Genomic DNA, 69,028 nt, shown 5'->3' with positions numbered 1-69,028 from the left:
GAGAGCGCGCGGCGCGATGACGCTGAACCGGCAAGTCTTCGCGGGAAAGCGCGTTGGGACGAGGACGACAAGACCCATTTGGATTTGGCTGCTAACTAATACTACTCCACTGTAATTAACATCTCCCTTTACAGTACAAGGAGTCCTACCATTCAGCTTGATTACCACGCGTGCCGTATCTAAACCCATCTCTACTACCAGTAATTACTTGAGCTGGATGACCAGTAAAAAGTTTTCCAGCGGCGAGGGAGAGAGAGAGAGAGGTGTAGGAAAATGACACGCTCGGTCAGAACCGTGCGCCGGTCAACGATCCAAAGGCACGAAAGAACCAGTGTGAACCACCGCCAGGATCACTAACGAAAAATCAGTTTTAAATAAAAAAAAACTACTCGGAACCAATTTGCTCCCGAATTCTCTTCCAATTTTTTAATTATCTGTCGGTGTATTGATTAATCAGTCCCTTTTTTTTATCGATCCTGTTTTAAATCAGCAGCAGCTGACCAAACTAAAAGCTACTACTGGCAGCAGACCCTGGGGCCTGTCTCTGGACTCTCCAGGTCTCTCCAGGTGAAGCGAACTTGTAGTTTGGAACCACCCAAACAAGGTACAAGTTTGCATTCGCCCAAACCCAAATGCATTGCACCTTACTGTACAGAAAACGGCGGGGGGTTTTCTTTTTCTTTTACCATCTTTTCTTTTAGTTTCTGGGTTCATAGAAAAAGGAAGGGGCGGCGGAAATTCCGGGGCCGGACACGTGCCCACCCTTCCTCACGCCGGGGCCCTGTGCCGCCTATATATACACGGCGAGACCCTGTCACCTTTTCCGATTCGTCATTTGCGCCGTCATCTGCTGTGCCTGTGCATCCTCGGACGTTGGTGTGCATGTGTGCTGCGCGCCCAAGGTGGCGAACGCGCAGCGAGGGGGAGGGCTCGCCGGCGCCGGCGACGGCGAGGAGGAGGCCGACGAGGAGGGGCAGGCCGCCGTCGCAGGGACGACGACGGCAGCGGCGTGGCGGATGCTGTCCGGGTACGAGCGCAGCCGGGAGGCGGCGGTGATGGTCGACGCGCTCGCGAGGGTCGTTGCCGGCGGGGCGCCGCCCGCCGGGGCCCGGCAGGTTGTGTCGCCGGCGGGGGCGTGGCCGGGCTACGACTACGACGCTCTGTCACCGTCTTACTCAGCACAGGCTCACGGTAACCATATCTCCTAGTCGTTTGCCCATTCGTCTAGTTTAGCGAGGTTGCATCTCCTTTCTGCCGTTGCAAACAGAGCAGCGGTTCAGCTCAGCAACACCAACTTCAACAGGGCTTGCTCTGCTCTGCTCAGCCCTTGTCATTGCTCTGTTCCGATCCATTGGCCCAAAAAGCTTTTCCTTTCGCTGTTTCTCTTTTTCCACTTCTGCTCTACGTGCAAAGTGTTTGCATACCACGTAGCATGAAACTTTGTATCACCATTGGACTGTTTCATTGTTACAGGAAAAAAAACTGTTTTTTCTTATGCAAGTCAACTTAACCACTCATCTTCTTCCTTCATTGTATCTCCCAACACATCATCGTGCTCTTTAACCATTCAGCCGTAGATATACATCATAAATAACAAAATTTCATATAAAAAGACATATCATAAAAAATATTGAAAATATTTGAAGACAACAAATATTTGAAGTGACTATGAAAACACCTCCACCCCCAACTGCTGGCCATCCATGATGATCTGCTGTTGGATTCGCCAAACTAACCCGTCATGACGTGACGTCCCATACTACATCATGTTGTAATTGCTCCCACCCTAACATTATCCTCGTCTACCGGACCTAGCTACGCCAAACTAACCCGTTATGACATGACGCCCCATACTACATCATGTTGTAATAGCTCCCACCCTAACATCATCCTCATCTACCGAATCTAGATACACTTACCTTTCTATGAACATCTTCTAACTCTAACATCACCGTCGTCTACTGGCCTAGCTACTTGCCTTCTAAGAACAGCGTCTGCCCTAACATTATCGTCGTCTCATAGGCGTATAGCTACATATCTTCCAAGAACGTGTTCGAAGATAAGAGAACCATTGCAAGATAATCCCTTAACCACAACCATCAACTGTCGCATAATGTTCACATCATCGACAAAAACATTTGAATAGTCATGTATAGTACAGGAACGCGTGGGTTTTTTCTTCTTCTTTTGTTTTACTTCTACTTTTTTTCTTTTTGTTGGCCTCTGGTCCTCGTGCCCTTGTTGGGGTTCTTCACATTTCTCACGAGTATACAAGTTTGCACGGATGAACGTGCTTTCCCACCACTACCAACTCAAGCATGATGCATGCTTAAGGCTTTGCAGCTACAAAAACAAACAGAATAAAACACAAATGGTTGAAGAAAGGACAGTGCCAGTGTGACACATGTTTCAGTCACTGGATACCAAAAATTTCGTGTCAATGTTTTCTTCAAAGTTTGTCTCCTCGTGTATGTTGTGTACTTAGAATGTGTTACCGATTGTGGGGGGAAAAAAAAGGTAAAGTTGAAAAGTCTGTTCTTTGCCGCGGTACCTAGGGTAAATGTTTGCCGTTCCAGCTCCACAAAAATAATCAAATATGACCATAAAATCATATATATAAAATGACGTCGATAGTCGGTACCAAAATTATTCCATGCTTTTTTTTTCAAACAAAGCATGTGCTTCTCACCACTTTAGGTGACAGAGACGGACACACAAACTCCTAAAAAAGGGACAAAAGTTATTGTGCGCAAGTAGTATGCTCAGTTTGACATTGCTCCATTGATCAATGATCGCTTGCCGTTCAACTCACAAAAAAGGAGAATTAAAAAAGATTCGTTCTTGATCCAAAACGGTGATGTAAAAAGTCAAACACAGGAACAGAGCAAAAAAGATTCTACAATTCTTTTCTTTTTGGAAGAATATCGTCTCCACAATTCAACTGCGTTCGTGTAGGGAGTGAATAGTGATGATGATTGATGACGGCAATTCATATGATTAGTAGGAGAGTAAAAACGTAATCTTTGAGCACCGGAAAGGTCTGTTTTTTTACGGCTCGTGTTGTGTGCGCAGAGTACGGAGCGGCGTTGGCAACACCACCGCAGCACTCGCCTGCGGCGGCGGCGGCGGCGTCGCCGGGCTCGAGCCAGCAGATCCCCTCGCCGTCCTCCGCCGATACCAGCGCGGGCAGGAGCGGCGGCGGCGCGCCGCGGAGGCGGTACCGCGGCGTGCGTCAGCGGCCGTGGGGGAAGTGGGCGGCGGAGATCCGGGACCCGCACAAGGCGGCGCGCGTGTGGCTCGGCACCTTCGACACCGCCGAGGCCGCCGCCCGGGCTTACGACGAGGCCGCGCTGGGGTTTCGCGGCAGCCGCGCCAAGCTCAACTTCCCGGAGTCCGCCACGCTCCGCCCGCCATCAGCGCCGCAGGTGGGCGCGGTCCCTCCGCCGCCGCCGCAGAGGCCTGAGGCGCTGCTGGAGTCGCAGGCGCTGGCGGCCGGCGCCGGCGGCGGGGAGTACTCGGAGTACGCCCGGTTCCTGCAGGGCGCCGGCGAGCCGCCCCGCTTCTTCGAGCCGACGGCGCCCGCGGCGACGGGATCGTCGTCATTCCCGGTGTTCTTCAGCTTCGGCGGGGGCGACGGCGCCTCGCACCATCCCTGGCCGCCGGCGAGCACCGGCACCAGTAACAGCGGGGCAGGCCACCCTCCGCCGCCGGCGACATGGGCGGACTCGGGGTGGTGGCCCGCGCCGCCGCGGGACCCGTCTGCCGGTTGACCCGGATCGAGTTTTTGGCCCATTTTTTCCCACGTTGGTTGACACGCGGACCGATTTCGGTCCGGAAATACACATTCATACGGCATCTAGAATCTTAGATGTAGTGCTAGAACTTTTCTTTTTTGAGAGAGATGAGTTTGTATTCGTGGATTCTTTTCGAATAAACTTGGTTTGCTTTCTTGATTTCGAGCAAATTTTTTGGATTCGCTTGATAATCCTGTATTGAGAATTCTGAACTTGTCCCATCAATGGCGCGGCGGGAGTTTCTGCACCGGTGGTGTCCTGCCCTGCATTTCCGGCTCACTTGCTCACGAAAATGACGAGCACTTCAGCGTAAACGTGAGTTCCTTGTGCTGTGGCTGAATCAGAAGCTGCCCTGGCTGTTGATCTTGCAGCACTGTCAGCGACTTTCAACAGACGTTACTGTCAGCGACTTTCAACACACATCTAGTGTGCTGCAGAGGATGTATCTGGAACCTACAGAGAAGAGAGGTAGAGCTCAGTTGTTGTTCCCCACCTTGGTCGTCAGAACGCAGTGGACTAACAACGGGATCAACGCCTGCAGCTATCAGATATTCAGTCCGGCGATACAAGGCATTGACCAACAGTGTAAGCGATCCAAGATTTTCTCGGCGGCATTGCCGGAAGGGAACGAGGACGTCGACGTCTTGACGTACGTGGGCCGCGGAGGACGAGGAACGAAGCTTCGGTATGAACCCGAGCTTCGGCTTCCCAGCAATGGCGACGCGCACGATCGAGCTGGATGCTGATTGGTTCATCACCATGTCATGTTCTCTGTTCGTCGACGCTGTCAATCGTCAAAGGAAAGCCGACGGCGTTCGCATTTGAAATTTTGGATATACACTGCAGTCAGTCAGAGGACACCTGACGAGGTTAAGCGTTAAGGAACCCTAACTCGTTTCTTGCCGACGGCCGGTCGCTGTCTCTCTCTCTCTCTCTCCCTCTCCCGCACCTTCGAGCCCTGGAGGCGGCATCGGCAAGGCAAGAAGCAAGTGGGCGACGGCGCGACGGCGACGCGGCGCGACGGGGGGAAGAAGAGGTAGCGTGTAGCTGGGCCGAGAATTGTGCCAAGGCGGGGTGAAGCGGCGGCGGGGCTGGGTCTGCATGAGGAAAAAGCCCGGGTGGGTGGTCGAATTTGTGACGGGCCGAGGCTGAGTACGAAAAAAGAAAAGAGAAACAGAAAGTCTATTTTACCTTTTCTATTGTATTTGTCACTGTAACTGGGTGTTTGGATCCTGAAGCTAAAGTTTAGTACATATCACATCGGATATTCGGATGCTAATTAGAAGGACTAAACATGAGCTAATTACAGAACTAATTGCATAACCCTTAGGTTAAATCGTGAGACGAATCTATTAAGCCTAATTAATCCATCATTAGCGAATGTTTACTGTACCATATTGTCAAATCATGGACTTATTAGGTTTAATAGATTCGTCTCGCAATTTAGCCTAGGGGTTGTGAAATTGGTTTTGTAATTAGCCTATGTTTAATACTCTAATTAGTCTCCAAACATTCGATATGACAGGACTAAAATTTAGCCCGGGGATCCAAACACCCCATTGTTTATATATTGTTCTTAAAGAGACTCATATTTTTCCGCGTCCAGACCTCAACGGGGCATCTGTTGACACCAATTTTGTCCTATCCCTAACGTATGAAATATCGATATTAAATTATATTATATTATATTATATTGATGGCTAAATTCCATCTAAATAAGAAATAAGTCAATAAAGAAAAAGCAAAAGCTAGATGGAGAGTTTCATGGACACATAGGAGGAAGTGCCACTCTCTTTCCTTGCCGGCGAAGGAAAGTAACTCCTCTTTCTTGATGAACGAATGCCGCAGCTCAGCACCTGCCGAAATCGGAGAAGAAAAGTTAGTGGTTAGGGCTTTCGGGTTTGGGTTGGGCTGGGGAGACAAAATCTGCCGAGCTTAAAGGGAAGCCCGGGGAGGCAAGCCGGACCGGCAGGGTGGCTTGGCCGGGCGGCGAAGGTGCCGCCAGTCGGCGGTGGGGGACATCCGGAGGGGAGGGATGGGGCGGGGGTGGAGCATGTCGGAGTAGTTAGGGAGGGTGGGCTGGAGGCGGCGGGGGTGGGAGGTGGGCGGCAAGGTCGCCGCTGGCCTCGGGCAGTGGAAGCAGCCTGCGGGCCCGTGGTGGGTGCCTGCGGTCTGGGGCTGAGTGCGTCTCGCTGGAGCAGTCAACGGAGGAGGATCGGGGCTTGAAGGATGGCCACGGCTGCGTGTGCGGGCGGCAGGGCGTTGCCGGCCGCCGGAGGTGGTTGCGGATGGGGGTAGGGGCATGTGGTGGGGACGATGGCGGGGGATGGCATCGGAGGCGGGGGGAGCAGGATGCGTGCTGGGGCGGTGACGCGCGACGCCAAGCGAGAGGAAGACGAAGACGCGTGAACGGATAAGGTTGCAGTTAGGTCTCTGGATAATCCTCTCTATGTATCTGCATAATCCTTACTCCACGTGTAGTGAGGGAAACTGATTACGATATTACCGGTGAAAATGAGTACACCCACGTTTAAGCCTTGTTTGGGGATGGGCTAAACTTTAACTCTATCACATCGGACCGGATGTTCGGATGTTAATTAGGAGGAGTAAGTATTAGCTAATTACAAAACTAATAGCAGGACCACTAGGCTAAATCGCGAGACGAATCTATTAAGTCTAATTAATCCATCATTAGCGAATGGTTACTGTATCACCACATTGTCAAATCATGGACTAATTAGACTTAATAGATTCGTCTCGCGATTTAGCCTAGGGACTGTGCAATTAGTTTAGTAATTAGTCTATATTTAATACTCCTAATTAGTATCCAAACAGTCAATGTGACACGGGATAAAGTTTATCCCCTAACTCCCAAACACCGCTTAAGTACACATGAACGAAACGGTATCCATACGTACTCTACATGCAAATACGGTCCCTTCGTGACAATATATACACGGCCAGTCAATACGCCGTAAATACGGATAACCAAATATTTACTTGACTAACCAACTAATTAGTCGGATACTTCATGTGTACCCCAAAAGTGTGTGCGTACCTGTACATGGCAGCTCACTACTATACGTATACAATGCCAGTAAAAAAGAACCATGGTGAGGGACGATCCTGGAGTTAACTTGTTTAATGCCGCAGTAAATTTCAAAACTCACATAGTTAAAGACTTAGTGAGTAAACGGAGAGTAACGCTACATTACCATGAAATTTCTTTACCACGGAGATCAGTAACTTCAATGCCTACTAGCACATGGCTCGATTCAGATATCATCTCTACAAATACCCAGGGGGTAGCGGTTCTTAACAAAACCAATCTGGAGAAAAAAAAAAAGGAGAGAACAGCGTGAAAGATGGCAACATGTACTGTTCCTCAAGTTGTCCCTTCTCCTGCTGAAGATGCCGCGGCTCTCTTGAAGGCTTTCCAAGGTTATTGTTCTTGATCTCTCTTACTCTCTAGCGCGAGCTGTTCAAATATTTGCCCCAGATATGATTTCGTTTAACTGGTAAAGTATCGTAAAAAATCATTTTAAAAAAAAAAACGAATCATAACAAAAAAAAATCATTGCGTAGAAGGTTTTATGCATGTCTAAATCAATACATCAGAAGTTGCAACATTCAGGTCTAGGACGGGGCATTGGTAATGATTCCCCTTGCCAACTATTTTGTGATCCAGGATGGGGCACCGACGAACAGGCAGTTATAGCCATCTTAGCCCACCGCGATGCGGCTCAGAGGAAACGGATCACGCTGAAATATGAAGAGATGTATAACGAGAGCCTAATGCAGCGCCTCAAGTCAGAGCTCTCCGGAGATTTCGAGGTGCCGGCCGCAAATCACCTTCGGAAACACACATCATCGATGGCAATTGTTCAGATTAGTCTGCATTTTTCTTTTCTTTTCCTAATGACCTTTTGTCATCAGCTCATCTAACCACTTCTAGTGCAATTGGTTACCACTATGTCCAGAGAGCAATGTGCCACTGGATTCTTGACCCCGTTGAGAGGCAGGCTGTGATGGCGAACGCTGCAACGAAGTGCATCCTGGAGGAGTACCCAGTCGTCATCGAGATCGCCTGCGCGAACTCGACTGCGGAGCTTGTAGCAGTGAAGGAGGCCTACCATGCTCTGTACAAGTGCTCCCTGGAAGAAGATGTCGCTGCTGCCACCACGGGAAACCTTCGCAGTGTACGTGCAGTTAATTGCACTGCGATGTTTTCTTTAGGTCATCCTTGTGCTCGCCATCTACCCTTGTTGTCCAGGCTAGCTAGCTAATCTGTCCGTCCTTCTCTCCGATCCATCAGCTTTTGCTTGCCCTAGTGAGCACCTACAGGTACGACGGCGACGACGTGAACATGGGGCTAGCAAGATCAGAGGCGAAGATCATCCATGAGGCTGTAAGGAATGGCGCAGCGGATCACGAGGAGCTCATCAGGATCGTGGGTACTAGGAGCAAAGCGCAGCTCAACGCCACGTTTGGCTGCTTCAAAGATGAGCACAGCAGCAGCATCACCAAGGTCGTCAGGCCACAAAATACATCGGTTAATTTTGAACAGCCCATGCTTTAGTTTGTATCAAATCAGATGATGATGATCAAACCGTTTCGGTGTATCACTACTACTAGGCACTGCCACGTGGAACCGATCCCACAGGATACTTGCGCGCTCTGCGAACCGCGGTGAGGTGCATTGCGGATTCAAACAAGTACTTCGCCAAGGTGAGGAGGTGTCAACGACGATAACGAAACAAAATTCGAATTCAAATGATCTTCGAACTAACTGAATTCCTTGCCATTTTTGCAAGCAGGTTCTGAGGAACGCGACGTGCGAATCGGGGACAGACGAGGATAGCCTGACCCGGGTGGTGGTGATGCACGCAGAGAAGGACATGAAGGGCATCAGCAGCGCGTTTCGGAGGAGGTCGTCGGTTACCTTGGAGCAAGCCATTGCCAAGGAAACCTCGGGTGACTACAGGAGCTTCCTCATGGCTCTCCTTGGAAGCTAAACAGTGAACAAAGAACAATGATCAACCATATCTCGCCGATTACAGAAACACAATAAGGTAGCTGTTTAGACAGTAATATAACAACGACAATAATAAAAAGGGATATACTAAGACTACGTACTAAATTGGTGCATTATATTGCAACACTTTGTACTCTAGTAATTATGTCTAGAGATCACGAAATAATGGAAGACAATTTGAAACCTGGGACAAGTGATAAATTCTTACGCGGAAATGAGCCCATGTCTATTCCAAAATGAGGAAGAAATTTATGCTCACATCTCCTCTATTTCTATGTTTTTTTCAGCCTGAATTGATGTTTACACAGATGCAATGATAATCATGCAACCATCTGCATTCCCCCTTGCAAAATATCCGCACGCTTCGTTTGGTGTGCTCCCTTCCCTTCACTAGCTGCTAGTGTTACTGCTGCTCATCGTTCTGCAGCATGATAAACCGCCTGAAGCCACATTTGACAGCAGGCATCATCAGTGTACCCCCGGTCCTCTCACTCATCAGAGATTCTACTGCCCCTGGCGCCTGCATTCCTGTCTGAGTTTGGGTAAACGTGCAACCTCAAGCCTCTGGCGAGGGAGACAAAGCATTAGCCGAATGGGTTTTACCGACTCCGTGATACGAACGCTGCCAATCATCCCCCGCTCCTCTCTCCTCCTCCCCCCCCCCCCCCCCCCCCCCCCCCCCTACCTCGCTCGCCTTCCTCCCTAGTCACTTCTCCATCCCCTCACACCATGACACAATGCTGACCAAGGAGGCCGTTGATGCTCGTTTGGAGCAATGGCTGAACACTGATCATCATGGGTCATTGAAAACCCACACTTGATTCATGCTCCTCACATCGGCACGCCCCGTGCGTGCACGAATTTGGATGCAACCCTTACTTACATTAAGCATTAACTAAGGCATCATATAATCCGTTAAATGCCCAGGCTTCGTGTCCAACCTAAGCCAATGACTCCTCTCAGTCTCAGCACGATCGATCGCTCCAATTCCAAGAGCAAACACCTTATCAGGCTATCAGCAGCTTTAAATACCTGTGTCCATTCACCATTCCAACCTGAACCCGTCAGCTGGAAATCCTCACCCACCATGACGCCATGGACAACCGAGACAAGATTATCTTGAAACTCTTCGCATTCAGCATCCATACGAAATAAGTTGGTAAATTAACAGGAGAATAAACAATCTCGCATGTCGTCTGGATGGGGAAACAACACTGCGCTACCGAGTGTAACTTCACTCGCCAACCTAGCTACAAAACCACGAGCGAGCCACAAAAACTTGCTCCAACGAGTCGCACAGGCACGGCACAGCACAGCAGCAGGAAGCAAAGTTGCATCTGAAAAGATCCGGGAGCTCCACAGAACAGCACGGGGAGCAAACGCTAAAGGATAACTAAGCACACCAGTGCTAGCTTCAGCACACCACCCACTTGGCATGACATGCTTCTCGACTAATAGTAGCCACCTCGGCCGCCGCGTGGTGGCCCACGGCCTGGGCCACCACGCCCGCGCCAGGGCGCCGCACCCCTTCTTCCCCTGCCACGCCCTGTGAAACCAACAGAACACAAGCCATGAGAACCGGGGCATGCAAAACCCACAGGAACATGTAGTATCATCAGACGGGGCTTACCACGGCCAGGGGGCGGGCCATATTCTTCGGGCTCATCATAGTATTCATCCTGCTCTTCATAGTACCCGCCTCGGCCGCCATAGCCATAGTCATAGCCATAGCCGCCACGCCTGCCGCCTCCGTAGTAGCCACGCCCCCTTCCTCCTCTACCGCGCGACCTCCCTCTCCCACGCCCTCTGTTGTAATAATCTCCTTCCTCCTCCCACTCTTCGTTGTAGCCATAAGCAGGTGGAGGGGGGCCATTGCTGAGCATTCCTGCACACTCAGCATTCAAAAATTAGCAAAAAAAGAAAAAAAGGCATGTCCACCTAAATAACTTCATAGGCATTTTATCACTCAGAAAAATAAGGCACACGTTGTCAAAATTATAGATGGGAGACACCATATTGAATCCTAAACTGCACCTATGCTTGTTTAGTATTACAAATTGTGAAGGCAAGAAACCAGCTTTTATAATACAGGTATAGAAAGCAGCCACGGGTAGCAACTACTCCTCCCGTCCCAAATTGTGGTCGTTTTGGCATTTCTAAATTCATAACTTTTACTATGCATCTAGACATAAGTGTATATCTAGGTGCATAACAAAATCTAAAAATCTAGATATGCCAAAACGACCTACAATTTGGAATGGAGGGAGTACAAGACTAAGCCTAAGCGTGGTGTGATCATAATTTACCATGCTAAAACATGAGATACTGTTCAGGAAACAATGACTATTGCCGGAACTTTGCTGCTTATAAAAGACACAAGAAAGAACATACCTCTTCCCCTGCCTCTTCTCCCACCACCACGGCCTCTTCCACGACCAGGGGGATAGGATTCTGAGTTACCATGAACAAGACGGCGGTTATGCGGTGACCCTAGAAATAACACTAGTAAAGAGGGTCAATTGATTGGGCACCTTCATGATCATAGTCGAAAGCAGGTTTCACCTCTTCAGCTGGGATAGGTGGCTGGTACCTAAGTAAAACATCAAACATAACAAATAGTGAGCAGGCAAGCTGACAGAAGGTTACAAAACAATGAACAACCATTTATGGTTTAGGGAAGGCAAAGTGACCAAGTAGGCAAGTATGCCTGAAATTCTTCTGTATCTCTAGCCGTAGCCAGAGGACGACATTTTTTTGGCTTACCCTGGAGATGATGTATCAAGAGGCTTCTTGGACAGTGTGACAGTGATCATGGATACATGGCGAGTTGTCTCTAGTCTGAGTAAAGAATTGCGTTAGTGTTTCAATAAAACTCTCCTTTTTGTTTGAAGGAATATAAGTATATCCTTACGGGAGAAGGCCTTCTTCCAAAGGTTCCCATGTGTCGGTGATATCAACAGATTCAGTAACAGTATTCTGATGAAGACCTCCAACCCTTCTCTGGATGAACAGTCAAGTGCAGTTAAAAACAGACGCTGATAGCTATTTTAAAGCAATATTATAAGGTGCGCAAGGCTATCCAACCTTGATCAATTCAACAACCATAACCGTCTTATTTATGGCCCGTCCCATGGCCTTGATGCTAATCTCATCATGGCCATTTTCCTGTAAAAGTAGAAGGGAAAGGGAATAAGTACATAATAAAAAAGGTGGGCCATCTATCATTTGAACAATGGTAAGATTACTGCACGGATAATCTACAAAGGCAGTACAGCGTGCAAAATGAAGAACCATTAAACAAATCTTCAGAAGAGGATGAGAAAACAAAATGAAGAAACAACGATTGCAAATCACAATGGCAGCATTTCTACAATGCTGTGAAGTGTATGCAAACTTGTGAGGGGTATTTATCAAACTAACATGCTTCACGTAGTTCAGGTGAAACGATCTATTTGGGAGTAACGCAAGGCAAGGAGTTCTAGATAATAACCAGGAGGGGCCATGAATTCTGATGTACCAGAATGGCAACAAAACAGTACCGTGCCATCATAACAGCAAAATACAAGACTTAAAAGCCAAAGGTGTCTTTGATTAAGATGTGCGTTTGATGTATGAACATTGAACAAAATGAGAATACTAGATGAAAGCATTTAAACCAAATTTAACATTTGACCAACATGTGTATTGTAACAAAGAATTTAAGAGTCAAGCAGGTGTGCAGTTTTTCAGGAAAAAAAAAGATGACATAACAAGCTGAAGAAACAACGCATGCACAGATCAACAGCAATATTACTTCAATAATGTGTGCTGCATAAACGTTTGTATCTTTTCTTCCAAAATGATAAGCTTCACATGGTTTAGGTGAAAATACTGAATTAGAAGTAGTGCAGCGAAATGAACACTAAGAACAAGCCATGAAGGTATTCGGATGCAACACCATGCACTACACCATCATAATAGCAAAGTAGCACATTTTCCAATCCAGATGCATCACATGATTCAAGTGAAAAGATCGAACTTTTAGTAGTGCAACAAAATGAACGCTAAGAAGTAAGAGCAAGGAACTCAGGAAGGACAATGAAGTTGTTAGGATAGCCAAAAAAAAACAGGCACCATGCCATCATAAAAGCAAAGTAGCAGATTTTCCAATTGATAGTGATTAGGTTGTGCATTGACATGTGAACAAAATGAGATTATTAAGTGAAGGCAATTAAGCCATCTGCCTAATGTACATTATAACAATTATAACAATAAACACTAAGACAGGCAGGTGAGCGATTTAATTGTTTATTACAATCCTGAAAAGTAAAAACTAATCATAAGTAAAAGCATATACATGCACATGGCAAAGCAAGTGGTTGCACCTAATATTCCCACTTCAGATTGCAAACATTTCACAGCAATTGTTAAAGCATGTAATATGGTACAGAAAAAATCAATGCTCTTTATGTCAGATAACAACAAAGCCATGATGGAATCACAGTAATGAGATCACCTCAAGCAACGACATCCCATAGCTGATATAGTTCCTCATCCTCCCCTGCGTAGTGATCCTGATCTCATTCTGGCTGATGGGGGTGTCATTCCGAGGCTTCTCTACCCTGTGGTATCTATCCATGCCTACAAGTTGACAAAATCTCAGCATAACATATTCAATGGACCATCAACGAGGTACTTTCAGAAGAGAGTACCCAAAAGTATGTAGAGATAATACAGGCACAACTAATCACATAAGAAACAGCGTAGGATTCAAACAGACAGCAAAATCTACGTCAAAACTAAGAACAGGTAAAGTTGAAAGGTAAAGGCGCTGCTCAAAATGACATGCACATCTCTTTGAAGAACCAAAAGTGAAGGGGCTAAAAGTTATAAAATGGGGCAAATTATCACTACAGTACATGCAACAAGTCAGCCGATATTAGACTTACTCATAAATATCTAAACTATGAAAGACTCATTAGAAGCTGATTGCATTCGGTAGGATGACAAGTGAAGGAAAAGAACAAATCACATAAGTACTTCTGCTGATATCTATAAATCCAAGGTCATAGTCCTAGACAGGTGCAGATAAAGCTAAACAAGCAACAACCTTCAAATAGGGGCAGAAGCAACAGAGGAGACCGTACTGATGGGCTGAAATCGCTCAAAATGGAAAGTGCAAATCAGCAATAACCCTAAAAAATCCTAGTCCATATTTCACATGGAGTAGATAAAGGCTTGAAGCCATTTTTCCTTCTACTGCTGAGTAGATAAAGGCGTGATGTTGATGTAAAAAAACAACACTGAGACACTGCAATCTGTTTGGACCATGCAATATTTCAGACTCACAGTGGCACGTGAAAACTGCTGCCCTTGAACACATCAAAGCAGGTTATTCGAGCTGCACATCAGATAAGTGCCACTATGGAGCCAACGAAAGCAAGTATTTGGAAAACAGCTACAGGTATTGAGAAGTGAGAATCCCCCAAGGCCCCAACATCAATAGACCCGGTAAACATTAAAATGATATAATTATATAAATCTAAAAAGGGCGGAAGGTCCCCAAGTCTGAAGCAGCAAAACAGCAGCATGCAACCACTCGAACAGTGCAGTGACAGTGTAGAACAGAGTGAACTGAACCCACAGACCCTGAAACTAAACCTAAACCCACATCCCTAAAACGTCGCAGGCGATAAACAAATCACGAAACAAGCATACGATTTCGATGGCGGAATCGATTCCCCTAACGCCAGCACCTCGAACGCCGCATCCTCACATCACCGCGACCAGAGACTCCCGCGGCCGCGGCGGCGGCCCCCCTAAACCCCCCCGGAAATTCCTTCGGGGAAGAAACGAAAGGGGAAAAAAACGCATCGCCTCGAAACCAACCCGCCGCTCCCGTGGTGACAACGACCTGCACGAATCGAATGGGAGCCCTCGGGGCGAAGACCTAACCCGCGCCCTAACAGCCCTACGCGACGAAGCCCGGTCAGCGGCGGCGCCGTCCATCGCCCCCAATCTCACGAGCCCGCGCCGAATCGAGACGGGACGGAGGAAGGAGAGGAAGGGAAGGAGGGAGGGGGGAAGAAAATCTCACCTCGCGTGCTCCGCCCGCGGCGTCGCTCCTCCTCCTGTTCCTCCTCCTCTGGCTTAGGGGGCGGCTTGGCTGGCTGTGCGCGGAGAGAGGGAGGGGCAGGCAGTTCCCCCCTCACTTGTCTGAGGTCAGGCGGCTGCGTGCGCTGCGCCCCCCGCGTCGCGTCGTCCGTGCACACTGGGCCGGGCCGCGTGGCGTGCCGGGGGGCCTCCTCCCGTATCCCTAGACCCGGTGCATGAGGGGGTCCCGTGGCAGACTGGCAGGGGACGGGGTCTGGGTCCCTGGGAGCCGTTCGTTTCGGCGGATCGGGGGGTGGGCTATGGACCGGGCGCGGGGAGGGGGGAAGCGGGCGGGTGGGATAGGGCGATGCGTTTGGGGATAAGGGAGGGCGGTGCCGGTGCGTCACAGGCTGGTGGGGACGCGAGATGTGGGGCCACGATCGCGTCTCCGGGCCCGGGGATGGCCGCGGCTGTGCTGGGCTGGGCTGGCTCCTAATCCTTGGGTTGACCGAGCCAACTGGAAAAAACCCCGTTGCGGAAGCGCGAAACCCAGAATACGCCTTGCCGTAGGCTAAACGTAGAACCAATCCACGTCACTCATGCACTGTTGACACCGCTAATGCCAGACGTAACTTGGGGAGCAATAACAAGTTCATTGTTTTTAGTGCTCTCAGCAAAACAGATCCAATTATGACAGATTCCAGCCGACCAAATTTCGCAACCACGGCGAATCAGTTTTTCAAAAAAATTCTACAAATTAGTTTATTCTTGGTTATTATGGTCTCCTGTAAATCACTCCAATCGAATCGAACTCAGCCTAAAGACGAGAACGTTTCAGAGAGATCCTGAACCGAAGCCAGCTTCCGTAGGACCTAGTATAAAGTTGATTAACCCTGAAATTGCATCCCTAGTTAAACTGTGGAACCACATAAGGCATCAACAACCACTACAATGAAAGCACCAATCTTAAGGAACAAAGAATCCCCAACGATTGAAACTAGGCAGTCGCCCCCAATTGCAATCAGATGTTCCAGCAGGCATTCCAACTAGCAAAAATCGCACAAACAGGTTTCGAGCACAGATGGCGAATCCACAGATAACTTGGGAACAGGTTCTCAAACATCTGCTACAAAACTTAGTACCACAGGAAACAAGGGAGGAACTAGTATCAGGTGACAATTTAGGACTTCAAGCAGCAGCTTAGGCCTTGAGCTTGCCATAGAACCTCTGCTTCTCCTCGGTGGTCTGGAAGCGCCCATGGCCAAACTTGGACGAGGTGTCGACGAACTTGAGCTTGATCTCCTCCAGGGCGAGCCGTGAGGTCTGCTTCAGGAGGGACTGCCGGAGGGTCACCACTCTCTTCTTGGGGCCGACGCAGCAACCCTTGATCATCAGGTAGTCACCCTTGACGATACCGTAGTGGGGGAAGCCACCCATGGGAGTGATGTCCTTCTCAGTCCTGCAAAGACCCAACAATTCAGTACCACGAAACAAACAAGGCTACACAGATTGTGCAACCTACTTACAAACACTAAAGAAATGATTCTTCAGAAGCAAAAAGAACAGTACCTGTCAAACTCGGTGGAGGCATCATGGCTCTCCTGTCCAGACTTGCCAATCTTGTAAACCTTCTTGTTCATCTCAGTACGGTGGTGGTATCCGTTCTGACCAGCACGGGCAACGGTGTAGGAGACCCTAGCCGGATGCCAGGCACCAATACAGGCAACCTTGCGGAGACCCCTGTGGGTCTTGCGTGGAAGGCGGGTGACACCCCAACGAGTGACCACACCCTCGTAACCCTTACCCTTGGTCACACCAATGATGTCAATCATCTCATCCTTCTGGAATACAGCATCAACGGGGACCTCCTTCTCAAAGAACTTGTAGCCATAGTCCACCTTGTCAGCAATGGTACCACCATTGACCTGGATCTCCATGAGGTGAGCCTTCTTCTGCTTCAAACCCTTCATCTTCCTGATCTGAAATACATAAAAGAACATGAGTGAAAAAATACTTAAATTAAGTATTAAAAATTGGTCCAACAAAACAAACAAGGATTTTAAGATGTACAAATGCTAGACATGTTGACAATAATTAATTTATTAAGACAGTACGGCATCAAGCATAAGAAAACATAATATCTACAACTAGAAATGAGCAAAGAAGATTACAAGTACAGCACAGTTCAGATTTTTACCTGGGTATGGGCGATCACACGGATCACAGAAGCATACTTCTTCATCTTCTCAAGCTGCAGCTGAATTTCCTTCTTGCCAGCATCACTGTCGAACTTGAGAGCATACTTGGTGAAAGCCTTCTTCTTGCTCTTGCACCAGTTCTTGTAGAACCTTCTCCTCACTTCCTCGCTAAGATGCTGAGCCCACACAGAGTTGAGGGTGCGGAGGCCACGAGGAGTCTTCACATATGCCACAAGCCCAACAATGACAAGAGGAGGAGTTTCAATGATGGTGACAGCCTCACAGGTTTCCTTCTTGTGGAGTTCTGAAGGACATTAGAAAGGCAAAACTGTTAGATGCATGCAGTAATGCATCTAAATGAAAACAGAATCAACTACAGGTTAACACACTAGTACGGAAGTGAATGATAATTGGGAGCTTTGCAGATACACAAAAGAAAAAAAAAGGTACAGAGCTTTTTTTGCTATTAATAATTATCTACTGTACCTCCAAAAATGAATGTAAAAGTATTAAATATTCACTGTGCTTTGATGAAGATACTACTAAAGAGCTAAATGCACTCAAGCAGATCATGCATTCCTTTTTTCAGATGTGCAAGATGACAACTGTTAATCAATTCAATCAATTGGACACAAAAAATAAGGACGTACTGGATCCAGGCTTCTCAACCTCACGCACAATGTGCGTCATTCCAGCCTTGTAGCCAAGGAAGGCAGTGAGGTGGCATGGTTTCGTGGGGTTATCCCTGGGGAAGGACTTCACTGCAAAAGCAGGAAAATACACATTAGACTGTAGTAAAATCACTGTCAAAGGATAATGCGTAACAGAAGCACTAGATCAATCAAACAGGGGATATAAAGCAAATTAAATAATCACAGGCAGGTAACAGCACCAGTTATAAGATGACCAAAAATAAAAAACAATCAAAAGGTTTAGAATTCACGGGTAATTAATTCAAACGTGTGACGTAATGGGAGGTTAGACATGATGAAAATCCTACATTGCAATTATGCATATCACAGTTTTACACTTAAGCAAAAACCAACCCATAGTACTATATGATAAATAATAATATAAACTAGCTCCGTACAGCAAATAATAAATCACTACGAGAGCTTTGTATATTGGGCGGACATAAAGGATACTTATCGTCATATGAAGACAGTTAAAACTGCCACAAGAAAAATTAAGCCTAAAATATAGGCAATCATCCTAACACAGACTCAACACACAAACTCTACTGATCCAAGCGACTTGACTAAATCAGGGACTGATCCTTCGAGCCCCGAATTGTTCTAGTAAGCACTACACCATGGACAGGCTCACGCAAACGAATCTAGCAACCATGAGGAAACACGAGCGCCCGCACCATCGGCGAGGGGAGAGTGAGAGATGCGTGCGTACCCTTGCCACGGTGGCGGGAGCAGCGCTTCCTCGGGAGGAAGCCGAGGGAACCGTGCCTCGGGTGCTCGAACTTCCGGTGCGACATCCTCGCCTCCTCCTCCTTACCTGCAGGACATCACAACAAACACATCAGATCCGCCGGAAACACAACAAGGGCGGCTCGATCCCACGGCGGCGAAATGGCCAACTTCGACGAGCGAAGAGAATCCAGGGGAGGGGGAGGGGGAGGCGGCGGCGAGTGGATGGCTCACCTGTGGGGGGTGGCGGCGCGGGAGGGACGGGCGGGCTGAGTGAGGAGGCGGGGGCACGTAAACCCTAGGCGAGCATATATAAGGGGTCCCGGCGCAAGGGTTTTGTTTGCGCCGGACGGAAATGCCCTTGTGGAGACTGATGTGGTCTGGGCTGTTTTCTCTGGCCTTCTGGGCTGAGCCTGTTGTGGGCTCTGGCCCGGTACTCTGGTTTTCGTTCACATATCATTTTCCTTTTTTTAATGCCTCTGTTTCGTTTTTATTTTATTCTGCAGAAAAAAAAATCTTTCATGAAAAATAGTGTCATAAAAAAATCATAAAAGTACCTGGGTTTTTTTAAGGGCATTCTTTTGCTGCGTTCTTTGACATGAACGAACTGCTCGGTGTACGTAGTGTAACGATATACAACAGAGATATCAACGTAGCTGGTATATACAGGAGCACAACAAGCTTCTGGAGTCATTTCTTTAGCTGAAGTATTGAAGCTTGCAAAAAAAAATGTTTTACAAGGGCAAAACTATCGATGTAATCTTACAAACGTGTGCTTATGTACTGTCTACACTTGTATGAATGGCTCAAATCCTGCTCTTCCAGCATCGTTCTGAGCTCGACATGGTACAAAATTACACACAGGTCACACCCATATCTCAAGTCAAAAACACCAAAACGAAAAGAATGATGAAAAGAATCACTAGGAATGCGATCATCATGATCTGCCCCTTCAAGCTGGCCTTCTTCATGACCATAGCCACTCTTTTCTGCGTACAAATAAAAAAAGGGGAAGTTTCAGACCGTTGAAATGAACACAAAGTCAATGGAAACCAGGTGAAGCATATTCCTCCTATTTTACAATCCCTAGCCGATACTACCTTGGCATAAATGCAATTTCATGAGATGCTGCTGAACTGTTCAGAAAATTAAGGGAAAGGATGAAGAAGGCTCCTGACAAAATGTATTGAGATGGTAGATGGAGCAGAAGATTCAAAGCACACCTGCACAAAGTCAAGACGATTTGAAGTAGTTTCCATATCGAGGCTCAGCTCACCCAAAAGCTTCTCCTGAACAATGTGAAACAGAACGAATATTGGCATGAGGAAGGGCTTGAAATCTTGATGACATAATACAGTAGAATATGCTCTTCTGTATGAAAAAAGGGAGGGAGGAAGGTGAGCGTTTTATACATACAACAAGGGATTACCTGCCCGACAAGCTCATCATGTATAGTGAGACCTACGCCGCCAATTCGCTGGACACTAGCACTAAGTGCATCCAACTCCTCATCTTGACGCCTATTAAAGATGTACATACAAGTATCATTAGATCAAAGCATCTGCAGTTTTCGTTTGAAGATGTCATTCAGTACATCCATTATGTTTCTATGTATGAGAAGGTTAGTCATTTTTGGTTGAATGATGAGTGAAATTGGTACTTGGGCAACATAACAGCAGGACAACAAGCTAAGTTTGAAGCAGTTACTTTATCAGGAGCATCTGCTGATCAGATTCCGAAGCAATGAATTCATCATTATCTTGTGAAATGTGCTTCTTGGATCTGATGGATTCAGAGGTGTTGGTTGAATGTCCAAACAAAGTCTTTTGCCTTCCAGCTTCAACATTCCGCCTTAAAGAGAGCACCTTATGTCATGTGCAACCTCATGAGATGCCTTGGATATGCTATTGCAGTAAAATTATGGTTTAAGCATGCTTGCAGCACTGAGAAGTATCCTGTGAAAAGTACCTGGTTACGTGCAGTGTTAGTCCAGCTTCTTCTTCTCCTGATTTCAGCATCATTAAGTCCATAGTATGCAGGATCTCTCTCAGCAACTGAAATTGCCTTCTCCAATTCATCCACCTTATTGAAGAATTAATGGAAAGCAACAAGTAAGTTCATGAACCATGGCAGCAGCAACATGACAAAAGTAGATTGTAATTTACGATAACCAATCTGGTACTAAGCATAACATGAGTGGATGTTACAGCCTTAAGTATGGCAAGTATGTAAAGGAAAAGTCCAAGATGGAAACATTCCTGGATAGCATGGATTCGAAATTACATTGGTATTGAGAGCAATAGAGATTGCGTGGAATAATAGATTGATTAGGTCATACAATGGGTACAACAATATATAGGCAGCACCTGAGAGAGGTTTATAGAAACAGAACCAATCTCAGGGGTATCTGCCTAATACTAATCAAGGGGCCACGGCAGTAGCCGGCCCTAGCCCTGGCGTACACACCAAGGGCTCTACACGCACACAACACATACACATGTCTAACAGGTATTAATACAAATGCTGATGCAATTCAACACACCTGCCATTGGATACTTTCACAACTGGTTAATAGTTCTTTGGTCAGATGCACATACTCTCCAGTATTTTCAGGCGTCTGCTTCCATTGGTTGAAAGTATCTTGCACTTTGTCAATCTATACAATAACAGGGAAAGAAGAAAACTTTAGTTATGTGCATCATAAAAGTTTACAAATATGTACTAAACCAAGGAATCAAAGATATGACTAGTAGTGTATCTGACTGGGATGGATGGTGTAAAGCTAATACTTCAAATATTTTCTCAGGTATAGATCAGCATATATTTACAGCGCCTGTGAGTAGAGAAGAATGCATGAATGCAGATGCACACATTAAAACTTAAACTAAACCAAACAAATTCGAATGATAAAAAACTACAAATGCAGGTAATAATGAGACATCATAAACAAGCTTCCCTGCACAAGAATGGTAGCCATTTGGTTCAACGACAATGCCCGGCATTACCGCACCAACATGTACTGCTAGTACTTCACACCCAAGAAAAGAAGTTCCCCAGATTCGTGTACCCTTGTGATTTACCCACCTACATTATAGCCAGTGCAGCTACCTTGCAAACATGTACAGTAATGAAACAGAACAACCTAAGAATTGGAACAAGAGCTGCAAACTCTGTCAACTGAGATCCAAATCCCCATGATAACACCCAATGACCTACATCTGCTGAGCCACTAACATTTAAGCAGCCAAGAACACATGAAACAGACAGAAGGCATGTAAGCACATCGCAAGAAACGGTGTTCAGCTCTTCAGATTCACAACCAGACAGATACAACTGCACACATCGATCAAAAAAGGGGTAAATTTCCTTTCCCATCATTCTCTCACAAGCGGCGCATCAGAGTACAGTACTAGGGACTCCGAGCCAAAAGAAATAACACAAGAAATGGCGCAAGGAAGTCTGCATGATTCCCAGCTTCTTACAACCTATGCGTCACGGCGACTCCCGGATGAACAAAAAGCTACGATGCGCACCAATGAGCATCAAACGAGGCGCTCGCGGATGCAAGCAACGAAACAAACGGGCGGATCGAGCAATGTGTGGGCGGGCGGGAGGGCAGCGGCTCACCGAGTCCTGGATCTCGTCCTTGACGATGTAGAACGGATCCTGCGCGGGGGTCATCCTCTCATGGCAGTGCCGGAGCGCTGCGGCCTCGAGCAAACCTCGATCGAAGGTAGCGCCGGCGGATTCAATTGGCAGGAGCTGGGTGGAGAGGAGATCCCGGCAGCATTGATGATGATCCCCAACCTCTTCTGCCTGCGTTCTCCGCTCGGTTTGGTGGCATCGCCAACGAGCACGGAAGGGGACAGGAGACCGACGAGTGACGACGTGGGCTTCGGCGTCGGCTGGCGTTGGGCCGGAGAAGTGAGAAGCGAGTCTTCCATGGGCTGTGTGCTCCGTGCCATTTCGGCCTGGTTTGTGCGAGTGTGCATGCGAGTTGAGTGAGGCAATGCAATGCAACCCTAAAAAAACAATGCAGGGAAGCTTTTCTGTCATTCTACTCAGAAACGGGATTTTTTATGAAACTGTACTTTTTTTGAACTTTAAATAAACAGCGGGTCATTTAAATTTCTTGGAAGATGTCATTTAGATACCAAAATATTAGTTTACAGCTTCATATGATATATCGAGTAATTCACCTAAGGTCTATAAACAATCATGATCAGTGTTAATCGGCCTACTGGGCACCTATGCGTCGTCCGTTCATAAAACTTTACCGCATCGTCATTTATATCTCTATAAGAGGCCCCATGTTCCATTCAATGAACAAAACAAAAATCCGAGTGAACCGTAAAGGACTCCCTCTGTTTCAAATTATATGTCGTTTTGATTTTCTAAATTATAAATATAATTATGCATCTAAACATACATTATATCTAGGGGCATAGTAAAAAATATGCACCTAAAAAAGTCAAAACGACATGCAATTTGGAACAGATGGAGTAATATTCTTCTTCATCATTCTCTCGAGCATGCACTACTCGGCACGGGTGCTTGCATTTTCCTGAATTTATTGCAGGATTTAACCAGTGCTATTCTTTCAGTGGTAAGCGACATACCCGTCAATAGCGAGGCACCAGAGTCAGTGGTGACTTTGTCAATCTCATAGATCTGCTGATTCAGTCTCTCGGAGGTGCTCATAAGGATAGGGATGGTGCGTGTATTCCTAGAGATGAGTATGCGCGCGTGCTTGTATTTGAGTGTATGCTTCTGTATTGTGTTTCACGACTTATAAAAAAAAAGCCTGCACTATCGTATCAATGTCTGCATCAGCTTGTTAGCATTCACATGAACAATCATCTATCTTGGATTTTGGACCTTAAGTAAACCTCTTAGCAAGCTTAGATAAATAAAAAGCACACATTTAAAACTTAGATACCTAAGTGGCATATTTGGGAAGGTTTCGATGCTGCGGGTGCATTTTACTCAATCATTGTTATCTCATTTACTGTATGATATTCCCTCATCTTGCCTCATGGTTCTATAGTATTTGGATTTTATGCATATTTATTATGATCAAACTCACTTGCCTCATGGGAAATTGCAAGAATGAAGGTGTGAAAACGTGAAGGGCCCTAATGTGTACATGTATGCCTACCTTTTGCATTAACAAGGAAAGTTGCATCGCATATATGTTTATACAAATAGATAGCTACTAGCCTACCATGGTGGTGGCTGCTCTTCCATCCTCTGTTGTTTCCCTCCTCCTCCACTTTGCAGTGTTGACCTAAAAGTGGTGGAAGAGGAGCATAGTTTTAATCTTAGTGGGTGATGGGCTGAAAGGAATGGTGAAAGCCTATGCAATTTGCTGAACAGATTATACCATGCACATGATTTGAAATAGTTGGGAGTAAGACATGGTAGTCCAAGTTTAGCATGTCCTGCCAGAGGTAGAGCTAGAGCTAAAAACTCAATATTTCCTTATTATGAGGGAGCAATAGTGCTTAAATTTTTGAAATTTAATCGAATTTTGAACTTTTTAGTGAAATTTAACTAGCTTGAGGGGGGTATGCCCCTGCCCCGCCTTTCAGGCTAATATTGTGCTTGGTCGATACAAACTCTCGTCATCACATCATGCTTGGTTGACAGTTGACACACTGCTCTACCATGTCATGTGGACTAGGCCCAAGTGGTATATATAGAGTGTCGTGCCTTGCCACTGGTAGCCAAGCCTTTGATTAGGCCTATCATGTCCAACCACATATTTTATATCAAGGAGACGAGAAATATGCAAAAAAAAAAAGCTACAAAAATCATTTTGCTTGTATTACCATACCACTGCTCAAAAATGATGTTGTAATTACCACATTATTGTATATGTGTTGTATTTTGAAGTATATTGTATTATGATAGGAAATACGACATAATTAAGAGGGTTTGCATAAAGAGCTTAATAGATATTTTTGGAACCCTCTGGGCCAATCGGCCTAGCCCATTCCAGGACCCAGTCGACCTCCTGTTTTTTCAACGTGAAGTCTATGATAATGTCTAGGGTTTGTTCACTGACATTGACCCGGAGCCGCCGCCTATGGGAGACTATAAATACCCCCCCCATGAACTTCAAGGAGAGAGTCGGGGAGAGAGAGGAGAAAACCCCACGTAAACACCATTCACTCCCGCCACAAGAAGGAAAAAAGAGAGAAGATTAGATCTACGAGAAGCCACGCGAAGCGGAGCACTAGATGAGAAACGAACCTCCCAAGCCGATTGGCTTGGAGGTGCCGAGGCCGATCGGCCTAGGGCTTTTCTGCCCCCATTCGTCGTCGCCTTCGGTCCAGTTAATCTACAACGCAATCTTTACCCAACATTCTATCAACATGTGTAAGATTATAGCGTAAAGTCTATGTTTGTCCTCGGGGTTGTATGGAGATCTTGATTTGTAATCGTTGAACCTTTTGTTTAAGATATGTTTGTTATTTATCATATCTGCTCCTTCATGTAATGGCTGGCCAACGCTACTTTGGGTCGCTTATTTGCTTACCTAGAATGATCATCAAGCCGTGTTCTTATCGTTCAATATTTGAGTACCCTCGTGTAGTGACAACGTGCGAGAGGGAAAGTGTTAAGCATGGTTGACATCCACTCACAATAACACTGAGGTTCTTTCATGCATAGTGATTATATTTACAAGTGATCCTAAATCCCTAGGGCAAGCATTTTATCTATCTTGTTTACATTCATACTCTCTATCTGCTTTAATCTAAGTCACTAGTTCTCTTGTTAGATCAATCTTATCATATACATAGAACCTTCGGTTATATAGATTAGTGCTTAGTTAAGCGTGAAAATACATTTATTCTACGGATAGATAAACCTCGGGGGATTACTCTAAGGGAAGAGCTACAACTGATCCGTACGCTTGCGGTTCATAAATTGACGTGTTAACTGCCGTCAACGTAGGGCCCAATGGCACCGGTGAAAATTTTTCATCCCCTATGTATATTCTAAATCACAGATCGGCAGTTGGTCATCAATCCAACACCGTTTCGCACTTCAGCTCCATCGTTTAAAGATGAAGCAGGCTTAGTGTGCTTAGCTACACAAAAAACTAGTGCATGTGACATCTTCCAACAAGTGTATCTGAAGCCAATTGATCAAAATAAGCAGCCAAGTAGGCAACATTCATATCGAGTACTTTGCCCTCAAAATCTCTCCATATCGTTTCCTCCGTGAATCTTAAAATTGTGGCTTTCGTAGTTATGAATAATGATTGAATGTATAAGTATTGAAAAAGTTATTGACACACGTAGGAGTATATAATAGGTATCAATGTTTGTCTTATGTAGCATGACGTGTTGCTTGGCCGGCCCCCCTGCTCAGAATTCCTGGCTTCGCCACTGCATATCAAGGATAGCAGGCGGCCTAGCTCAAGTCACATCTCTACTCCCTTCCCTTTCCCTGTTCATGACGGATCGATCGATCTCTCTCTAATCTTTCCTTAGTTTGATAACACACGCTGCATGTAAATTGAGCACCTTGACTATTAAGCTGACAGCGAATGCAGCAGGAACGTCTTCCCTCCTTCCGGCGACGTGCGCGCCGCCTCTTCCCCTTCACCTCTGTCACGCCACTAGTTGCTTGATCCAATCCAACAGATACACAGAGGGCAAAACAAGTTCTAGAATGTTCTGGAAGGTTCTAGATACATGGGAGGAGGAAGAAGGGGAAGGGAATAGAAATGTAGCCGCAGCTCACCGTGGTTCGCCGTCTGGTCAATCGACACCCATTCCCTTCAGCTTGTCTCTGTATTTGTATTGCGCTGTTTCTCCAGTGGCTTCCTTCATGGGCCTGGACAAGTCCAGTGTTGCAGCCCACTTGTTTGTCCAACCCATTAGCCGGCCCAGTCTATATCGATAGAGGTTCCTGACAACCTACCCTTTTGCACGTACGCGCGTGCGTTTCAACTCGCGCTCTATGTAACCGCGCCGCCGCCGCTGCCTTCATGCCGCTCACAAGCTCTCTCGGCCAGCCTACCATCGGTCCATCGCCCACGGCTCCGTCGCGCGCGCATGAACTTCGCAGTGTAACACGTCCTCGCTCGCAAATGGCGCGCCTGGTTCTGAAGCTCGCCGCCACGCTCCTGCTCCTCGGCATGGTCGCGGCCTCCTCCTCCCACGCCGGCGCCACAGCCACTACAGCGACGACGACGGCGCCGGCCCCTCGCCGCCCACCTCGGCGCGGGCTTCTACGCCTTGTCGGACGACGGAGGATCCGGCGGCCAGCAGGTGGATGTCGGAGTGCTGGGGCGCGGTGACGGAGCTGGGGTCGTGCACGGACGAGATCCTGCTCTTCTTCCTCAACGGCGAGTCCTACCCCGGCCGCGGGTGCTGCCTCGCCGTCCGCGCCGCGCACGCGCCGCTGCTGGCCCTCCGTGCTCGCCTACGCCGGCTTCACCGCGCAGGAGGCCGACGTGCTCCGCGGCTTGTGCGACGCTGATGATGACGACGAGGTCGCCGCGCACGGCGGTGCTGGTGCCCCGCACGCCGCCGCCGGGCGCCGTGCTCCCCGGCGCCAGTATCGGTGGCGTGGATTGTTGATCTCTACAGCTACGATATGGCGGCCGCCTCCGATCGTGCATGTAGGACTTTGCATTTTATATCAATAAAACTTGGCATTATTCAGCTGCATGCTTTAACGAGATTCGCATCATTTCTGGGGAAAAAATTACTTCTTTACAAATCATTGTGGAAATTCTCTCAAGTTTGAATGTCGCTTCCATGTGTAAATGTCTGTCATGGGCTGAGATGGGCTGGGCTGGGTTGGGATGATGGGTCACTGGCCGGCCCATGCTACATAACAAGCAACGTCGCGTTTGATTTTGTGCCGTATATTCAAGTACTCCCTCCGTTCCAAGATTGTTTTAACTTTTGTAAATGAATAGATATTATTATACATCTAGACATACGATATATTTAAATATATAATAAAGTCTATAAATCTAATAAAATCAAAATAACCTGTAATTTAGGACGGAGGGAGTAATTCTAAGCGTTGGTACGCTGTCTGCAATGCATGGACCAAATTGGTTGGGATCATGTGAGGCCGTGAGGGATAATGTACAGGTTTAGTCTGGCCTTTTTTGCGGGGTCACGATGTGCTTAGCAGGCCGGTCTTGGGCTGGCCTGTTTTGCCCCGCCGCGTTTCTCGATCGGAGACTTGGATGGCTGAGAGGCGACGTCTGGGTGAAAAGGACTGCCGACTGGTGTCGCCACGACCATCAAAGTTGAGGCGTCAGGTATGGTTGCTTTGGCTGCGCATCGTTGCAAGTTGCTACACGCCCGACCGACAGGGGGAGCAGACATCGACAGCAGTCGACGACGGCATGTAGCAAAGGCTGGGCGCAGCAGTAGGCGGTGGCTGCCTGGACCGACGACGATGCAGACGCAAGGCAAAGCCCAACAGCAGGATGGCACGACCAGCGGCCCAAAATAGAAGCAGGCTTCAGCGATTCAGGAAAAGGAGATGGCAAACGGGCCACAACGGGCGATTTTGGGCAGGTAAAAGTGACTCAGCTGTACACGCGTCAAAGAAGCATAGGATTAGAAATCTTCAGGGATATGAGGTCACTTATTTGTTCCTCTCTCTAATTTTTTTTATTTGCTCCTCTCTCTAAAAAAACATAAATTATTTGTAGAAATGTAATGTAGGCGATGCGTGTAATGAAGCTTCTAGCCTTGATATTCATTCCACCATTAAAAAAACAATATTCATTCGATGCCACATACAATGCTCACCGTGATAACTTCACAAGGCATCGATGAGAGATCAAAATATTCTTGTTCGTACCACGATTTGTACACAAAGGTAAGTCGGCATGTGTGGCCTAATAATCCTCGTGCATTCTTTTTCTCTTTCCGACTCATGTCTAAGCTAGTATAAGAGCTCAAATGAATAAATTTAAAGCCCTACCTCTCTCTCTCTCAAACAACAGCAAATATTTGCAGAGTTTTTATTCAAACCATATTCATTGTATTTTCCCAAGCCTTTGGAAAATTTTCCCAATTCAACGAACTGGAATGCATAAAAAAAACATTATGACTTGTAAATTGTTGAATTTGTAACCTGCTGCTGCGAAGATTTATTAAAAACATATCCATGTTATTTTATTACAAATATTACACATTAATGTGCTGTATGGGAGATCATGTTGATGTTAGACTTATCATATTTGGAATAGAGGCCCCAAGGGAGTAGGTACAGAGCTGCAAAATGTCAGAGCTGCACAGCCATGGCATTTCATTCATCAGTACGCATATGCCCAACCTTTGTTGCGATGCAGATATGGATAGATCGCACTTGCTCAATCCCTCCATTACGCTTGGGAACACGTGGAGTAGGGCTAACTCTCCCTCGATTACACAGCAATAATGGAGTGGTTGCCGCTGCATACTACTCTGCATTATTGCTCCACGGAAACATTTGGATCTACCTCTTGCTTTGGATCCAAGCATGCACAAGCACGCACAAAGTTACTTGTTTTGGTCTCTATCTCTTCTCTACTTTCTCCCTTTAGTTTCAGTGTCATCGTTCCTTCTGATTGGAATAACATCATCAGAGCAATAGATACCTTGAATGAACATATAATCTTCTTCGGGGATAATTAACTAGCACAAATGGAATACGATAATTTAATTATGTACTACATTTAGATTGAGATTGAATGGCCATTTTATTTCAATCAAATTACTTCTCCAAAATTTTGTGGATAAAAATGAAAGTTTTTTTTTGAAACTGTAGACCCAGTAGAGATTGCCGGGCTTGTATTAATTAATAGAGAAGAGAGTCACAAGGCCTAAGCTTAAAAAAAGGAAAAAATATATACTGAATTTACAAATTGGCGGTGTGAAACGGCGATCATTCGTTGATTTGGCAGATAGAGCCTAAGTGCCTTACTCCCGCTAAAATTCAACATCGCGCCTCCTCCTTGATTTTGCCGAGTAGTTGGTCGAGGCTTTTGAATTTGCGTTGAAAAACTCTCGCATTGCACTCCTTCAAGACTTTCCAGGACACGAGAATGATCAGTGATCTAAAACCCTTCAGTGGGGCGCCACTCATTGATCCTAGTTTTGTCCACCATTGGCTCACAGATGAAAATGTAGCCCAATCTCCTCTAGGCGGGACGTGTGCGGCCGTCCACTCAAATATTTTATCCCAGACTCGTAGAGTGTAGTGGCATTTTGTTAGCAGGTGCAACGATGTTTCATCGTGTGAGTGGCAAAGTATACATACTTTTAGATTGGGCCATCCTCGCGTAATCAGGCAATTAGCCATCCACAGTCTATTTGATAGGCGAGCCATGAGAAGAATTTGCACTTGGATGGTGCCCATGTTCTCCAGATTAGGCGCTCCATGTCCGAGGGTGTTGAAGATTGGAACTGCGCCATGTATGCCGAAGCTGTCGTGTATTCATCGTGTTTGGTCAGATTCCAGATGATGGAGTCTGGTGTTCCTGGGTTGAGCTGGATTGATCTTGTTCTGGCCCAAAGGAGAGTGAATTCTAAGAGATGTGTTGTTGACGATATGATGGTCACGTTGATGTCTGAAATCCACCTGTCGTTGGTTATGGTGTCCTTGACCGTTCTTCTCTTGTTATTTGCAATTTTATACACAGACGACGCAAATATTTCTTGGTGCTTCCCCCTGCAGCCATGCCGAGTCCCAGAATTTGGCCTTCTCCCTATCTCCAACGTGATGGTCATTGCAGACACGAACAACTTCTATCCCAATCGTTGCATGGTGTTGGCATACCGACCCACGGTTTGCGTGGTTCCTTCCATTCGTGACATAGCCATCGTAGTCTCAATGCTCGCGCGAACTTCTTTAGAATCAGTATTCCTAGGCCACCTAGTTTAGCTGGGTTTGCATGCTGTGGGTCATGCCACTTTACACTTGCCACCAACAATCTGATATGTGCCAGTCCAGAGGAAATGCTTCCTTCGTTTGTCTATTTCTTCCAGTACCATTGCTAAGGCGTTCAAGGCAGAGAGGTAGTAGATCGGTTGTGAGGAGAGTACTGCCCTGACTAGTGTTCTTCTTCCCGTTGGGGTGAGCAGCTTGCCAGCCTAGTTGGCTAATCTTGCATTTGCTTTGTCGGATAACGTCTGAAAGTGAGCCTTTTGTAATCTGCCTAGGGATAGAGGTAGTCCTAGGTATTTTACCGGGAAGGTTGCTCTTGCTGTCGGGAGGGGGGCTATGATCGAATTCAGGTCAAGTCCGTTGCAACATATGGGTGCTACCGAGCTTTTTTGAATGTTAGTGCTTAGCCCGGTAACTTTGCTAAATTTGTCTAACAGCTCTTTGGTGTTCCGAACATCCGCGGTTGTCGGATTAATGAAAATTACTGCATCGTCCACGTATAACCATAGGCGTAAGTGGGCACATTTGCCTCGTAGCTTTGATAGGCCCTGTTTTCCGTTGCCAGCGTAGCAATTGTTGGAGTGGGTCGATTGCTAAAACGAAGAGAAGGGGTGAAAGCGGGTCCCCTTGTTGTAGGCCTCGGCCATGTTGTATATCCTTTCCCAGTGCACCATTCATGAGAACTTTGGATGTAGCAGTGCTTAGTAAAGTTGTGACCCAACTTCTCCATTTTGGGGGGAAACCCTAGCGCTGCATAATGTCCAGCAGGTAGTCCCAGCGCATAGAGTTGAAAGCCTTGGATATGTCGATCTTAAGCATGAAGGATGGGGTTCTAGAAGAGTGAAAGTGTCGAGCTAGGTTTCTTACATACATGAAGTTGTCGTGTATAACTCTCATTTTAATGAAGGTGCTCTGGCTCTCCGATATCAATGTGTTCATGAATGGTTGTAGTCGTTGGGCCATCATCTTTGTGATGATCTTTGCTATGACATGAATGAGGCTTATCTGCCTGAAGTCTGCAATAGAATCACCTTTCTCTTTTTTGGGGATGAGCACTATGTTGGCCAAATTTAGGATTTCAAAGGAATCATGACGCTCGTTATACCTCGTCTGTATGCGCGGCAGCAGTGGGTGGTGGGATGGCTCGAAGGCGGCCGTCGGTGCTTGGTCACCATCTCGGATACCCCAGTACTAGGGGAGGCGCCGCCACTCCGGCTCACCGTTGGCGACGTCCGAGTCATGGTGGTCGGTCGACACCTTGGAGAAGTCATGTATCTCCCAGATGTGGATCATGATCCGGTGCTTGATTCCACGCTGCCACCATTGAGGTGGGTGTCAAGGACCTGCATAGAGGAAAAAGAAAAATCCAAAGCTCATGTTGTGAAGATAAGCCACATGACCTTCGAGACCTGCTTGGGTTAGCTGTCCATGCCCATAGCTCAACCCCTCGGGTGTCAGTTGGGTGCAGCAGATTGGTGTCGACGCACTGGAGCGAGCAGGTACGGGCGGCGATCCTCTCAACGAGCTTCGGCTGCCACACATGCCTCAGGACGCCATCGAGGACGAGTCGAACCTTGTAAAATAGAGCCGCCCCCAAGGCACCCGTGAGGCTTTGCCATGGCCAGACGCAGACCTTCGCGCCACGACACTTGAACTTACCCTTTGCGTTGACCTCCTCGCAGCTACGCCTACTCTGGAAGCGAATGAGGAATGCTTCAGGATGATGCCTGGTGATGTCAACGTCGCCCAGGCATAGCCTGAAGTCAGCGATGAGGGCCTCCTTCAGGTGACGTGCCATAGTGTTGGGCAGGATGCGCATGGCTCAAGTGACCAGGGCGCATCCCTCCCAATCCCAGCGGACGAGGCTGGCAGGGAGAGGGAGGTGGGATGGTGCATCATGGCAGGGCCTTCTGGGAGGGGTGGATTTGGCGGATTTGAAGGTGTGGCATGGAGGATTTTGGTGTGGACGGAGCGGATCTCGCAGATCTTGGCGTGGCAAGGCGGGTCACTGCCGGCGGACGACGTCAGCGTAGGAGGGTAGATCCTAGGAGTAGCTGGGTGTGACGGGGATGGGGGTGTCGTGGAGGTGAGCGGGAACGGCAGATCTAGGCGGCGGCGGCGGCGACGACGAGTCCCTCCATAACCTGGTTGGGTCAGTGGGGGATGCGAGGGTGGATGCGGAGGGGGGTGGGTACGAGGCCATGGGGCAGGCGTGGGACCTGGACCGCGGGGCGTGGGGCGGGGAGGGCGCGGGTGGCTGCGGGCAGCGGAGGAGCCTGGGCGCCGCCGCCGGGGTTGGCGGTGTTGGGGGGGGGGGGGCGCTAGGTGGGGGGGGGGGCATGGCCCAATTCAAGGTATCTGATGAAAAATTGTCAAAAAAAAATGAAAGTTTTAGTTAACAATACAATCCTACACGTTGTTTGCTTTCTAGCAACTAGGAAATAGTAAAGCCTGCACCGTCCAATGCTTTATGAATGGTTAGCCATGGTTAAGTGACTCTGTGACTGTCTAAAGCTATTCAACCACTAGTTCAATTTATGTGCACAGCCGGCCACAAGTTGTCACCTGACCTAGATCACAGGTAACAACTACCTTGACCTTCTGCACCTGTGCAGCCTCATTTGGGGGAGATCACAGGCGCGGCCTTCATTATTTGTGGTTGCAATGCAATGCCCGATGAATTAAGAACACATCGAGTATATACATTTAGTTTAATTTAATATATAATCAGAGTTGTTGGCAACCAAGACGGCGATGATGATAGGAGAAAGGTCGCCTTCGTATGGATCGATCGTCCAGGGAAGATATTTCTGGTGTTGGATCAAGTGGCCGACAACTTGCAGCTCTCTTGTGATTTGCATCATGTTCATCTTTAGCTAAAGGAAAAAGAAATGCACTTATGAGCATACAGTACACACGGTGGCATGAGAAGCACACAACATGTTGTAATTCCCCAAATTTAGAATAATCGAAAGGTTATTGATGGTTTCATTGTTTGTGATTTTAGCTAAGGGCCATGAAATGTGTTATGCCATTGTGTTATATATGTACTTCCTCTATCTCAAATTGTAGGTCGTTTATGTTTTTTTAGTTCGTAGTTTTTGTTATATATTTAGATATACGTTATGCATGTCTAAGATACGTAACAAAATATATGTATCTAGAAAAACTAAAATACTTACAATTTAAAATGAAGAGAATACGTCATGCAATTTGGTTACAATCGATCATGTATCCACGGATTAGGTTGTGAGATAGAAGCTTATGTACCACCTGCATGCATCTAGCTTAATCATGTGAGAGAATCAGTGAACCACATACTTTTGAGTGCGCTGAGACCTAGCTTAACAATGATTTTGATGTGCACAGCCAAATGGCCAATTTCTGGTATCTCACCAAACAAAAAATAAATTAGAAAAAATCTTGCGGATGAGAAAACTCCATGAGGTTTCACATCATTCTTCACATCGCGATCAAAGTCCAGTTATTTGATGTGGCACAAAAATACATATTCTTTTTCATCAGATCCGGCCCCCCTTTTTTTCTAGCTCCAATGGACGGCGATTGCTTCAGGTGTAGGCAATGGTTTATTTTGTCAAAAGATAAGCTGTATCCATTGAACAAACTGCTGACCTTTTAGTTAAGGCATCCGTGTGCTTGGTGACCCGGGGTTTTCGTCCCTAAGTTTTACGGTTGCCGACGTTTGTCCTCGAAACTAACTTTGTGTTACATATTTTTCACTGCAATCATTTTACAAAAGTCAAAAGACTAGCATTTTCATGGGATTGGAAAGTCAAATAATCTTTGTTGCGGACTAAGTATCATTTGAGACCAGTTCGCAACATTTTTAAATTTGAAATCGAACCTACATCTGTTTTGCTGCATTATCTTCTTGGCTCGCCGACTTTTGCTACATTATCTTCTTGGCTCGCCGACACGCATGGTGTGGCTCACATGTCACTATCGGAGAATGGATCTTTCGTCCACTGCATTAGTACCGGTTGAAATTAGATCCGGTACCACAACTAGTCCCCCAGTGCCCCCAACCAGTACTAAAGGGTGCACATTAGTACCCACCCGGTACTAATGTGCCACCAGGCATTTAGTACATACTTCTATCATACAACTTCAAGTGAGTGTGTTTCCCATATCCCTTTTTCGAATTAGCAGTTAAACATAAGACTATAACTTTAGCTATGCATATATGTACAGCTTCCACTGGTACTCCTTGTTGTCGTGGTTGATCAAAGCGCAGTCTATATCATGGACTCTTTGAGGAAACCAAGAGATCAATACAAAAATCTCATAGATATTTTAAACAAAGCATGGGCTTGATTCCGTCGACATCACGCGGGTGAATTCAAGGAGGAACTTGATTTGAAGCCTGAATTCCCGGTATGTGTTGAATTTCCACATCTCGTGACACTTCCTTGAACACAATAAATATTTCATAACTTCTTTTGCCATATATATAGTGTTTGACACAGGAGCCGGGGAATAATTTATGTGGATACTACGTATGTGAGTTCATCCATGACTTTGTAGGTCTGAAGCGCGTGACCGACCACGAATTCAGAGTACGTATACAAAATTCTTAACAATAAATTAGTTCTAATTGTGCAGACTCATTGATCTACTATATAATAACCTTTGCTAATGACACAAATGATGCACATGAAGGAAGCAGTCTTCGACACGGAAAAAATCAAGGCAATTCAAGAACAACTCTCTGGATTTTTTCTGAACGAGGTAGTAAATCCAACGGGGGAGTTCCATAATGATGGATCAAATCTGCATCACCATTAGGACTCGGGTTCAAAATAGTTGATCCGAAATGTTGAACTTGGGAAGTTGATGCAATATAATATTATTCATAGATGTGTATGCACAATATGTCTATATATATAATAGTATCTAAAATGTACTATTATAGATAAATATAATTTTATATATATTAGCGTATTAGAACTAGTATACGTAAAGAAAATAAATACGAAATACTAATATAAACAAAGAAACAGAAAAGAAAATGAGAAAAAAAATAGAAAAAAAATTAGTACCGGTTGGGAGACCAATCGGTACTAATTTGGCCGCGGCCACGCGTGACGTGGCAGCCAAATTAGTATCAGTTCCCCAACCGGTACGAAAGGATCTCTTTCAACTAGTACAAAAGGTCTACCTTTAGTACCGAACTAGCAGTATCGGTTGCGCAACCAGTACTAAAGTGTAACAAACGGTACTGATGAGGGTTTTCACCGGCAGTGTATCCACACCGTATACACGTACTACTTGCCACGCGTCGTGTACGCTGACTCGCATACGTAAGTTTGTGCCGACAAAAACGAACGATTTTTTTTCTCTGAAAAGTGGCGACTACCCAAGCTGCGTGCTTGGTAATGGCGATGGCGGCATGCTTGCTACTCGATCAGTCCGGCAACAAGGTCGTTGGGACGCACCGTCCAAATGATGTGGCGCCCCCTCCACCAATTGCCTACTGGGCTCCACTGCTGTGACCTGGATATGAACTTAAGAAGCTTCTAAATGATTTTATTAATTCACTGATGGGAACATCAGAAAACAATTTCTGTTCTAGTTTTTTTTCTCTATGATCCTCTGGCCTAATAAAAACCGTCGGAGTTTATTAAAAAACTATAATTTTGTATTATTGACCGATACAACTTATATTTAATTACATATGTGGTAGGTATATTCGAAGTATATGCATGTCTTCCTAATATACCCATCTGCTTTCGTGACTTGCATTAATACCACCTTTATCCTACTCATCATCACATGTTTAGTCATGTTAATCCCACCAGCCATTCTTCCTCGCAAAAAAAAAAGAAAAAAAATCCCACCGGCCATTCTAGCCGTGGCATCGCCTATAAAACCCGGAGGCCAAGCATCCTATTGTCACTCACAGGCAAGAGCTAGCCAAGTGTACGAGTACTACTCCCAGTGAAGCAGCCACATTAGCTGACCAGCTGACAGCAGCAGCCATGTCGGAGGAGAAGCACCACCACTTCTTCAACCACCACAAGAAGGACGAGGACCAGCAGCCCGCCGGCGGAGAGTACGGCGGCGGGTACTCGGAGACCGTGGCCGCCGAGGCGGTGACCGCCGGCGAGAACGAGTACGAGAGGTACAAGAAGGAGGAGAAGGAGCACAAGCACAAGCAGCACCTCGGCGAGGCCGGCGCACTCGCCGCCGGCGCATTCGCCCTCGTACGTCCTGTCCTCGTCCTCGCCGTGGCCGGCCGCCGTGGCACGAATGGACTTGCTTGGCTGATCTGATGCTAGCTATTTCTCTGCTGGATTAATTAAATTAAACTAAATTCTCTGTGTATGCAGTACGAGAAGCACGAGGCGAAGAAGGACCCGGAGCACGCGCACAGGCACAAGATCACGGAGGAGATCGCCGCCACGGCGGCCGTCGGCGCCGGCGGATACGCCTTCCACGAGCACCACGAGAAGAAGAAGGACCACAAGGAAGCCGAGGAGGCCAGCGGCGAGAAGAAGCACCACCACCTCTTCGGCTGATGGCCGGCCGCCGGCGATGAGCACCACCTGCCCATTACTTGCTTGTGTGCACGCGTACGTGTTAATTTGACGAGTCACTGCAGTATGTACAAATAAGTCCTTTCCGGACCTTCGCTTGCTTGTGAGAGACTGAGAGGTGGGGCCGTGTGCGGCGAGGTGCTCATCATGTGTACTTGCTTGATTTTTCTCTGCATGTATAATTGCGTTGAATAACCAGGAGCGACGTGTGTGGCTCCCAAGTCAAGCTCTTGTCTATCTGTGGTTGAATGTTTGTGCCCTGAGAATCAACACGTGGAAGGTTTTTTTAATCTCATTTACGTTTTATTATCATCTATTTTCTCTTTTCTGAAAGAAAAAGAATTATAGTGTATCCCAAATTTAATGAATATAAACCGGGAAAATAAAGAAATTACATTGGAAAAAAACTTTCAACCTCTTCCTGCTTTATTCTTATCTCCAGTAATAGTTGCTGTCTTCCCGTGGCTTGAAGTATATGGTCACACGATAACCCTTTCACAAAAACATCAAAAAACACTGGTATTTGCTCTGTTTTAATATAAACAATATAATATAGGCCACCAAATATCCATCGACACCACCTTCCCTCGTTAATCAGTACGAAATAGGACTCTTTCGATGCCAAGTCTATCTATCCGGCCGTCCCCCACCCTACGGCCGGTGGCACCCCAGCCGCCTTGCCACCCGCCCATCGCCTGCCACCACTGCAAGGTCAACGGCCTTCTAAGACCTCCCTCTATAGTCTGCACCAACAAATCCCCCTCCGTCAAAACTCCCAACCTAACCACTAAAATTCGTTGGAGGTTTTGGAGTTCGCCGTAGTTATTCACTTCGCCGAAGATGGAGATCTAGCACGAACCTTTGCACACAACCGCGAGACAATATTGACAGATTGTGCTTCCTAAATCCATTGGCAAAAATCTAGCAATTGTAATTTTTTTTGTTTCTTTTCCAAGTATAAGTGGAATGCTCTCAAACATACACCACAAAATGCGCACATACTTAGACAAATGTACACAAGTTTTTTTGTTGCTAATTAGAGGAATATATATAAGGACACATATATAGGAGGAGCTAAATCAGAGCTGAAATATAGGAATACAAAATACAGCGGAAGCTGGCCCTAGGAACGGATCTAGCATGGGGGCAAGGGGCTCATGCCCCATACGACCTGAAAACTCGATTGGACCAAAAGGGTGGAGAAGCAAAAAAGAGGAGGAAGAGGTGAACTTAGAGGGGGGAGGAGAAGAGAGCCCCTGCTTGTTGAAGTTTATTTTATCTTTGTTCTAGACAGGGCTGGGAGCAGTTTTGATGATATTCACGCGCTGCCCGCGCGTCCGTTAATCAGGACGAAGCCAACCCACCAACGGCCATTAGAGAGAACATTTGAGCTTCCCCTAAAGAAATCAAAAGGAAAAAAAGGCAGATTATTAAGACCCGAAGATGTCAAGAAAAATACAACACAGAGAAATCAAAAACATGCATAACAATTCATTAATAACCATATATCATATACTTCGTCAGTAGTACATTATTAGGGTCATTCTTGATAATTCCGGATCATAGGACCTTTTTCAAGTGTACAATGTAGTGTTTGTGGTCACTGAATCCCTTGTCGATTGAAAAAAGGACGGTGGGAATTTGGGGCACTTGGCCTTGCATTCTTCCATAGTCTTGTGACAGTTCTGTTTGTGATCGCCATCCCCACAGCAGTAGCAATCTTGCATGCCATTGCCAAAATAATCGCATGTCCCACCGTAACAAAGTACCACGTAGATCTTGGTCTCATCAAACGATGTGGAGTTGGCATCAGCAGCGAGAGTATTTCCTGCCTCCAGTAGATGAGGACGACCTGCTGATACTGTTAACCGATACGCAAAACCTCTCTTACACACTTAAGGACAAGAAGGCATGGTGACAAATGGCCGACTGCAATTCGTCATCATGACCAAATATATATGATAGAAATTTGGTATTACAATCGGGAATAGTTTGGGATTGATTTCTCTTCTTCGAAGATGAAGCCGGAACTGTTTCCATTATCTTAAAAAATGTAAGTTTATGACAGGACATGAAGGTAAGAAATTGTCGCAATATGTATGTCATTAACAGATATATAATACTCAAATGGACTACATGTCAAAAATTTATAATGACAAGAAAATATAATGGTGAATATAATTGGTGATGTACACTTACTGGCAGCAACAATGTTATGAATTCAAAGAGTGTTAGATTAAATGGACCGGTGGCCTATTAATTCAATTAAATCCCATTGCCCATTATGGTAGTTACATTTGTAATAAAACCACCTTGGAGTTGAGAGGATCCCTAACCAACTTAGAAGGTGGAGCCATGCTACACCTACTGAAAAGTTGAGGAAGGGATAGCAAGATGCCACACGCGCGCTCACTCACTGCGGTGCGTGGGCTGGAATTGATATGATTTTGCAGTTTTTTTATCATAGTTGATGACTAGTAACTGACGCTAGTAACCGACGATGCTTGAATGGCTGACCGTTACGTAACTGATCAAAGACTGATCCTTTGATGGTCCAAATTAACTGCATTAATCTAGACACTTAAAGGTTCTCAGGGTGCCTATAAGAGAGGCATTCCTTCTCAGTCTTCCGTGCTCTACACACACCACCAGAGCTCCTCCACTGTTGCACTGCGTTTTTGTTGTCCCTGTTCCGACGATCTATGTGCACGGACTTCGCCGGAAGAGCAGGCCTTCGAAGCTACACCCTTGCTAGAGACTCTGCGCCCGAGGAGTAGAAGGGCGATCAAGTTTTTGGGGAGCGTATTTACGCGACTGCTCGTTGCGCACCTATTCTTCCTGGAGACGCAACTACACGGCAAACATCTGCACGGCATCGATTTTGATGGACTACATCGAATAGCCTCAAAATGTCGAGTAACAGTGCATCTGATGCCGCCGGCATTGGCCCCGCTGCAGGGTATTCCCTTCTAATTTCCCTGTTTCATTACATGTTGTTTGTAATGTCCTCTGCATGCTTCATGTTCGTTAGTATAAGCATAATGGATCGTGCTCCTATTTTAGCCATCATATATGTCATATTTTATTTCATATTTTGGATTAAAATAAACCGTAAAATACCTAAGTTCCAACAAAGAGCACAACAAACAAGAACACGGTCATCGTGTCCCTCATGCTGGATGCTATCTCAGGGCTGAAGAATGCCAGGAGCCCGAGATCAATGGCCAATAGTTCGTTATCTACCTCCCCATGTATATATACAGACGCTCCGTGCGTTGATTGATTAATTTATATGTAAACAGCCTAGTTGATTGGGAGTTCATCAATATGGAAAAACGCATGGCTTAATTGATCCCTTGATGGATATAGACATATAGGGGGTTTGATTGATCCGGAGTTCATTCATTTGGAAATGTGCCTGGGGCCTTGCGGCCTGCTTGTTAAATGATTTGGGGTGTTCCTGTAATCCAGGCAGGAGTGGGCGGCAAACTGGGCTGAAAGTGCAAAAGAAATTGGGCTTCCAGCAGCATTGTCATTGTGGACTCGTGGGCCGCCCGTGCAGTGTTAATCAGGCAGAAGCCGGCCCAGTCAATAACCCACGCCTGCCGGCGGCGGCGTTTGATTCTGACTGACAGCATGATCGTCAGAGGTTCAGTCAACAAGAGCATGTGTGTTGGACGAATCGATCCCAGACGCTGGACTCCTCTCGAGATCTCCTCCGTCCAACTTGGAGTCCGAAGCTAGCAGTCGATTGCTGTCTTGGCGTGGCGCCGGCCACCGTCCCCGTCGCCACGCCCGCGACGCGCGCCGCCGCCGTGGTAACCATCGCCACTGCACACTTACCGGCCACGCAGCCGAGCTCTTAAATAGATGCAGCGGCGGCGTACACGCTGCACCGTACTACCAACATGGCTGCTTCTTCTACCTCGTGCTCTCTCCTGCTGGCTGTGGCGGCGATCTGCGCGCTGTCGTCGTTGCCCTGCTGCGCCGCCGCCGTCTCCGGCGGCCGCTCGGCTCACCTGACCGCCGGCTTCACCCACGTGAAGCTGAGGGAGTCGCAGTTCGTGGTGCAGAAGCCCTACGACGTGCCCCTCCACGAGCGCTACGAGCAGTCCGGCGGCGTCCGCCGCATGTGGGTCTTCGCCACCGACAAGCCCATCAGCGCCACCCACCCCGGCGGCGCCCGCACAGAGATCAAAGTCAACGTAATAACGCCTCATCAACGACAAAAAAAAAATTCTTTCTTATTCTAAATAATTAGTCCCAGCTTCTCGTAAATCTTTTCAGTAGCTATGCATTTGCATATGTCGATTGTTGATTGAGAATTGGAGATCGAACAGGAGGTCTACAGCTCGGGGGTGTGGCAGTTCGAGGGCGACATGTTCGTCCCCTCCGGCACGTCGGGGGCGTCGGTGATGCAGATCTTCGGGGCGGCGACGCACGCCACCACGCTGATGCTGCACGTCTACGGCGGCCGCCTGACCTACTACCACGAGCTAACCAAGGTGCTCGCCGACCGCGTCTACGACCGGTGGGTCCGGCTCAACGTCGTCCACGACGTGGGCGCCGGGAACGTCACCGTCTTCGTCGACGGCGAGAGGAGGCTGAGCGCCGCCGGCCACGGCGGGAAGGAGCACTACTTCAAGTTCGGGGTGTACAAGCAGTCGCACCACCAGCCGTCGCGCCGCATGGAGTCGCGCTGGAAGAACGTCGCCGTCTACACCAAGCCGTGATCGATCGATCGAAGAACTTGCGTCGTCTGGACGGGCTCGAGATCTTCACGTTGGATCCGATGTGTGATGACGGATCTGAGTATGGTAGTGATCCATAAGCGAAGTGATGCTCAGAAAAGGCGTCAATGAACAGTTTGTGCCTAATTTGAGTACAGAATGTGCAAGGGTTTGTCGTGGTCGTCCGCTCGTGCTAAGACTCCGTTCCCTTGCTAAACAGGCCTTCCCCTCTTCCCACTTTTTAATCTCCGACGACACGATGCACTCAATGGTATATGCAAATTTGCCATTTTTTTAGAGCGGAACAGCATAGAAAGATATGTGGCTCCTAAGTAAACAAAATATCTAAACAAAACGTGATTAATCTCCTAAATAAACAAGATTTCACGTTGAAATAACCACCCAGATAGGTAAACGGACAACTTTCTGTTAGTGCAGCTGTGGGACCAACTACAGAAGTGGCGCAGCACACTACAGAGACTGAACCTGCTGTTTCGGACGCTACAACTGAAGCTTATTCGGGTGTTGGGCTGAGAAGGGCTAGTAGGCACAGGAAGGTTAATCCGCGTGTGATAGGTCCAGATTGGGTTTAGCTGTTGCGTGAGTGAGTTGTGTGCCGGGTGTTAAATAGGAGAGCAGGTGAGCTGAGAGGGGTATGAAGAATCTTCTAACAAACTTCTGAACTCCGAAGGAAACGTCTCCAAGCTGCCTTCCCTGTTCTTTCCTTTCCCTTTCCCTTGCCTGAAATTTCTCTCTTCCTCTTGCAATTCCCCACGTCTGCTGCTAACACTTTCTCAATTTAATACTCCACACTCCTGCAGACTAATTAGGTTGAATTTGGAGGTTATATTCACTAATCATGCACGGTCCTTAAACTCAGGGGTGGGCATAAACAGAGCCCAATGCCCGGGACATATGCCCCCACTCATTCAGGTTCTATTATATTATTTTGAGTGATTCAGTAACAGATTATATGTTATTTAGCTCGAATCTTTTGGCTTGCTTGTTATATATATCTTTATATTATTTTGAGTGATTCAGTAACAAATTATATGTTATTTAGCTTGAATCTTTTGGCTTGCTTGTTATATATATATATTTGTAGACTCAAATGTGGTGACATCATCTCACTCGGCGTTGGGAAAACTATCTGTGCATCGTGGTTCATGCTGAGCGCAATGGCGTGAGATGGTGAGCGGTAATTTGTGATCCGCGGTAGCATCTCACTTGGCATCCTCTATAAAGGCACCATTGTGGAAAACGATCTTTGTTCTGCGGTTCACGCTGGATACATTTGCGCGAGATGCAGGGGCAAAGTTACATTGCCCTGATGATCTAGGCACTAAGCCTTGGTACCCCTGATTTTTTATTAGCTATTTCCTCCTTTTTCAAAATATAGCTACATTTAAAAAAAATTAGAGTCAAACTTTTTAATTTTGACCAATAATATCTCTAACAGTAATTTATTTTAAATACAAAATATTATAATAGTTGTTTTCACGATAATCTACTAACATCATTTTATATTATTAGTATGTATGATTATTTTGCTAAGATTTGACTTTGAAAAAAATCTAAAGGTAGCTATATTATGGGATAGAGAGAGTATGACTATGGTGAAAATTAAACATGAGGTGCAACGAGTGAGCAAGTCAAGTAGAGAGAATTCCAATTTACAAAACTAATATCGTGAGGTGCTTATAGAGGTAGGTTGCGTACGTGTACTCATAGAGATAAGTGTGTCGTGCGTTATTTAAGTGTTTGCATCTGCACTGTGTGTAAAAAAAATATCATGGAATCCCATTTCATTGACGTGGACAAGGCTAGGAGAGGCAACAACCTTAAAATGCTAGAGAAGCCTAGAGTCCTTTGAACAGATCGACTGCTCTCCCCCCTTATACTACTCATCATCGCTCCAACTCAAAGACGCCCTTTTCTCATTCTCACGTCACACATGCTGGCAGAGGCAGACCTAGCTCATCTACCTCTTCTTCTTCCTCTCCGTCTCTCTCTCTTCTTCTTCCTCCATCTTTTCTTCTTCCTCTTTTTCAGCCATGGATGAAAATTGTAGGTGAGTTTTTTTTTTGAGGGAGGAGGCTCCATGAGATCCCTGAGAGGTAGGGACCCTCAAGCCCCATGCTGGATCTGCCCCCTGCATGCTGACAGGCGGCAGTGAGGCTCTCAACTCTCAAGGCAATGGTTACGAGGTGATCGTAGCTGAGAAGTTGACGACCCAATTTTTTTATGTCAAGGTGGAGAGGTCATAGTCCATATACATGGCCGCCCGCCCCTCCTGAACAATAGTGAAATGGATGCAGTCCTCTTAGCTCTATTGTCATATCGACGATGGAATTAGAGTTGTTTATGTGTGGATCAATTCTAACAAATAGCTTTCTTATTATCTAACAGTAAAATTGTTTTTGGAAAACAAACGGATCTTGTCTTTTCTTTGGTCCATCCGATACGCTTCTAACAACTAGTTCTTCGTATCACCACTATACATCGGCGGTGAGGTGTTCATCGATGAAAATTGTGAAGACATTATTGTAAAATCGTATCAACGAGGATTTAATGAATGGTTGTGTCACGAGGTTTGCGCAACGACGATATCTAACAACAACTCCAATTGATGATGTTATATATAGTTCACTTTTTAAAAGAGAGAAGACTAAGATGCAACTAATATTGGGAAAGATTATTTTGTCACAATATGTCATTTATTATTTATCAATTATTAGGTCAGTGTCAGTACATAGCAATGGCTCCTGGCATGGGGTTCCATTCAATACTACAAAAACGGTTTCTAGGAGTGGTTGAAACAACATTTGCAAGGACAGGCGCACTACCCGCTCCTAGCTTTTGCAGCTACAAACAGCTATTTGCAGGAGTAGACCTGCCCCTATAAAGCCGTTTCCAGGGGAATCGATTAAAAAAATTGTACGCACAGCTGCGGCCACACGCCACTTCTGCCCATCCCCGTCGATCCCACCGACGGACCCCTGGGGATCAACCACTTAGCAAACAGATGGAAAAACAAAAGTTAAGAACAACCAATCTTGGTAAACTAGTCACAGTCATGGATCGAATCGAAGTACATGGTCACAAATCGAGCACAAGCTAGCAGATCGACCACAAAACTAGTACAAGTAACACATCGAGTATAAGCTAAGCTCCCTACTAATGTTGATTGGCTACAGGATGTGGATGCAGAGATTTGCACGACAGCTCGTGAGGTACCCGCGACGGATCGTGGCCTTCGTGGATGACAGACGGAGCAACCAGTGTCGTCGGTAGCTTATTCTTCTTCGCTGGTGATGTGGCTCCTCCGGCATCCAGCCCTTCCCACCATCAACTCGAGCCGCCTGTGCCCTACCGTAGGGATCGGCCGCCGCGTCGCCCGTGCCCCACCCCAGGGATCGGCTACTGTGCCGCCCGTGGCCTGGCTGCAGGGGCTGGCTGTGCCGCCTGTGCCCCACCACAGGGGCTAGTCACGCCATGCGGCCGCGCCACCCGTGCCTTGCTACAGACGCCAGCCGCGTCGTGCGCCCGTGCGTGCCCGTGCCCCACCGCAGGGGACGGTCGCGCTGTGCGCTCGTGCCGCCTATGGCAGCCGAGCTGGGTCCGGCCGCGTCGTGCGCCCGTGCCACCAATGGTAGCCGAGCTGGGGGCGGCCGCGCCTCCGAGGCCCTCACCAGTCTTCACAGAAGGGAGGAAAGAGAGAGATGGGGGAGAAGTGAGAGAGCTATAGAGAAAAGATACCGAGAAGAAGATAAGATAGGGATGGAGGGGTCTGGACTATGGATTGAGGTTGGACCAATAAGAATGCTTCGTTTGAAAGTCGCGGATCGATGACGTGGCTGGACGTATTTCTTTCATGAGCTTATAATAATTTTTTTGGACCATCAGATGATCTTAAATAAAAAAGTTATCAACTACAAAGTTTTAGATCTAGTCAAGCTCTACAACTTTAATATAAAGTTTATGTTCATCCGAAATCGTATGAAGGTTATGATTTTTTTGCATGGAACAATTTCTAGGAGCGGGTCATGGCATCACCGGCGCCTATTTCCAGGCACGGGTGATGGCATGACCCACCTCTAGAAATTATTTTCAGGTGCGGGTGACGCCATCACCCGCCCCTACAATTATTTTTCTGATTTTTATTTTTATTTTAAAATGTATTTTTGAGCAAATGATCTCAAATGCAAAAGTTGTCAACTACAAAGGTTTATGTCTCATTGAACTCTACAATTTTGATATAAAGTTTGTATTCATCCAAGATGACATGAAAAAGTTTGTATTGAAAAAACATCCATTAAACTCATTCACATGTACTCATACATTCACATATACTTATACATTAACATATACTCATGCATATACTCATTTATTTATTATATACTGTTGACGCCGGATTTCGTCACCAATAGAATCGGCATCAAGAAGAAAAGAAATCGGGGAAGTACAGTTGGGAATCGGTCAAATGGTGCTATAATGAGGAATCGGCTGGCAGTTTTTGCTTCGCTTCGGGGAGAATACGCCAGACTCCCAATCGGCAATCCTTTGCTAATGAGAAATCGGCCGATCAGGAGGATGGACTAATTGGGCCTGTATGGGCTTGGAAAGGGATGGAAGGATAAGGTGGAGGACAGCCCACGAAGCGTGGGGTAGCTAACCTAGTACGAATTGTGCTTGTAGATATTTGTTTTCTGTTTGAATTAGAGATAGAATTCTAGTCGGTTAAGAAGTTATCTGTACGGGGCTATAAATAGCTACCTTTGTAAATCTGTAATCACAACAATCAATCAATACAACAAGTTACTTTCTTCTTCGTACTTACTTTCGAGCAGGCGACTTCGCCATTACTTTTTCTTCTCACGAGTTCGTGCGGGTTGGCAGGGCTGCATCATCTTGACCTCCGGCCGATTCTGTAAGTTCCGTTTATCGAGTAACATCTAAACTTTAACCTCCGGCGCATCGCTGTCGTTTCGTTTAGATTTATTCATCAGTTATCGATATCAACTAGATTCATAGGTTTTTACCTGTTTTTTTCTAGTTTTTATCACCAATTATCTCACGAGGAATCAGTATTATCGGCTTTCATTATTTTCTATAGTTAGATCCATTCGTTGCCGATTAGATCTTTTCCTAGTGTTGTTATCATAAGCTTTGTACCGATTACTTCAGTATTCTTCTACCTACAAGGCTATAGGGATCGGGCTGACTTATAGCCGATTTCATTATTACGGTAAATCGGCCGATTCGCCGATAAACTCTCTCGATCGGAAACTTAGCCGATCGTAGTTTCTGAACCTGACACGTGTTCTTCCTTGCCAATCAACAGGTCAGATTGGCTGGCACGCCGCGCGAACCGCACCAGGGCATTCACCCGAACAGGAGCTAAGCAGATTCTCCCGGGTCGTGTGTTTGTCGCTGGGATTCGGTTGACCGATTTCTAGCGCCAACACACTTTTGGCACGCCCGGTGGGACCAATACAACCGCTATCATGTCAAAAGCTGCTGAAGTCTCCGAAGAAAACGTCATCGAAGTGACGGAAGCAGATCTAAAGGACGACCAAAAGGAAGATCTGAACAATTATTTGGAGCAAGTCCGAAAAACTTGCCTGAAATCCTTCAGTCGTTCCAGGAGCGGGGAGACGGTTAAAAAGACTCCTTTCCCTACCCCCCGTCAGATCACAATTTCCGAAGATTCGGATAAAATGTCCGATATGATTCAACAATCTCTTCATCACGCCTTCATCAATCAATCCCCGGTACTTTCAAACATGGTGCACAATGCTGTTGTCAACTCCTTCGCCGGAGGTATACCTCAAGGGTACAGGGGACCAACGTATTTTCAGCCGATTCCACCGAATCAGGCTTATCAGGCTTCACAGCCGATCCAATCTTCTGTTGGTGGATCCGGTGCTTCTGCGTCATCAACTCCCTTGGGATATGGTTCTATCCAACTCTCCTCTGCACCATTCCCTCCAGTCAGCCCTTTACCCTGGGGGGCACCTTTAAACACGGCCGGTTTGAATCAATCGGTCAGTCAGGGAAATCCTCCGTTCCAGACACCATCCCAAACGGCCACTCGGCCGATCATACCACCATACCAGCCTATCGCTCCGGAGGTCAACAAGACGTCAGATCTCATGCTATATGATGAGACAAGTGGTTCATACAAGCAGCCGTCCTTTACTACACCACCGGCTTATACTCAGATACCACCTCTTCATCAACCTCCTTTTATTCAGCCTCCGATTTATCAGCACGTGCCAATACCACCACCAATTGTTCCCCAGCAACAACCAGATTGGTCGGCGCAAATTGCAGAGGTAATGCAAGAACAATTCGGCTTGAAGCCGAAAGTGCAAAGTTATACCTATAGAACACCCTACCCATCTACATATGACTTGTTGCCATTTCCCCATCGGTACAAGGTCCCTGATTTTACTAAATTTTCGGGGATGGATGACACTTCTACAGTAGAGCATGTGAATAGATTCATCATCCAATGCGGGGAAGCAGCTACGCAAGATGCCCTACGGGTACGGTTGTTCTCATCATCCTTGTCTGGATCGGCCTTTCAATGGTTCACGACTCTACCACCAAACTCAATTATTACATGGGCCGATCTAGAAAGACAATTCCACAAGTACTTCTATGCCGGGGTCCATGAAATGAAGCTGTCCGATTTGACTAGCCTTCAGCAAAGAAGTGATGAGCCGATACCCTCGTATATACAGAGGTTTCGGGAAATCAGAAACAAATGCTACTCCCTGGTTCTGACCGATACGCAATTGGCCGATATAGCTTTCCAAGGCCTTCTGCCACATATTAAAGAGAAATATGCCTCGCAAGAATTCGAGAGCCTGAGCCAGATTGTTCACCGATTGTCCGGACAAGAAGTGCGTCCGTTCGATCCGAGAAGGAATTTCCAGAAGAAAGTAGCATTCCTGGAGGAAGTAGAGGACGAGGAAGATGCCGAAATCGGACTTGCAGAGTGGATTAAGGGAAAGAAGCCGATATCATGCCCGTTCGGCAAGAAGGAGCCGGAAGCATTCGGTTTCGACACGACTAAAGCGGATAAAATCTTCGATCTTCTACTCCAGGAAGGGCAGATTAAACTCTCGCCTTACCATACAATACCCTCTGCCGAACAATTGAAGAAAATGAAGTATTGCAAGTGGCACAATGCCACATCACATGATACCAACGAGTGCAAAATCTTCAGGCAACAAATACAGTCGGCCATTGAGCAAGGCAGACTCAAATTTGAAGTGCCGGCAAAATCGGCCAAACCAATGAAGATCGACCAACACCCCTTTCCTACCAACATGGTTGATACGGGAGAGAATTCCCTCCAAACAAAAGTGCTGACGTCCGAGTCGGCCAGAAAGAGTGGTGCTGTCGATCCCAGAAATCAAGTTACGTCTGAAGACGTCAAAGGAAAGCGACGAATGGAGGACGATGATGGCGAGTCAGAAAGGCCACGTATTACTTCCCAGTTCCTGCTCCAAAAGTACCAAAGCCAACATGAACGTTCGAGGTCTCGAGAGGAAGCGATGCGTCGGCACGAAGAGCACTGGAGATGCCCATTCTTCATTCATTGTTGGGAAAATAACCTCAGGCTACCGTCGGCCGATACTTGCCCAGAATGCAACGGTCCCTATCGGGGCAATCGGCCGTTCACCAGGTCTCGCTCCAGAGACGGAAGGCCAGAACCGATCAGCAGGAATTGGCGCAACCTCACCATCGGCAGTAAGACCCTTCCTACCACGTTTTTCGTTATTAATGGCAAAGGGTCCTATAATATGCTTCTTGGCCGAGACTGGATACACGCAAACTGCTGCATCCCGTCAACTATGCATCAATGCCTCGTACAATGGGTCGGCGATAACATCGAGGTGGTCAAAGCCGACTCCGCGTACAGCATCGCAGCAGCCGACGCACAGCAATGGAACTGCGACACCGTCAGATGCATATCAGGTAGGGTGTGGGAGACCGACTTCCTAAAGGTCACCGATTTTGACCTACAGCCGATCCGAGCAGTCGGCTCCGAAGAAACGGAATAGATGGATCAGTTCGCCCGAGAAGACGGGAAGCTGGGGCACGGATTCACGTCGGCCGATTCATTAGAGATGATAGACTTAGGTGACGGGACCAAACCAAGGCCGACTTTTATTAGTGCAGATTTAGATCCAGAGTATAAGTGTAAATTGACAAATTTATTAAGAGAATTCAAGGATTGTTTTGCTTGGGAGTATCACGAGATGCCCGGATTAGATCGATCTATTGTTGAACATCGGCTACCCATAAAGTCAGGGTATCGGCCGTACCAACAACCCGCACGGCGATGCAATCCTAAAATCTTACCAGACATAAAAGCTGAAATAACTCGGCTAATAGAAGCAAAATTTATTCGGCAGTGTTGTTATGCCGAGTGGATTTCTAATATCGTGCCAGTTTACAAGAAAAACGGAAAGCTGCGCGTTTGCGTTGATTTCAGAAATCTTAATCAGGCCACACCGATGGATGGTTACCCCATGCCTACGGCCGATGTATTGATCGACGCCGCCGCGGGACACAAAATTATTAGCTTTATGGATGGAAACGCCGGGTACAATCAAATACTTATGGCCGAAGAGGACATACCCAAAACGGCTTTCAGATGTCCAGGCCATCTTGGTTTATTCGAGTGGGTAGTGATGACTTTCGGCTTGAAGAATGCTGGTGCTACATATCAGAGAGCCATGAACTACATTTTTCACAAACTCATTGGCCTCCTGGTGGAGATCTACATCGATGACGTTGTAGTCAAGTCCAAAAGCCACGAGGAACACCTAGCCGATTTGCGAAGGGTGCTAGAGTGTACCAAAAAGCATGGTCTTAAGATGAATCCCAACAAATGCGCCTTCGGCGTCTCCGCCGGACAGTTCTTAGGATTCATGGTGCACGAACGAGGTATAGAAGTCAATCAGAAGACCATAGCGGCCATCAACAAAGTCGTCGCCCCACAGAACAAAACTGAGCTACAGTCTCTAATCGGCAAGGTAAACTTTATCAGAAGGTTTATATCTAATCTATCTGGACGAATTCAGGCGTTCACGCCACTTCTGAAGTTGAAGCCAGACCAGGAATTTATATGGGGAGAAGAACAGCGCAAGGCGTTAGAAGATATCAAGCGATACTTGGTCTCACCCCCAGTCTTGGTTCCCCCTCAGACTGGTAAGCCGTTTAAACTGTATTTATCAGCCGATGAAAAAGCTATTGGGTCGGCTCTAGTCCAAGAGTTTGAAGGCAAGGAGCGGGTCATTTATTACGTCAGTAGGAGACTCCTGGATGCCGAAACAAGATATCCTCCGGTGGAGCGTCTATGTTTGTGTCTTTACTTCTCGTGCACCAAACTCAGGCACTATCTACTGTCGGCAGAATGTATAGTCGTATGCAGAGATGATGTAGTGAAATACATGCTGTCACTGCCGATATTGAAAGGACGAATCGGTAAATGGATCTTAGCTTTATCAGAGTTTGACCTACGGTATGAACCGGCAAAAGCCGTCAAGGGTCAAGTCATGGCCGATTTCGTCGCCCAGCACTGTGGACCGGAGATCGCCCTCGTGGAACTAGCACCTTGGCAATTGTTTTTTGACGGGTCATCATGCGGGGTCGGATCAGGAATCGGCATCGTCCTCATATCGCCTCGGGGGGCAAGCTATGATTTTTCTCTGCCGATAGAAACCGCCGCCACTAACAATCAAGCGGAATACAGAGCCGTATTGAAAGGCTTACAATTATTGAGAGAAGTCAAGGCCGATTCTGTTGAGATCTTCGGGGATTCTATGCTAATTGTGGATCAACTAACCGGAAGGTCTGAGTGCAAAGATGATATATTAAGAATCTATCACGAAGATTGCGTACAGCTTTTAAAAGAGTTCAAATCGGCAGTAATCGAGCATGTTCCAAGAGACCGCAACGAAGAAGCAAACAAACTCGCCCAGCACGCATCCGGGTATCGGCCGATTCTGGGCGCCATGGCCCTAGAACTTGCGGCCGACGATTGGCGTAAAGAAATTGCCGATTACCTGAAGGATCCGTCTAAAAAGGTGGAGCGACGAGTACGCTTTCACGCCACCAAGTACGTGCTGCTCGAAGATGATCTGTTCTACCGAACGATCGACGGTGTCCTCCTTAAATGCCTTGGGACAGAAGAAGCCAAGACTCTAATGGGAGAAATCCATGAAGGGGTATGCGGAGCTCACCAATCGGCACATAAGATGAAGTGGATGATCAGGAACAACGGGTACTATTGGCCTACAATCCTTGAAGATTGTTTCAAATATTATAAAGGTTGTCAGGAATGTCAAAAGTTTGGAAATGTCCAGCGGGCACCCGCATCGGCCATGAATCCCATCATTAAACCGTGGCCGTTCAGGGGATGGGGAATAGATCTTATCGGCCAAATCTACCCACCATCAAGCAAAGGGCACAAATTTATCCTGGTGGCCACCGATTACTTTACCAAATGGGTCGAGGCAATCCCGTTAAGAGCCGTAACATCGGCTATCATGGCTGATTTCGTAAGGGAACACATCGTCTATCGATTCGGTATTCCCCAGACTATTACAACCGATCAAGGAACAATGTTCACATCAGGGGAGTTCGAGGAATTTACAACCGATATGGGAATCAAATTGTTAAATTCTTCTCCGTATTACGCCCAGGCCAATGGTCAAGCAGAATCCTCCAACAAAGGAATAATCAAGTTGATCAAAAGGAAAATTGAAGAACATCCGAAGAAGTGGCACCTATGTTTGACTGAGGCCCTGTGGGCATACAGGATGGCGTGTCATGGGGCTACTAAGTTGTCTCCCTATCAGTTGGTGTACGGTCACGATGCAGTACTACCATGGGAATCGAGGGCAGGATCGAGGCGTATTTCGCTCCAGGACCAGTTATCGGCCGATGATTACTCATCACTTATGAAAAGGGAACTTGACGATTTGGCTAGCCAACGATTGAGGGCCCTGATAAGCATTGAAGAAAATAAGAAGAGAGTAGCCAGGTGGTACGATAAGAAGGTCAAAGTCAAACAGTTCTCCCCCGGAGACTTGGTATGGAAGTTGGTACTGTCGATCGGGTCGAAAGATCCTAAATTCGGAAAATGGTCCCCTACCTGGGAAGGGCCGTATAAAATCGACAGATGCACTCCAGGAAATGCGTACATTTTGGAAACGATAGAAGGAGAAGAATTTACTAGAGCTCTGAACGGAAGGTACTTAAAGAGATATTACCCCAGTATATGGGTTGGGGCGTAGGAATTAATCACGACACAACTACACATAGCCGATACAAATCGGTTCGAACACTTAGCCGATACGAATCGGTTCAAACATGTAACCGATGCAAATCGATTCAAAAACTTAGTCGATCGGATCGACCGATTGCATTCGTTCGGTACGGGCGACGGGTTACATGGCCGACAAAACGTTAGTCGCCCTCAGAACAAAAAAAATACAAAAATACAATGACTAATTATTCTTCTTCTTGCGCTCCCTCTCAGTCCGACCTAATTCTATCATGAGACGGAGGTATTCTTCTTCTATTTCTTTCATTGAAGCCTCCGCTTCAACTTGACGCGGGAGAGGGTGGCTCCGATCCATGGCCGGGCGTGAAGTTCCTGCCGCCGTGTCCTCAAGGACGACTCGCGGAGGAAGCGGATGACTCCTGTCGATTGGAGGTCGCCGGCGACCGTTGCTCTCCACAAAGTCCAGGACTACACGAGCCTTCGCGGTGACGTGATCTCGAAGCTCCTTACGATGAGCCATGATCAGCTTTTGGTCCTCCGGCGTCAGTGGGTCCTCAGAATGGATAAGCTCAATGGCGCGCATGAGCTCAGGACTAAGACGTGGAGGCTAAAACAAAAAAGGAGTAAGAAGGAGTTCCCTTCCTAAGATCTAAAAAGAAAGGGAGTCGAGACCAAGGTTTCACCTGGTTGACAGAAGAAGAAGAAACCGGCGAAGCCATGACAAGGAATCACGCCGATGAAAAGAAGAGGAGAGTAGGCCGAAGGCCAAATTGGTGCTATCAGGGGTAAACGCTGAGGTCGGTATTTATGGGAAAAAGATGCGTGGAAATTTGGTAAGGCCACGTCCCATCAGTAATAAGAAAGGCAATAAATAGAAAGGGGGTCGCGAGAGACGGTCAAAGAAGCTAGTAAATGTTCGTACAAAACGATCAGTGTTTTACAGGTTACCCAGAAGGGTATCGATAGCTGTGATGGCCCAACGCCGGATCTGATCGGCAGAGTCAAGAATCCGTTGGTCTTCTTCCGCCGATCCAGGGACCTCCGATGCGCTGCGATGGAGTCTCAGGGCCTCGTGAGCAAAGCGTTGCCTCTCCCGTGTCAAATCGGCAATAACAGAGGGTAGCTCTTGGAGTTTGTTCTCTTCGGCGCTGATTGCCTTGGTCACTTGCTCCATTTCCTTGGCAAGCTCCGCCCTCCGACGCTTGAGGTGGTCTATCTCACTTATGATCACCGGACAGGAATCTTCTAAAACATGGATACGCCGATGTGCCTTTTGAGCCTGGTGCTTGAAAGCGTCTTCCTCTTCGCGAGTCTTGGTCAGCTTGGCGCGATCGGCCATGTGACGAAGGGCTCTGAAGACTGGGATCCTCATGGACTCGATGAAGGCCGCTGGCGCCAGGGCCTCCTCCGCCTCTTCTGGTACTCGTCCGCTGACGTCATTGAAGAGCTGCCGAATCGGTGAAGCGTCTTCTTCTAGTCGGCCGATGTCCCCTTGAAGGAGGGATCGGATGCTGGAAAGTTTGGCTCGGACGTCATCAGGAACGGAACTCAAGGCGACTTAGCGAGAAGCAACCTCTTCGTCGTCAGAAAGGGCGACCGCAAAAGAAAAGAGGCTGTTGTCGGGGGTGTCCTGTTCCTGGAGATAATAAAGAAAGGAAATAAATCGGCTGGAAGTAAGATCAAATCGGCTAGGTAGAAGCCGAAGCAGAAACTTACCATTTTGAAGCGAATTTCCTCATGTTGCACTTGTGAAACCGTCATGCCTTGCTCAGGGGCTTGCGCCATGGGTTCATCAGAAGAAGAAGACTCCACAATGATTGGCGCGGTGCTTGGACCAGCCCCCTGAGAAGAAATCGGTGGTCGGGAAGCGATTGATGTGCCGATGGCCTGTGCCAGAGGTTTGAATAAGTACATTACGTAAATGCCCAAAGGAAATCGGTAAGACAAGTTCTATACCTCAACGGATGGGAGTGGGCGCGCATCAATGGTTGGTGGAGCTGCTGCCGATTGTTGTATTTCCGTAGGGATGCTCTGCGCAGTTTAAGGTTAAAAAAGAGTTAATATCAAAATAACAATCGGAGGCAGTAAAACTCAGGTTTACCTGTATGGCTTCCAACAATAACGACGTGGCGGCCGCCCTGGCTTGCGTGATGGTTTGAGTATCAGCACCTTGAAAGACCTGAGAAGGTGGTGCGGTCGAAGTTTCTGCCGATGTGAGCGCAGGAGGATCCGCCGATTCCGTACGAGCCCGGACTCGGCGACTGGTCTTTTTAGTGGTCCTCTTATGAACTTGTTTCGATCGGCCAGCAATCACGTCAACAGACGGGGCGTCGTAACCGATAAGGGGATAAGTAGTGTATGGATGACTCTCTATTAGCCGTCCGCTGCGGCTGTGTGTTGGAGGGGTCCGATTCTCGGCCTAAAGAGATAATCATTAGTACTCAATCATGTTAAAGGGAATAAAAATCGGTTATGTGAAGTACCTCGGCGTTTGGGTCAATGTTGGCCGGGTCCAGAAGATTGCAGTATGCTGATGCTGAGTTACAGAAGAGAAATTGTTTCCATTCGGCCCACCAGAGCTTGAACGGCTGGACGGCAAATGGAGCTACTAGCCAGTCGTTCAAGTTAATTGTACTGGAATCCGGAATTCGGTCTCGCAACCGACCGTAGTCTAGGCCAGATGTGAGCTCATCTCTGAACTTGATTCTGCCAGCGAAGTACACTTGAATCGGCAACTGACCCATGCCGAATTGTCGTGCTGCAACGGAAGGGTTGTAGAATTCGTATGTAGGGGCATCCTTCCCTGAAAAGAAGTTGGCTGGTAGGAGTCCCGGTTTGATCAACCCTTCATAGAGATCTTCATCAAATCGGCCGGAAGCCGAATTGAAGCAAGTGGGAAGCTCAAAGACCGGGTCGTTTCGCTGATACGGAAACCAAATGGTTGCAGTTTCATTAAATCCGTTATAGAAGCATCGGAAATACTCGGCTACCTTTGTAGCAGAATACGCGCAACCTGGAAAAGCTGATGCCGCTTCGCCAAAAGACATGCATCGGCGACGTTCGGTGGGGTCCTCTGCCGATTCGATGTTAGGGAACGTCATATGGTCCACCGGCTGCTTGGTGATTCTGCTCATATAAAGGTTCAGCCACAGATTGACGAACCACCAAGGACCGCCTTGGTTACCGATCGGTTCTCCTTTGGAAAGTTTTGTGCCGATTTGATGGAGCATATGGTATACAGCCCCTAACAGATGTTTCCCGAGGGGGATATGGCTTCCTTTGGACAGTGCTTCAGCTAAAGCTTGGGTGTTGGTTGTTGGGCCGGCGGCTCTTCCGCAAAAGAAGTGTTTTTCTAGCCACATCATCAGGAAAGCTGTGTGCTCCCTGTTCTCAACGGTCCCGGTTCTTTTATTACTTCTGATGAAGCCCTTCCATCCGCCGATTCCCCTTGTATCCAGCCGATGTGACGTTGTGGCTAAAAGGTGGAAGGGTGTATCTGGGGAGGATATGTCAAGGCCGGTCAACAGGACCACATCGGCCAATGTAGGGGTCATAGGACCGTGCCCAAATAAGAATGCATTAAGTGCATCAGACCAAAAATAAGAAGCCGCCATCACTAACGGTTCATTTTTCTCCATCTGAGATAAGGAGAGGTTAATGCACTGGCCGATTTTGAGCTCTTCCCATGAGACGCTCCTTGATGCAGCCATCCGTTGGTACCACTCCCTCCAACCTGGGGTTTCATTCGGCCAAGATCTAAAAGTACCCACCCAGTGATCCAGGTTCATGTCGGACCGTTTGAAAGGTATCCGGTTGGTTTCCGAATTTATGAGCTCTGTTGGATCTGGGTTTCCCATAGGACCGAGGCAAATAAGGCCGGGACTTCCCGTGAGGTGAATGGTAATTCTATGCCTAACTGCCTAAAAAAAAAGAGAAAGGGAGTATGGAAATATAAGAAACAGATCTAAGGTAGATACATTGCCGATAGGAGAAGGATTCGGTATTTACCTCTGGAATGAAGTTCTGAGTAATCGGTGTGGTTGCCGATGCGGATGCGGGCGACGGAGCCGCAATGGGGATTGCCATTGGGATCTCTGATGAAGCTCCTTCATCTGTGGAAGGGGTGACGGTCGTCGCTACCACCACCGGAGGCGCTATCTCTGGGGCATCGCGGGTGGGAGAGCTGCCGGAAGGAGTCGCCATTAGAAGAAGAGAGGGAGGAGTAACAGGAGGTGAAACTAGAAAGTTTCGGCGGCAGAGAAAAGGTGCTGAAGGAAGAAGAAGTCGCGCGCGCTGGGAAAAAGGACGTGAGCTTGAAGATGAAGTGCGGGTGACGCGCTATTTAAAGGATGCCTAAAAGGGGGGTAAAACTGGAATTTTCACCGCGCCGGCGCTTCGAGTTTTTCGGGGGTAGTGGCTGTCGTGGGCGCCCGTTTCGAAAAGATTGCAATGATCAGCCGGAAGACCGCGAAACGGAAGGATGTTTTCTCTGCGGCCGTTTCGGAGAGGAAGTTATAAAGAATTTCAAAGTAAAAGACTATGTTTTACTCCGAAACTGGGGGGCATGTGTTGACGCCGGATTTCGTCACCAATAGAATCGGCGTCAAGAAGAAAAGAAATCGGGGAAGTACAGTTGGGAATCGGTCAAATGGTGCTATAATGAGGAATCGGCTGGCAGTTTTTGCTTCGCTTCGGGGAGAATACGCCAGACTCCCAATCGGCAATCCTTTGCTGATGAGAAATCGGCCGATCAGGAGGATGGACTAATTGGGCCTGTATGGGCTTGGAAAGGGATGGAAGGATAAGGTGGAGGACAGCCCACGAAGCGTGGGGTAGCTAACCTAGTACGAATTGTGCTTGTAGATATTTGTTTTCTGTTTGAATTAGAGATAGAATTCTAGTCGGTTAAGAAGTTATCTGTACGGGGCTATAAATAGCTACCTTTGTAAATCTGTAATCACAACAATCAATCAATACAACAAGTTACTTTCTTCTTCGTACTTACTTTCGAGCAGGCGACTTCGCCATTACTTTTTCTTCTCACGAGTTCGTGCGGGTTGGCAGGGCTGCATCATCTTGACCTCCGGCCGATTCTGTAAGTTCCGTTTATCGAGTAACATCTAAACTTTAACCTCCGGCGCATCGCTGTCGTTTCGTTTAGATTTATTCATCAGTTATCGATATCAACTAGATTCATAGGTTTTTACCTGTTTTTTTCTAGTTTTTATCACCAATTATCTCACGAGGAATCAGTATTATCGGCTTTCATTATTTTCTATAGTTAGATCCATTCGTTGCCGATTAGATCTTTTCCTAGTGTTGTTATCATAAGCTTTGTACCGATTACTTCAGTATTCTTCTACCTACAAGGCTATAGGGATCGGGCTGACTTATAGCCGATTTCATTATTACGGTAAATCGGCCGATTCGCCGATAAACTCTCTCGATCGGAAACTTAGCCGATCGTAGTTTCTGAACCTGACACGTGTTCTTCCTTGCCAATCAACAGGTCAGATTGGCTGGCACGCCGCGCGAACCGCACCAGGGCATTCACCCGAACAGGAGCTAAGCAGATTCTCCCGGGTCGTGTGTTTGTCGCTGGGATTCGGTTGACCGATTTCTAGCGCAACCATATACTTATATACATTTAGATCTGGTTAAGTGTTACAACTTTCATATAGAGCTTCTCCATAACCGAAGAACTTTGAAAATTTTAAAATTTGTAGATTTCAAAACTAAAGAACTTATAATAATATATTAGAGTAATAAATAATATCAAATGAAAAACATGCCAACTTCAAAGTGTTAGGTCTCATCGACCTCTATAATTTTGATATAGAGCTTCTCTATAAGTCATTTGATAATTAAAAAATTTATATTTCAAAACTAGACAACTTATAATGATATTTTGAAGTATTAAATAATCTCAAATTAAAAATTTATCAACTCCAAAGTTTTAGGTCTTGTCGAGCTCTACAAGTTTGATTTAGAGATTATGTATAGCTGAATTCATTTGAAACTTCAAAAGTTTTAGATTTCAAAACTAGAAAACTTATAATGATATTTTGAAGTACTAAACAATCTCAAATGAAAACTTTTAAACTACAAAGTTTTAGGTCTCGTCGAGCTATATAATTTTGATATAAAGTTTGTCTTCATCCAAAATCATATGAAAAAGTTATGAATTTATTTTCACGGGACCATTTTTAGAGGCGAGCCATGTCGTCACCTACCCCTGGAAATTATTTTTGGGAGCAGGTGATACCATCACCTATTTCCAGGAGTGGGTGATAGGATGACCCGCCCCTGAAAATGGTGATTTCCTGAGCTGAGTCACCCCATCGCCCACCTCTGGAAATAGCACCCATTTCCAGGGGTGGGTCGTCCCGTGGCCCATCCCTGCAAATGGTTCTCCAGGGGTGAACCGGATGCTACAGTAGTACCCCCATTTTGTGGTGCGTGTGGCAATTTCGCCTGCCCTAGAAAAAAATGGGATGCCCCTACAAATCATTTTATATAGTGATTGCTGCTTCTGTTGCTGCTGCTGGCATCGTTGTGCGTCGTGCACCCTGCGCCCTGTCCACGATGGTGAGCACCCGCTGACCGATGGCTTCTCGGCCGTGGAGCTCTCCCAGACACAGTTCAAGGTGTAGAAGCCCTAAGACATGCCGCTAGCCGTGCACTATAAGGTCACCGCCAACAGCGTGCGTCGGATGTGGATCTACACCGCCGACAAGCCCATCACAACCGCGCACCCCGGCAGCCCCTGCACCGAGACCAAGATCGAGACAAGACCGATCGATCGCCTTCATTCTCCTCTGACTGGCGGTTCAGGCTCAACGTGGTGCACGAAGTTGCACGCGGCGTTCAACGTGACCGTGTCGACGGCGAGCGCGGGCTCACCGTCCCCGACCGCGGCGGGGGCTTCCCACTACTTCAAGTTCGGCTTGTACGGGCAGTCTAAGAACGACATGTTGTACCGGATGGAGTCAAGATGGAGGGACGTCAAGGTCTTCACCAAGTGCTGAGATTTGTGCATTGATATGATAAGTAGGAGTATATATGTAGTTGTGCAAAGTGCAAGAGCATGCGCGCTTAAAGGAAAAAAATATTTTGTCCCCTGGTATGAAGCATGGCCACTATTTCATTGGGCCAAAGTGTATTGCCTATTGGTATGTATGTGTCCAAATCTATAAACCAACAAAACACATTGCGACACTCGAACTTGTTTAGGCCTCTTCTGGTAGATAGATAGCTCATACATCTTTGATCCATCAGCAGTCCAGCCTGTATGTCTAACTAGCCCATAATATCTCATGAACTTCCACGCCACAAAAATTAATGTGTGGTGTAGGTTGTTGCTTTTTTCTGCCTGCCAGCGTCATCGTGCTAAGCCCCATGCAGGAAAGCACATTAGCAAGCAACAAACAGTCCACATAAATCAGACCGTAGCAAATAAAATATTTTATAACCCTATAATCACCTGTCATGGTGTATTTTTTTACCTTGATCCGATGACATTTACTTTTCTTTTTAAAAAGAAAATATGAGTCATATTCAACGTTTTGAGACACTAGATCCAACATCTTTTTTTTCAAATATGGTCCAACATTCTGAACCAACTAGTTCAACAATGTAGCTCAACATTTTGAATCAACTAGTTCAACATTTTCTCAAAACTAGTTTCAATATTTTGAATCAACTAGTTTAACATTTCTTCAAATTAGGTTCAATATTTTGAATCAACTAGTTCAACATTTTCTTCAAATCCGCTTCAACATTTTTAATCAACTAGCCCAACATTTTTTTCAAATCTGGTTCAACATTTGAAATCAACTAGTTCAACATTTCTTTAAATCTGGTTCAACATTATGAATCAACTAGTTGAACATTTTTTTCAAACCTGGTTCAACATTTTGAATCAACTAGTTCAACATTACTTCAAATCTGGTTCAACATTTTGGATTAACTAGTTAAACATTTTTTTCAAACCTGATTCAACATTTTTAGTCAACTAGTTCAACACTTTTTCATACCTAGTTCAACATTTTGAATCAACTGGTTCTACATTTCTTCAAATCTGATTCAACATTTTGAATATACTAGTTAAATATTTGTTCAAATTTAGTTCAATATTTTGAAGCAACTAGTTCAACATTTCTTCAAATCTGGTTCAACATTCTGAATCAACAAGTTTAACGTTTTTTCAAACCTTGTTCAACAATTTTAATCAACTAGTTCAACATTTTGAATCAACTAGTTCAATATTTTTTCAAATCTAGTTTGACATTTTGAATAAACTAGTTCTGTATTTCTTCTTCAAATCAGGTTCAACATTTTGAATCAACTAGTTCAGCATTTCTTCAAATCTGATTCAACATTTATATGGCAATGTTGCAATAGTATACCTAAACTGTTGAAGTAATATGGTAAAAATGTTGAACCAACATATTTCAAATGTTTAAAAATAAAATAATGTAGTTATATTGGATCTCATTTTGTTGCAAAAATTCTAAAGAATATCATGGTTCAAATGAAATTGAAATTGGATGCACCATTATGGAGAAAATCATATTTAAAAATTTGGAAATCAAAAGTTCCTACCACCGGCAATAGCCTGCCACATATCCAGACCAACCTCTAGGGTGTGCCATGCTTGCACGTGCTCTGAATTGCTGACCAGTTGGCCGGCCAGCCTCTACCTCTCCTAACATGCCTGCATCTGGTTCGTCCAACTGATTGTTTGCTAATCATAAAGTGGAAGATGGTTAGCTAACTTTCTTCCCGGGCTCCTTGTCTACCGGAGGATAAAGTCCAGCAAGACCCAACTTCATATTTCCCTTCCAAGGTCACCGAGGGTCAACTGATGATGGCCATTCAACATTTTTAATAGATAAAAAATGTTGATCAATATTTTTTTGAAAAAGTTAGAAATGTTGAACCTCAACATTTAACATTTTTTCAAAAATGTTGAACCTCAACATTTTTCAAGAAATCTCGAAAAAAAAAAGTTGAACCAACATCTTTTTAAGAAAAGTTGATCCAACATTTTTTGAAAATTTTGTTTCAACATTTTTTGAAAATTTTGTTTCAACATTTTTTCCGCACCTTCTTCTCCGACTCTGGCGGCAGGCGAGCCTGCACGTGGGGGCCAGCGAGGGTAGTGCCGCCGCCGCCGTGGTGGTGGCGCGGGCCTCACTCAGGGCCGGCGGCGTAGGACGCACGGTGGGAGGCAGCAACAGGAGCTAGGGTTTGATGCAGATCTGACGGACCTCATTTATTGTACAACTCTATCCACTTTCCGGAAGATGGACAGGATTTCTGACTTTCTTCCGAAAGATGATGTTTGAGGGCTCGCTGCCTGCCTTTGAAGCCCAGCAGAAATAGTGGCACGCAAGCCATGGGGGGCACATGCGCATGACTTTTTTTTAGAGGATGCGCAGGACGGTTGGAGAAATGGTAGCGGCAAGCCTGCAACCGGAGCAGACTCTTACAACTTAAAACGAACCAGGCCTGGCCCATAATATGTTTTATGTTGTTATATAGCCACGCACTACTCCAAGTTCATTGTGTCTGCAACGTGATCATCATGAGAAGTCACCCGCTCAGTACGCCAAGCCTTGAGGAGTTGGTGACGGTGTTCATATTCCGGCGACACATCGTTACTTTGGTCGCTCTGTCATCTATCTAAAAAGATAATTACATGTTATGGTTGATGACTACCAGTGAACCAGGTCTCGAAATAGTACAATTCTACTTCACAGCATGATTAGTCACAACTAAATATAAGAGAGTTGGCACTAGGGATTGTTCGGTCTCTCTCCCACACATGCGGGTGCATGCTTCAACGCCTCCTGTTATCCTACTCCTATCCTAGCACTAGCAGCTCAATATTATGTTCACCACATCTACTATTTTATTGATTAGATCCATCTCAATACATGTGTCGAACACCGCTCCGCTTACGGTTACTATGTTCCTGTAGGCTTAGAACCCACTCTATCGAACGTCGCATTACACTATGCAAGCCGCTATGCGACCTCTTTTAATGTTTCATTAATAGAGGTAGATCTAGGTTGGGGGTCTAAGCCCCCACACTCCCCACCCACCCACCCACACGCAACACACATCATGCACATCGTGAAGGAGTATAAGGGATCAGATGGAAAAGAAGAAATAGAGGAAAAGGAAAATGAGTGGGTGGGACAGTTTATGTACGTTGGAGGAGGAAGATAGTGTAACTGAAAATCATGGCCACTCCTAACGAAAAATGAAGCCATCTATGAGACTACGCATGTGACATACACTGCATGATAACAACACTGATTTTAGACGGATATAGGTGACATGTCAAATAATGTTCCGGAACATATTTGAAGCGTAAAAAAAATACTAATGTGCTTTGTCACAGAAAAAAGAATGTTGATATATAAATATATGAACAGGTAATACACTGTATCAATTAATCAACCAATACACATCTATCTGCCGTGATTGAGCAAGAGCAATAACGCAGTGTGAGTTTAAGTATAGGATTACAACATCATCTGTACCGTTCGACCAAAACTCTGATGAACGATCGAAATTAAGAAAAAAACAGAAAATAAAATACAGTTATGATAATAATTGCTTAAATCAAAGTATATAATTAGTCATGCACGGGGCCTTACTAGTGTATATTACGTCCTTCTCCTGGGCATGGAGACGGCGTTTCCGTCGAAGAGCTCCTCGATGATGGCCTCCAGGTCCTCCCCGCTGAGCTTGATGTACTTCTCCGTCTGCCTCCCCGCGCTGAAGTGCTGCGAGAAGCGCCCCAGGAAGGACCGGTACGCCGGCACGATGACGGCGGCGATGGAGACCCTGAGCTCCGACTGCAGCTGCTCGTCGCTGACGACCCAGGCCCCCTGCGTCCGCTGGATCTCGTCCATGGCGGCGTTGAAATGCTTGAACCTGTCCTTGAGCACCTGCTTCTGCACGTGGCCCTTGACGGTGATCACGCCGTCGTCCCGGAGCAGGTTCAGCACGCGGCTCCACGTCTCCCGCTGGTAGTTCTTGTGGTACTGCCGCAGGTCCGTCGACCGCTTCCGGGACCACGCCTCGCCGACGACGGCGTTGATCTCCGGCGACCCCCGGATCTTCTGCAGCATGTACCGCCCGTTGTTCATCAGGAAGATGCTGCTCAGCGACGGGTCCTTGTACAGCCGCGACTTGGCCTCCAGGTTCCCGTGCAGCAGCTCCAGCAGCTCCATCAGCTGCGCCGCGAACGGGTCGCCGGCGCCGGCTCCGCCCTCGTGCTCGTCGTCGTCGGGGCGCCGGTACTCCTGGAACACCTGCTCCAGGGTGCCCTTGTAGTAGCACGTGAACTTGAGGTAGTTCATCAGGTACCGGGTCAGCGGGTGCACCGCGCCGCCGGGGACCGGCTGCTTTCCGGCGTCCGCGCGGATCGAGCTCTCCAGGTCGCAGAAGATGGCCGCCGCCGACTCGCCCAGGCGGGCGCGCACGGAGGCCAGCTCGTACTTCAGGTCGACCATCATGGCGGCTGCCGCGCTGCCGCCGTCGTTGTCTCCGGCGGAGGCCTCGGCGACGAACGCGTCCACGACGGGGGCCACGTCGCGGATGGCCTCGTACATGTCGAGCACCTTGAAGAGCTTCTCCGCGGCGCGCTTCATCAGGACGACGGCCTCCGTGAAGCTGAGCATGTGCAGCATGGCGCCGCGCGCGAGGTCGGCGAAGATGCTGCGGGCGAGGCCGTCGGCGCTGGCGAAGACGCGGGCGCACAGGTCGCGCTCGCCGGGGAGGTCCGCCTCGACGGCGTGCCGGAACGCCTTGATCCACGTGGCGATCTCCGACTCCTGCGCCTCCCACGGCATCTTCACCACGTCGTCGATGCTCGCCTTCTCGTACCCGAGGCTCTGCAGCGACGCGTCCAGCGCGTTCCGGCGAGCCACCAGGAACACCTCCGTGCACTCCGTCTCGTACCCGGCGGCGAACATGGCCTCCGCCATGGCGCGCAGCCGGTCCACGGTTTCCGGCGGGAACGGCGGCGAGGCCTCCCCACTGCCCCCGTCCGAGGGGATCACGCAGCGGTCGGGCTCCGCGCCGTGCCCGAACGACGGTGGCCGCTTCATCGACCTGCCCGTGGCGCTGCCGGTGTCGCCGCCGCCGCCGGGCGCCACCTTGGCGACGCGGGGGTCCTCGAGCAGCGCGTGGAACTCGTCCTCCACGAACGTCATGGCGCGGTGGAGCACGCCCGTGACGCGGTGCAGCCCGATGGTGTAGGTGCCGCCGCCCTCCGCCTGGCTCGCGGCGAGCGCCGACGAGAGCGCCGCAATGCGCTTGATCGTGGCGAGGAGCGGCGGCGCCTCGCCGGGAGCCTCGGGCACCCACTTGTCCTCGGTCCCCTCCAACGGCGCCATCTCCTGCTCGACGGCGTTCGCGAACTTGTCCAGCGTCACCTCGGACACGGCCGGAGGCGCCTCGCCGTCCCTGAGGGCGGCGAGGAACGCGTCGATCTCCGCCGACAGCGTGGCCAAGTCCGGCTCGCTGGCCTCCTCCGGCACGGCGTCGGCAGCGGCCTCGCCGCCGCCCGCGTCCGCGCCGGCATTGTCGGCCTTCTCCTGGCGCGCCTCCTTGATGTGCTCGTTGAGCTTGATGGGGCCCAGCGAGAGGTTGCGGGCGAGCTTGTCCTCCCGGGCGGTGGCCGCCGAGAAGCTGCTGGACTTGAGCGGCGCGACGGGGATCCTATCCATTGCTTGCCGCGGCCAACGAGCCCGGACGCGATCAAGGTCAATGCCTCAATAATGGCCGGACAGCGCGTCAGGTCTCTGAGGCATGCAAGGGGTGAGAGAGAGGATGGAGAATGGAGGAGGTGTTAGAGAGGGAGGAGAGGTCGCCGGAGGTTGAGGGAGACATGATTTGAAAGGGTCTTTCTCTCTCCTCTCTTAGCGTGGCAGAGTTTGCTAAAGAAAGCATCGGTGCTGCCGTGCTGGCTACCTCGCGACGACGTGAGTACCTCGACAAAACATGTTCTCTCCACGAACCAGCTCTCCTAAAGAATATGGAAGAGAGAGATGAAAAAAAAAGAAGATTTGCGGTTCGTTATTTTCCAAACAAGTGATTTTTACATTATTTTAAAATTTCAAATTTCTTAAATTTGGAAATTGACATCCAAATCGGGTAAGCTAGCCATACTCCCAGATTTAAAGGACTAACTTTTTACTTTTTGAAGCTCAATGATCAAGCTCATGCTTTGGAAATCTTTTTAAACTTAGAATTAATTAATTAGGTTAATTTTTTAACTAAAAATTGTATTTGACAATTTTTAAACATCCATTACTACATTTGAATTCAAACTTTTTGGCAATGTTTTAAAATTTTAATACAAATATTATAGTATTGTGATATTTATTTGTTGATAGATTATTCTTGGGGCCGCGCAATGTCAAATTAGTGATCATGAGTGAGTTTTGTGGTGGACTTTCAGTGAACTCATGAATACTAAGGCTAGGGTTTGGATCCAGATTAAGGATTTTGGGAGAGGGCCATTATGGCTATTGTAGGGTAGGCCTAGAGAGGTTATCATATGTCGGTGGTGTCGGGATATCTACTATGGTTGATGGCTAGGCAAGTATAGTTGGGGGTAGGAAAGTCACCTTTCATAGTGGTCATTAGCAAAGGAGGTGCAATGGCAGCATATTCAATGACAGGTGCTGTCGGAGATGAATGATAATGGATTGGGGCCTTGTGGGAGATTCACATACGATGGAGAAATTGCACAAATGAGGCGGGGATGGGAAGGGGGAGGTTGTTTGGTGTGGGAGAGTGTGGTGCCCCTTCTGCCAAGAGCATCGTCTGTGTGAAGTTTGAGGCAACCCAAGAGCCATGTATGAGGCTAGTCGGTGCGAAGAGATAATGAGTATAAAAGCTAAGGGCGGTTACATCTGATACGTTGGATTTTGATCCAACTGTTCTAATTGAAGACTTGGAGAGAGAGAGAGAGAGAGAGTCAGGTAAGTAGACAATCTCATTTCAACCTTTGATATTCCCAATTTAGAAAATGTTAAATTCAAATTCTACAAATATCTCTAAGTTTCTTGCAAAGAAACCAAACATTACATTCTTATACTAGTTTCTTGGTAGTATGTTTTGCAGGTTTGCTCGATCAGTGTCCAAATTGAGGGCGTGATGCGATAGCAAATAGCCCAGTGTCCAAACGGCAGCCTTCTTCCGCATGTGCCGTGGATTTATGGAAACACAAAAGCACCTATATTTGCGGAATCTTTGGGTTGGATTCGGACTCGAGTCTTCCTTTGTTTTTTAGAACACATCGCCCACATCCCAAATCGATCTAAAACCCGCACACCACCGCCGCCGCAAGGAACTCCACCGATCTGCCGCCGCCTTCAGAAGCCGCGAATCCCCCGACGTCCCGAACATCATGTCCCGCCGCCGCGCACCAGCGCCAGCCACCGCGGGCATCCCGCCCTCAGCCGCGCTCCGGCCGCCGCGCCCGCCGGCGCCGCGCCCGCGTGGCGCCGACGTGTTCGTCCGGCTGGTTCTGGCCGAGAACCTCATGGCCGAGCTGGCGGCCATCCACGCCCTCCTGCCGCGGTACCCCTACGTGACCGTCCACGCGGAGCACGGCGCGGGTGGCGACGACGGCGGCGAGGACGGCCGCGTCATCCTCCCCCCCTGCGTGCGCCTGGGGGACCTCCCGGCCGCGGCGCGGTACGCGCTCGCCAAGATCGACGTCGACGCGTTCCCGCTCCTCCAGCTCGGCATCACGCTCTGCGACGCGCACGGGCGGCTCCCCGCGCTGCGCGCCCCCTGGGGCGCCACCGCCGAGTCTGTCTGGCAGTTCGCCGTCTTCCCCGGCCGCGACACCTCCTCCGGCGGGAGCGGGGCGGCGACGATGACCCTGAGGACCCTCGCGTACGCCCTCTTCGCCTCCGGCGTCGTCTCCCCGGGGACGTGGGGCAGGGTCACGTGGGTCGCGCACGGCGGGCTCTACCACCTCGGGTTCCTCCTCAAGGTCCTCACCGGCGGCGCGCCGCTGCCGGAGACCAAGGAGGAGTTCCTGGCGGCGCTCAGAGGGTACCTCGGCGGGAAGGTGTTCGACGTGAGGTACCTGGCGGCGCGGCTCCCCGCGAGTGTGAGCCTCAAGGGCCCGCTCGCGTACCTGGCGGCGCTGCTCGGCGCGCCCGCCGCGGCGGCGAGGGAGCCGTGGCAGGCCGGGGAGAAGAGTCTCGCCGCGTGCCAGGTGTTCATGCGGATCAAGGGGCTCTTCTTCGCGTGGGACGGCGTGGACATGCACGCCGGCCGCATCCACGGCCTGCACACGCCGCCGCCGCCGCCGTCGAGCTGACTGTGTTGTAGAATGTGATGGTACTTCGTCTCTAACTAGCAGGGATACTGCTGTAGGAATTTGCACAGCATGATGTGTGCAACTGATTTGTCAATTTTTGTAGCGGCTTCACGTCTGGGAATCAATGTACATCAACATTCGATTTGGTCTTCAGATTTTCTGAATCCATGGTTGGTTTTCCTTGGATGATCTGCATAGTTTTCTGAATCCATTCCTGAATAGAATTCCACCAAGCCTTTCAGATTAGTGCCAGTCGCCCTTATTAGATGGCATCTTCAGCTCTGCAATTTGCTAGCACTCACTTGATTGACAACCATTTGATTTTGTTTGTGCATTGTCAGTTTTACTTTTTTCTCTAACTACCAGGGATACTACTACAGAAATTTGCACAAGATGATGCGCAACTGATTTGTCAATTGTTGTGGCGGCTCGGCATCTAGGAATCAATGTACATCGGCATCAGTTTTTGGTCTTGGGTTTTTCTGAATCCATGGATGCTTTGCATAGTGTCTGAATCCATTCCTGATGAAAAATTTGCCCAACATGATGATTTGTCAGTTGTTCTAGTGGTTTTCCTTGTGGGAATCAAACACACATCAGCTTCCAATTGCCATGGTTTAGGATATTAGC

General features: G+C 47.3%; 9 protein-coding genes across 10 annotated transcripts; 5 read left to right on the top strand and 4 right to left on the bottom strand.

Annotated features, from left to right (window-relative positions):
* Positions 1–519: 519 nt before the first annotated feature.
* LOC117833338 (uncharacterized) lies at positions 520–3,964 on the top strand. The gene is made up of 2 exons (XM_034712793.2): positions 520–1,191; positions 3,073–3,964. Exons 1-2 carry the CDS (start codon positions 1,017–1,019, stop codon positions 3,768–3,770), a joined length of 873 nt encoding a protein of 290 aa, XP_034568684.1. The 5' UTR covers positions 520–1,016; the 3' UTR covers positions 3,771–3,964.
* Positions 3,965–6,925: 2,961 nt separating this feature from the next.
* On the top strand, positions 6,926–8,953 carry LOC117833337 (annexin-like protein RJ4). The gene is made up of 6 exons (XM_072295623.1): positions 6,926–7,235; positions 7,483–7,628; positions 7,775–7,993; positions 8,110–8,322; positions 8,430–8,522; positions 8,609–8,953. The coding sequence occupies exons 1-6, from the start codon at positions 7,160–7,162 to the stop codon at positions 8,807–8,809; spliced, it is 948 nt and encodes a 315-aa protein (XP_072151724.1). The 5' UTR covers positions 6,926–7,159; the 3' UTR covers positions 8,810–8,953.
* Positions 8,954–9,943: 990 nt separating this feature from the next.
* LOC117833339 (uncharacterized) lies at positions 9,944–15,064 on the bottom strand. The gene is made up of 9 exons (XM_034712794.2): positions 14,906–15,064; positions 13,325–13,449; positions 11,914–11,994; positions 11,741–11,829; positions 11,593–11,667; positions 11,361–11,419; positions 11,221–11,280; positions 10,460–10,714; positions 9,944–10,375 (listed from the first exon to the last, which is right to left on the bottom strand). Exons 2-9 carry the CDS (start codon positions 13,445–13,447, stop codon positions 10,281–10,283), a joined length of 837 nt encoding a protein of 278 aa, XP_034568685.1. The 5' UTR covers positions 13,448–13,449; positions 14,906–15,064; the 3' UTR covers positions 9,944–10,280.
* Positions 15,065–15,867: 803 nt separating this feature from the next.
* Positions 15,868–18,838, bottom strand: LOC140220175 (large ribosomal subunit protein uL3). Its single transcript, XM_072290203.1, has 6 exons — positions 18,755–18,838; positions 18,504–18,608; positions 17,750–17,860; positions 17,099–17,403; positions 16,471–16,880; positions 15,868–16,360 (listed from the first exon to the last, which is right to left on the bottom strand). Exons 2-6 carry the CDS (start codon positions 18,586–18,588, stop codon positions 16,102–16,104), a joined length of 1,170 nt encoding a protein of 389 aa, XP_072146304.1. The 5' UTR covers positions 18,589–18,608; positions 18,755–18,838; the 3' UTR covers positions 15,868–16,101.
* A 364-nt stretch (positions 18,839–19,202) lies between these two features.
* LOC117833138 (syntaxin-61) lies at positions 19,203–22,375 on the bottom strand. 2 transcript variants are annotated; one of them, XM_034712538.2, is made up of 7 exons: positions 22,148–22,374; positions 21,063–21,176; positions 20,489–20,602; positions 20,228–20,385; positions 19,950–20,040; positions 19,744–19,809; positions 19,203–19,509 (listed from the first exon to the last, which is right to left on the bottom strand). In XM_034712538.2, the coding sequence occupies exons 1-7, from the start codon at positions 22,199–22,201 to the stop codon at positions 19,399–19,401; spliced, it is 708 nt and encodes a 235-aa protein (XP_034568429.2). In that variant the 5' UTR covers positions 22,202–22,374; the 3' UTR covers positions 19,203–19,398. The 2 variants fall into 2 exon arrangements, with proteins under 2 accessions (XP_034568429.2, XP_072146305.1); XM_072290204.1 differs by lacking the exon at positions 19,203–19,509 and adding an exon at positions 19,624–19,656 and having other exon boundaries at positions 22,148–22,375.
* Positions 22,376–36,345: 13,970 nt separating this feature from the next.
* Positions 36,346–37,219, top strand: LOC117866219 (abscisic stress-ripening protein 5). The gene is made up of 2 exons (XM_034750374.2): positions 36,346–36,660; positions 36,787–37,219. The coding sequence occupies exons 1-2, from the start codon at positions 36,436–36,438 to the stop codon at positions 36,973–36,975; spliced, it is 414 nt and encodes a 137-aa protein (XP_034606265.1). The 5' UTR covers positions 36,346–36,435; the 3' UTR covers positions 36,976–37,219.
* A 3,222-nt stretch (positions 37,220–40,441) lies between these two features.
* Positions 40,442–41,920, top strand: LOC117834172 (citrate-binding protein). The gene has a single exon (XM_072295687.1). It carries the CDS (start codon positions 41,373–41,375, stop codon positions 41,724–41,726), a length of 354 nt encoding a protein of 117 aa, XP_072151788.1. The 5' UTR covers positions 40,442–41,372; the 3' UTR covers positions 41,727–41,920.
* Positions 41,921–63,435: 21,515 nt separating this feature from the next.
* LOC117866931 (exocyst complex component EXO70C1) lies at positions 63,436–66,021 on the bottom strand. The gene has a single exon (XM_034751233.2). The coding sequence runs from the start codon at positions 65,781–65,783 to the stop codon at positions 63,714–63,716; it is 2,070 nt and encodes a 689-aa protein (XP_034607124.1). The 5' UTR covers positions 65,784–66,021; the 3' UTR covers positions 63,436–63,713.
* A 1,450-nt stretch (positions 66,022–67,471) lies between these two features.
* LOC117834111 (probable CCR4-associated factor 1 homolog 11) lies at positions 67,472–68,398 on the top strand. The gene has a single exon (XM_034713726.2). The coding sequence runs from the start codon at positions 67,472–67,474 to the stop codon at positions 68,396–68,398; it is 927 nt and encodes a 308-aa protein (XP_034569617.1).
* Positions 68,399–69,028: the final 630 nt, after the last annotated feature.

Source organism: Setaria viridis, chromosome 8, assembly GCF_005286985.2.
Source record: "Setaria viridis chromosome 8, Setaria_viridis_v4.0, whole genome shotgun sequence".
In the NCBI taxonomy this organism is placed as follows: domain Eukaryota; kingdom Viridiplantae; phylum Streptophyta; class Magnoliopsida; order Poales; family Poaceae; genus Setaria; species Setaria viridis.
Note: the sequence above shows the minus strand (reverse complement) of the source record. Positions and strands in the feature narration are given on the sequence as shown.

Bases quoted from the DNA above. Each gene is read 5' to 3' on its own strand.
- LOC117866931 (XM_034751233.2), bottom strand. From the start codon at position 65,783: ATGGATAGGATCCCCGTCGCGCCGCTCAAGTCCAGCAGCTTCTCGGCG.
- LOC117833138 (XM_034712538.2), bottom strand. From the start codon at position 22,201: ATGACCCCCGCGCAGGATCCGTTCTACATCGTCAAGGACGAGATCCAG. The intron at 20,603-21,062 runs GTGTGTTGAATT...TTCTTCAATAAG, and splicing joins GTGAAAGTATCCAATGGCAG to GTGGATGAATTGGAGAAGGC. The intron at 20,386-20,488 runs GTACTTTTCACA...ACATGACATAAG, and splicing joins CTAACACTGCACGTAACCAG to GTGCTCTCTTTAAGGCGGAA.
- LOC117834111 (XM_034713726.2), top strand. From the start codon at position 67,472: ATGTCCCGCCGCCGCGCACCAGCGCCAGCCACCGCGGGCATCCCGCCC.
- LOC117833337 (XM_072295623.1), top strand. From the start codon at position 7,160: ATGGCAACATGTACTGTTCCTCAAGTTGTCCCTTCTCCTGCTGAAGAT. The intron at 7,236-7,482 runs GTTATTGTTCTT...TTTGTGATCCAG, and splicing joins TCTCTTGAAGGCTTTCCAAG to GATGGGGCACCGACGAACAG. The intron at 8,523-8,608 runs GTGAGGAGGTGT...CATTTTTGCAAG, and splicing joins CAAACAAGTACTTCGCCAAG to CAGGTTCTGAGGAACGCGAC.
- LOC117834172 (XM_072295687.1), top strand. From the start codon at position 41,373: ATGTTCGTCCCCTCCGGCACGTCGGGGGCGTCGGTGATGCAGATCTTC.
- LOC117866219 (XM_034750374.2), top strand. From the start codon at position 36,436: ATGTCGGAGGAGAAGCACCACCACTTCTTCAACCACCACAAGAAGGAC. The intron at 36,661-36,786 runs GTACGTCCTGTC...CTGTGTATGCAG, and splicing joins CCGCCGGCGCATTCGCCCTC to TACGAGAAGCACGAGGCGAA.
- LOC117833338 (XM_034712793.2), top strand. From the start codon at position 1,017: ATGCTGTCCGGGTACGAGCGCAGCCGGGAGGCGGCGGTGATGGTCGAC. The intron at 1,192-3,072 runs GTAACCATATCT...TTGTGTGCGCAG, and splicing joins TTACTCAGCACAGGCTCACG to AGTACGGAGCGGCGTTGGCA.
- LOC140220175 (XM_072290203.1), bottom strand. From the start codon at position 18,588: ATGTCGCACCGGAAGTTCGAGCACCCGAGGCACGGTTCCCTCGGCTTC. The intron at 17,404-17,749 runs GTACGTCCTTAT...AATGTCCTTCAG, and splicing joins GGTTGAGAAGCCTGGATCCA to AACTCCACAAGAAGGAAACC. The intron at 16,361-16,470 runs GTACTGTTCTTT...GGGTCTTTGCAG, and splicing joins GCCTCCACCGAGTTTGACAG to GACTGAGAAGGACATCACTC.
- LOC117833339 (XM_034712794.2), bottom strand. From the start codon at position 13,447: ATGGATAGATACCACAGGGTAGAGAAGCCTCGGAATGACACCCCCATC. The intron at 11,668-11,740 runs GTAAGGATATAC...TTCTTTACTCAG, and splicing joins TTGGAAGAAGGCCTTCTCCC to ACTAGAGACAACTCGCCATG. The intron at 10,376-10,459 runs GTAAGCCCCGTC...TTGGTTTCACAG, and splicing joins TGGCCCGCCCCCTGGCCGTG to GGCGTGGCAGGGGAAGAAGG.